Below are 60,948 nucleotides of genomic sequence, written 5' to 3'. Positions count from 1 at the left end.
TCTTTGTGGGGTGGTTTGAGCCGCTCTTGTTAGAAACCGGCGGCTCCCCGGCGCTGTGCGAGGCTTTGTCGTATATTTTGCCGCGGCGGTAATGAGCGGGTTCCCGAGATGTTGATTAGTTATGCAAATAGCAAAAGCATCAAGAGCCACCCGGGGAGGACAGGAGAGGGTCCGGTGGTGCCAGCGGGATGGGGAGCAGAGAAAAACCTCAACTTCTGGTGTCTTCCCTCCTCCTCCTCTCCCAACGCCCCCGTGGCTGGGGACGCATCACCCAGCGTGGAAACCAAACCCCGCGGGGGGGGGGGACGGCACGAGCGCGGCTCCAGTGCTGGAGGTGTGAGGGGAGACGTTGGCTTTCCCAGGCCCGGCCAAGCCGGAGGAACGGGCAGAACCGGTGCCGGGGAAAGGGGCTGGCTCCCCGGCTCTCTTCGTCTGCCAAACCACCCGGGGAAAGGTGCCGGGACGTGGGAACCGCGGCACACCCCTCGCTCGGCCGCCGGCACCACCGGGACGAGCCCAGGGCGAGCAGGAACCCGCTGGTGCTTGGGTTCCCGGGGGAATCCCACCACCACCGACCCCGGCTCCGGCAGCATCTTTATAAATCATCTTTCTTCAGCACGCCCACCCAGGAAAAGTGCCGGGGCTCAAATCCCCACCGTCAGCCGTTTTTACCGGCGCTTTGCCAAGGGCAAAGTCCTTCCCCCTGCCCTGCCATGTGCCAAGCGCCAGCCCAGCCGCCTGTCCCTGCGTCCCCACGTCGTCCCACCGGCCACCCCGGGGGCAAAACCTGCCGGATACAACTCGAAGGCACAAGGTGGCCCCCACAAATCCCCCCAAAAACAAAGCAGCAGCAATCTTGGGGGGGGAGGCAAAGTCCTAAAAATAAACCTTGAGCAGGAGATGTTTTTCCCTCCCCACTTTTCTGCTGCGGAGACCCCCCCCTAGCCAGAGCAGCCCCCCGCCTCACCCCACCTGCTTGGGCACGACATTAGAAATCCCAGTTACAACCACCCCGGCCGGTAAAACCAGAAGTGCCGAAGGAAGGCACTGTAATTTTTGGTGGAGAAAATGCCACAACTTGTTAAGCTTGGCAATGCTGCCCCCAGGCACGGCTCTGCCCTCACCACGTGCCCCCTTCCTCACCACCCCCTTCTTTTTTTGGGATTCCCCCCCCCCCTCAACAGCACCCAGGTGGATTTCACACAACGTTTTGCTCTTTTATACCAAGAAATTCAAAGAAATTCAGTTTAAAGGTGGGGTTTGTCCTGTGTCCCACTGCCACCCACCCTGTGGTGGTGTTTTGGGATGCCTAAGGGACAAGCTGAGATTTTTTTGGGGGGGTTAAGGCATCAAAGTGGCTTTTAAGGCAGCAGAAGGTCCCATTTCCAGCGGAAATACCCTTAAAAAAATAAAACCATCAACCAGCCAAGAAGGGGCTTTCCCTGCCCACCCCGACAAGCCCCCCTACAAGTTACAGTGACGTTCCAACCACCGCAAAGAGGCCACGGATCACCCCAAAAAGGTGAAGGTGTCCTGGGAAGGGAGGGGGGGGCACGGATGGGTTGGGGGAGGGGGGGCTGGGGGAGCACTCACCTCCCTGCGAAGCCCCTCACACCTCTCCATCTCGGGGCGAACGCTAGATTTCAGGGCTCCCCCCCACCGCGGCGGAGCGGGGGGAAGCGGCGGCTGGACGGGGCTGGCAGACGAACCGGGTGCCCGGCGAGAGGGACATAACGCCGACACCGTCCCCCCCGCCGTGGGGACGCCGGGGACTTCTGTGGGGACAGAGACGAAGCCGAGTGAAGCGCCCAGCTGACGCCAGTCACCCCGACTTTTAATTTCCACCCCGGGGGCGGCCCCGCTGTCTCCCCACGCCTCCTTCCCCCAAACTCTCACCAAAACGGGGTGCTGCCACCCCCCCACATTCCCCCCTTTAATCCCACCTTCTTATTTTTTCCAACCCCATTTTGCTTTTTATTTTGCTTTTCCCCTTAAAAACACGCAGCTCGGCACAACTTCACCCCGCCGCCGCACAACTTCAGCCGCACGCTGGCAACTTTCCACGCACCCCCCCCCACCCCCCCCACCCCCAAATTTAGATATAAAGAGCATTACCGGAAAAAAGGGGTACGGCACCCCCTTGGAAATGGGGGGCCGGGTGGGTTCGACCTGGAGCTACGTGCATGCACGGCGGCGCGGGATGCTGGGGAGTTGGGGAGGGGGGTAGGGAAAAGTGGGGTTGAAATGGGGCTGCAAATTGTGGCCCCCCCACTCTGGGTGGGTGTTGCAGCGGCGCTGCACGTTGTTGCTGCTGCTCCTGCTGCTGCTGCTGCTGCTGGTTCCTTTGTTCTACAGGCGCCCGCTCAGGGGGACCCGCCGGCCGGCCGGGGGGCTCGAGGCCAGCCCCCCGCGCCACCCCCCACAGTGCTTTGCAGCAAGCAAGGGTCGGGGGGGGACACCCAGACCCTCTGAGGTTATGGGGGGAAGGAGGTTGGGGGGTGACGGTTGCACCCCGGTGGTGCTGGGAGGGTTTGGGGGGAAGTAAAGGAGGGGGGGGGGTGTGCTGTGAGTTGGGGAAGGGGGTGATGGGGGTGTTTATTGTAGGGGGCGCGGGGGGGTGTTATTGTAGGGTCGCTGGATGGGGGGTAGGGGGGGGCACCGGGTCGTTCTTGTAGGGCTGTCGGCTGTGGGTCCGTACCGGGGGGGTGTTGTGGGGTCGTCGGTCACGGGGCTGGGCCGGGTTGGTGTTGGAGGGTCCTCGGAAGCGGGGCCATGGCCGCGTCCCCCCGCGGGGTGTTATTGTGGGGTCGCGGGGGGGTCCGGGCAGCTCCCGCTCTGCTGTTACTGTAGGGTCGCTGGAGAAGACCCCGGCGGTGGCAGCTCGGCTCCCGTGTTCCCCACCCCACAGCCCCCCCCCATCCTCCCTCCCCTGCCCTCCATCCTGCCCCGCAGCCCCCCCATCCCCCTCCTCCCTCCAAACCCCTCCCCGCAGCCCCCCAACCCCTGCCCCATATCCCGCCCCAAAGCCACCCCCCCCAAAATCGCCCCTCCCCGCCCCAAACCCAGCCCCACAGCACCCCCCCACCCCCCCGCTGCCCCCCGCTACCTCCGGGACAGGTGCCCCTCACACGTGCTCCGCCCCGCCCCCTGCTCGCCCGGCCCCGCCCCCTGCTCGCCCCGCCCAGTCCGTGTTTGTGTAGGGTCGCACACCCCGCAGAGGCAGAGGGGGCCGGGCCGGGCCGCCATCCCCGCTCCCCCTCCACCCTGGGGGGGCTCACCCCCCCCCCCCAAGGGGTACCCCTAAAGATCCAACTCCCCTCCCCGGCAAAAAACACTCAGTAAATGCCAAATCCTCGTGGTTTTCCCCCAAAACGAGCCCAGCCTGACCCATGCTTGGGTGGCCCTTGGGGCACCGTCACCCCCAACCACAAACACCCCAAAATTGGACGAACAACATCGCCCCCCCCGTGGGACAGCACCCACTGGAGCCCCCCCCCACCTCCCGACCCCCTGTCACCCCCCCCCAGCTCAAGACACAAGAGAACTTGACGTTGCTTTGTGTTTAATTTAAGGGAAACTTAATTTAAGGAAAAAAATATATATAAAATAGGGGGTTGGTTTAACTTCAACATGAGCCACGACGATTTTCCGCTGGAATTTAACCAGCAGGTTAAATCCACCTTACGGAGCATCCCCGGCTCCGGCATCCCCGGCTGGGGGTCTCTATACATGGGGTGGGGGTCACGGTGGGGACCTGGACCCCTGAGCGTGGGGAGGGAGCCTGGGGGACCACCCCACCCTGCCCCGAAGCTCATCACCCTCTGATTATTGGCCTTAAAACCATCCCGTGCTGTCAGAGCCTTAAATCCACCCCACGCCCCAAAGAAAAGGGCGGAGGGGGAGGGCTGGGGACCAGGACTCGTCCCTTGTCCCCGGCGTCGGGATCCTTGGCGGGTACCAGGGCGGTGGGGGTGCCCCGCTCAGATGGGGTCGGGATGCGACGGGGAAGCTTCGGCTCGCAGCGCCGTGGCGAAAGCCTCCACCTGAAAGGAGAAATGACTGAGTTCGGCGCCAGGATGGCCGAGGTTTAAACCAGCCCGGATAGAGAGTGTGGAAATTATTTTTTTCTCATGGAAAAACGAAGATGAGGCGGAGGCTCGGAGGTCGGCGCGAGGTGCCGCCTCGGCCGTGCCCACCTGCGCCATGAGGACGCCCTGCACGGCCGCGTCATGCTCGAAGTCCTTGTCCACATCCAGCACCAGGACGGGCGCGCGCTTCACGTCCGCGAAGTGCACCCTGAAGAAGGGAGGGAGAGAAGGGGTGAAAACAAACAAAAAACACCCCCTCCCCCCAAATCAGGGGGGGTCACCCCACAAGCACAGCCGGTCCGGGTGCCCGGGGGGAGCGCGGCGGGGGCGCGTTGGGACTTACTCCGTGCTCCTCTCCACCAGCCAGCGCTCGTGCTGGGCGTGGAGCTGCTGCAGGTACCCCAGCTGGATGCCCCCCTCCTCGCTCCTCGCCCGCAGCCGCAGCCGCTCCAGGCACCTCTGCACCCGCGCGGGAGATGGGGGTTACCGGGGCAGAGGGCAGGTTAATGGGAGAGAGGGGAGGTTACCAGGACATAATGGGAGAGAAGGGGGGTTAATGGGAGAGAGGGGAGGCGAACAGGACGGAGGGGAGGTTAACGGGATGTGGGAGAAGGGAGGTTAATGGGACAGAGGGAAGTTAACGGGAGAGGAGGGATGTTAGCGGGAGAAAGGGGAGGTTAACAGGAGAGAGGGGAGGTTAACGGGAGAAAGGGGAGGTTAACGAGATGTGGGAGAAGGGAGGTTAACGGGAGAGAGAGAAGTTAACGGGACAGAGGGGAGGTTAACGGGATGCAGGAGTCTGGCAAAGCACCCCCGGGGAAGGCGGCAGCCGGACATCCCGCAGGACGCTGCAGCCCTCCCTCCCCCAACCCCCCCTCTGGGCTCGGTAGCAGACCCCCCCGCCCCGCCCCATCCCCACGGAACGGGAGCAGGCCCCGCTCCTCGGGCCAGCGGTCCCGGCTTAAAACCCAACATTCCGGCAATTCCAAGGGCTGGCCTTGGACTCTGAGCCGAGCCCAACACCTGCTGCAGCCCCCTGGGCACCGAACGCGGGGTCGGGGGGGGCTCTCCCCAGCACCCACCTCCGGGGTCGCCCGCAGGTAGAGGAAGCCGTGGAGGGTGGTGCGGGGCTGCAGGTGCCGCAGGAGGAAGCTGTGCCAGTCCTGGTAGATGCCCCACTCCAGCGGCGCCAGGTGCCCGACCTCAAAAAGGTTCTTGGCAAAGACGTACCTGGGACGGGACGGGAGAGGGGACAGGGTGGCCGGAGCACTGTTGCCATCTCCAAGCCATCCCGCTGGCTGCACGCCCATTTTTTACACCTTTTTTTTTTTTTTTTTTGCACCACCCGGAGGGTTTAATGAAGGCAGAAATCTTTAATTTGGGGCTGAGCGACGCGTGGGGATGCGCGGCCACACGGCGCAGCTACCGAGCCCACCCATCACCTGAGGGCTTTCGAACACGGAGGGGGGAGAAGGGAGCAGCCACCAGCAAAAATTATTTGGGGGATAACGAAGCTCCAAATTATCCAACGTGTAATTACGCAGTGCTCTGGGCTTCACCGGCTCAGCCCGAGGGGGATAGAGGACACAACCCGTGCGGTGTGGATGCGCGTTATCCCATTTAATCCTTTCGTCCCTCGCCTTTCTTATTTTAATTGGGGGGGTACCTGTCGCTGTAGACGGAGCGCTCGAAGACCCGCACGGGGTGGGGGGTCCCGGGGAGCTGCTCGGGCGGCGGCTCCAGCATCGCCTTCAGCCGGCTGAGGCAGGAGAAGGTCTGGAAGGTGTAGGACCACCGCGCCGGCTCCTGGTACATCATCTGGAGAAGGTTGGTGGAGCCCCCGGGTGCCTGCGAAGGAAGAGCTGGGGGGGATGAAGTTGTCCCGCCGAGGCGTCGAACGGCGCCGCGACGCAGCCGGTAGCCGCCGTTACCTCCGCGGTGCCGCCGGCCGGCACCTTTCGCCACTGGGCCACGGGTTCGGTCACCAAGTGCCAGTCGGGGAAGGTGGCCCCCAGCAGCCTCAGGAAGGTGGATTTCCCCACGGCTGCGGGGGGGGGCAGTGCAGGGTGAGCTTGTGTCCCGTCCCCCCTCCCCCGGCTCCTGCCGTGGGGCTGCGCAGGTTTAGAGGGTGCCCCCCCCCCCAATAATAATTAATTACAGACATTAAATTGGACCCCGAGAGGCTGCAGGCTGCGCCCCTCCAAGTACCCCAAGCCCCCCCACGCACCCCAAGTTCGCCCCACCTCCATCGCACCCCAAATCCTCCTGCCCCCCCACGCAGCCCCCTGCACCCCAAATTCACGCCCCCCAAGCCCCCCCCCCTCCCAGTGTCACCGCGGGGCCCCCCCGTTGTCCCGTGTCCTCCCCCACCCCCGCCCCGGTACCGATGTTCCCCTCCAGCGCCAGGCGCAGGGCGGCCCCGCACCGCCCCATCCCGCCACCGCTTCCGCCTTCCCGCGTCATATGCTAATGACATGGTAATGAGCGGCGCGCGCTGCCGCCCCGTGACGTCAAGACGCGGGAAGCGGCGGGAGGGGGAGGGGTGGAAACAGACGCGGAAGCGGCGGGTGGAAGCGCGGGGGGTGCTGGGGGCGGTATGGTAATTTATGCAAATGTATCCCCGCCCACAGCATGTCCCGGCAGCGCTGGAGAGGGGACAGGCGGGGCAGCAACACGGGGAGGGGGCAGCAACGTGGGGCCAAGGGCAGTGAGATGAGGTCAAGGGCACTGGTGTGACATTGGGGACACCCCCATGGGGTCGGGGGCACCAACAGGGGGCCAAGGGCATCAGCGCGGGGTGGGGGACACCACAGGGGGTCAAGGGCATTGAGGGGGGGTTGAAGGCATCAGTAGAGGTTTGGGGGCATCAATGCAGGGTTGGGGACACCATCATGAGGTCAAGGGCACCAACCCAGGGTTGGGGGCATCCGCATGGGGTGTGGGGACCAATGTGGGGTCAAGGGCATTGACACAGGGTGAGAGGCAACGACACGGGGTTGGGGGCAACAACATGGGGTCAAGGGCAACAGCACAGGGTCTGGGGCATCAAGCCAAAGTCAAGGGCATCACCATGGTGTCAGGGGCACCAACATGAGGTAGGGGCTCCCCCACACATTACACCATTACCCCAAACCCTCAAACCCTCCCCCCCCCCAAGATCTCCCAGAAAAGTGACAAAGCCTGGAGAAAAGGCTTTAATGTGCAGAGGGTGGCAGGGGGGAGCAGCAGGGACCGAGGAGGAGCAGGGCACCCCAACCCCGGCAGGGGGGCGAGGCGGGGCAGGGGGGGCCGCTGCGGGGCGGGGCGGGGGCTTAGAAGCATTTTCGGTGGACGATGGAGGGTCCGGCCTCGTCGTACTCGGGTTTGCTGATCCACATCTGCTGGAAGGTGGAGAGGGACGCCAGGATGGAGCCGCCGATCCACACCGAGTACTTCCGCTCCGGCGGGGCAATGATCTGCCGAGACACAAGCCTGTTAGGACGCACCCCTTGATTCCCACCCCCTGCCCCAACATTTGGGGTATTGGTGGCCACGGCTTGCAACCCGATCACCACCACCACCACCACCTACTTTGATCTTCATGGTGCTGGGAGCCAGCGCCGTGATTTCCTTCTGCATGCGGTCAGCGATGCCGGGGTACATGGTGGTGCCGCCGGACAAGACGTTGTTGGCGTAGAGGTCCTTGCGGATGTCGATGTCACACTTCATGATGGAGTTGTAGGTCGTCTCATGGATGCCGGCTGACTCCATGCCTGGGGTGGGAGGGGGCTGTCAGCACCCTGACTCCCACCCGTTCCTCCTCAGGGCTCCCCAAAAGAGCCATGGGGTCACCCATGGGTTTGTGCCAACATGTGGGGTGCAAAGGGCTTGGGGGAGCCCCGAAACAGCGCTGTGGGGTACCTGTGGGAGGTGGTTGAGCACTGGTGGGGTGGTGGGGATGGGGGGCAACCGCACTGGGAGCTGCCAGGACAGTTCAGGGTGGGCTCACCGATGAAGGAGGGTTGGAAGAGGGTCTCAGGGCAGCGGAAACGCTCGTTGCCGATGGTGATGACCTGACCATCGGGGAGCTCGTAGCTCTTCTCCAGCGAGGAGGAGGAAGCAGCCGTGGCCATCTCGTTCTCGAAGTCAAGGGCCACGTAGCAGAGCTTCTCCTTGATGTCACGCACGATTTCCCGCTCGGCTGCGGGAGACAATGGCGAATAGGCTCAATGCGGTGCTGCGGCAGCACCACGGGGTCCCCCGTCACCCCGTGCCCCCCTCTGCGCCCCCGTACCGGTGGTGACGAAGGAGTAGCCCCTCTCAGTGAGGATCTTCATGAGGTAGTCGGTGAGGTCGCGGCCGGCCAAGTCAAGACGCATGATGGCGTGGGGCAGCGCGTAGCCCTCGTAGATGGGCACGTTGTGAGTGACGCCGTCCCCGGAGTCAAGGACGATGCCTGGGAAGGGAGGGGAGGTGAGGGAGGGGGCTCGAAGCCGCCTTGGTCCCTTCTCCATCATGGATGGTCCCCGGGATGCCGCGTGTCCTACTCACCGGTCGTGCGGCCGGAGGCGTAGAGGGAGAGGACAGCTTGGATGGCGACGTACATGGCGGGGACGTTAAAGGTTTCAAACATGATCTGGGAGGGAGGGTGAGAGGGTCAGCAGGTTAGGGGGGGTCCCCAGTGGCATCCCACCCCCAACCCATGGGGGCCGTGCCTTCCCGGAGAGACGGGGTCATGGGAAAACACATGGATTGTTGCATTGCACAGAAAAATAGGTGGGAAAAAAAATTAGAAGAAAAGTAAAGCACCAAGCTCCACCCCACCACCTGCACCAGCCCCTCCTGGCTCGCTGAACACCCGAATCCTCCAGCCCTGGCTGTGGTTTTGAGGGTCCATCCCCATCCCGGGGGTCTCGCAGCACCTTACCTGGGTCATCTTCTCCCGGTTGGCCTTGGGGTTGAGGGGTGCCTCGGTGAGCAGGGTCGGGTGCTCCTCGGGGGCCACGCGCAGCTCGTTGTAGAAAGAGTGGTGCCAGATCTAGGGCAGGTAAAGGAGAATTGGGGTCTTATCCCAAACCGAAGCCGGGGCCGGCACCCACTCCCCATCCCGGGGTGGGGGTCTCACCTTCTCCATGTCATCCCAGTTGGTGATGATGCCGTGCTCAATGGGATACTTGAGTGTGAGGATACCCCTCTTGCTCTGCGCCTCGTCGCCCACGTAGCTGTCTTTCTGCCCCATGCCTACCATGACACCCTAACCCCAGCGAGAGAGACGGCTTCGTTAGCTTCATTTCGGTGATCACAGCAGGGTGGAGGGTGCCGTTCGCCTCCCCTGGGTACCCACCTGGTGCCGGGGCCGCCCCACGATGGAGGGGAAGACGGCGCGGGGGGCATCGTCGCCGGCAAAGCCGGCTTTGCAGAGGCCGGAGCCGTTGTCGCAGACCAGGGCGGTGGTCTCCTCCTCGCACATGGTGGGGCCGGGAGCGGTTGGTGTTCAGGGGGACCTGGGGGAAAAGCTGGAGCGAGGGGGGAAACCAAAGTTAAAGGATGGGTGGGGAGAGGGTTACGCCGCGTCCCCACGTCCGACTTTGGATGGTTGGAGTCCTTGGGGGGCAAAAATCCTCCACGGGCTGAGGTGAGGGGTGGCTGCCAGGTCCGGCCCTGGTGTGGTGCTGCTCCGAGCGAGGTGATGCTTGTGCCCCATGGGTGCAGCTCCACACTGACACTGCTGCTCCATCCTTCGCCAAAACGGGTGCCAAAGCCTCCTGCCCGCGCTCAGCTGGCAGCAGCACTGCCCAGGGAGCTGCAGCGCTGCCGTCCCCGGCCCGTGCCCCCCGAGCGGGCAGCGGGAAGGCAGCCGATGGCCTCTCTTCTGGTCCTGTCTTGGCAGCCCCTCGCCACTCTGCCCTCTCATCGTTTCCCAAAAATGGGAAAAAAATAGCCCTTCCTGGAGGGTGCCCTCGTCCACCAGCAGATAAGCTCCCCAATCCAGAGGGAAGCAGGCAAAAACCTCGCAGGAGCCCAAAAAGAAAAAAAAAAAACCCAACACCAAAATCGCAGGGATTTCTGGAAGAGTTTTGGCCGCGGCCCAGCTCTCGTCGCCTCCATGGAAGCCCCCAGCTGCGGGGTTGTGCCGGGGTTGTCACCCCCCCCCCCGTGCCATGAGAACTGAGCCTGGGCCACCCCGTTAAGCACAGGGGCACCCCGAAACCCCCCGGGGTGTTTTTCCTTCCTGCTTTTTTTTGCAAGCAAAAGGGAATCCAGGGCTGGGCAGTACTCACCGTGGAGGCGAGAGCTCCTTTCCTCTGGGACCGAGTCCCGAGGAGCCTTTGGTATAAATACCAGCCAGCCCGTGAAACCTCAGAGGCGGATCCTCTCTAAACAAAGACCCTAAATAGGCTAAGTGATGGTGTGTTAGCCATATGGCCATATAAGGTGTTTTATTTCATTAAATTGACCTTGGACTGGTGGTAGGACCCAGCACGGTTAATTATTATAAGAAAAATATATGTGGGGATGCTTGGGAGGCAACATCCCATTTGTGAGTCTGTTCCTTTTATGCTCCGCTCCGATAAACAAGTGAGACACAAGTCCTTATAAGTGACAGCCTCAGCATCTCCGGTTCCTGGGGTGAGCGTGGAGAAACCCCACCCGGGTGGAGGTGGGTGTCGGGGCTCTGCCGTGGGGGACACCCCGGAGCCGGGAGGGGAACTTGGCATTGCCAAGACACTGGAAATGCCCCGGGTTGGTGCATCGCTTCCTCACAGCCTCAGTTCCCCCATGTCTCTGGAATCAGGCACCTTTGGGATGACTCTCCCTGGGGTTTTCTCTCTCTGTCCCTATTTTTGGTCTTTCTGTGCCCCTTGTCCCCAAATCCTCAGCTTGAGCAGGGCCAGGACTCGTGGGTCCAAAGCCCAGCCCTGCGTCACGGCTGCACCCGGTTCTCACCCTGTGCCCGGGAGGATTTTGGAGGCAGGATGAGCCCAGACACCCCAAGGGGCAATGTGGGTGCTGTGCCCTGGCCCCCCTCAGGCCGAACACAGCCTGAGGGGGCCGGAGTCGCCCCCAGCCCTGCGGACACAGCCTTGGCAAGCAGAGCCGCAGGAGCCCACGGCCCTCGCAGAGGCCAGCCAGTGGCTGCCAAACTCCTGGCTGCCTTTTTAAGGGCAATGGTCCTGCACTGGGGACTCTCCCCGAGCACCCGAGGCAGGGGGAGGCAGGAGAGGTGCCCTGAAGCCACCACCCAGAGCTACGGGGACTCGGGTTGGAGATGGGAAAACTGAGGCACGGGGGCCTGGGCTGGCTCCTGCTTTGCTCTGTGGGGTCCTGAGCTGTGCTCAGGGCAGGGCCATCAAGGCACCGGTGCAGCAGTAAGGACCAAGAGCTGCAGGGTCCCACCACCACCAGAAGGGACCCAAGAATCCTGTTCTCCCCAGCCCTGGAGGGAGGGAGCAGGCTCCGGGCTGTCACTCTGTGAGGTAGGACAGGGACACGGTGGCTCACACCTCCAACAATGTCCCCAGTCATTGGCTCTGCCTGTTACTCCCCTTCCTCCAGGAAACCTCAGCACAGGGGGGCTGGATGTGGGCCCCAAGTCCCCAGCTGTGCACTTGGTGTCCCCACTACACACCCAGCACCCCAGGGACCTGCCTCCACCTCGTGTCCCAACCCAGTTCCCTTGGTCTGCTGCCAAACATGAGGTCACCAAGGCAAAAGGTTACCATATATGACATGCTGATAAAAAAAAAAAAAAAAAAAAAAAATTATTCCGAAACCCAGTAGAGCGGGGGAGTGGCTGGGGAAAGGGGGGCTGGATGGAGACAGGAGCCTGGATGGCCCCACGTAGAGGGAGCACAGTGGTGGGGGGCTGCATGGAGCTGGTGGTGGGACCCTGTCAGGTGCCCCTCAGGGTTGGGGGGGGACACCGTGCCCAAAGCCACGGAGACACCCCCGAACCCCCAGCTGGTGCAAACCACGGGGTATCAACCCCAGCCCCTGCTCTGCAGCACCAAGTCGAGCGGCGTGGCCATCCCTGGTGCTCACCAGGGACGGGCATGGCAGCTCCATCTCCCCGTCCCCGCAGGATCCCCAGAGCGCCCCGAGCTGCGGCACGGCGGCCAGCTGGGCCAAGAAGCCTTTTGGCATGGCCAGTTTGAAGCTGGGACGGCGGCGGCAAAGCTCCGAGTGGGAGCAGGCACGCAGCCTAAAAAGGAAAGGTTTGGCCACCGCAGCCAATCCAGCTGCCGGCTCTGCCGGCGCTCGGCGGCCCCGGGATGCTCGCAGGAACGCCAGGCATCCCCCGGCACGGGCGAGGCTGGCCCGGGCTGGGACCAACGCGGGACGAGGAGGGGGAGTCAGCCCTGGTTTGTCGTGGGATTTCAAAAGTGCTGGCGCCCAGGCCGGCCCTCAGCACCTCCCTATAAGGGTAACATTCACGCTTTAAACCCCTGCCGAGGACGGACAAACGAGTGACGAGAGCTGGGGCAGGGATTTGGGTCTGTTCCCATCTCCAAGGCGGAGATAACATTGCTCCCTGCCTGCAGGAAACCCCCCAAAACATGCAGCCCACGCTGTTGCAGAAAATAAACTGTTTCTGCAAAGCGTGGCTCCTGTTCGGATTTAGCTCCTACCAAATTCAACCCCCTGTTCTGAGCAATTCTAAGGTATAATGGTCACATCTAGTGCAGCCGGACAGAGAGGGGGTTAGTGGGACACAGGCAGTAGGACCAGGATGTCAGCGCTCATCCCGCCGCACAAACTGATGACTCAGTGACTTTTAAGTGAAAAAATGTGATTAAAAAGCCGCCAAGCTCAGAGAGCAGGGCCAGGCGCGAGGCAGCAGCTGGCCGCTGACGTGAGAAACGCAGCCCTTGCGTAGGGCCATGCTGGGAAGTATCTGAAAAATTCTCCACGAGGGTTTAATCGGTCACTGGGACGACTTGCAAACAAATCAGGGATTGGGCACCAGCTCCTCTCTGTGGCAGGTGCTCGAGACCTTCAGGTAAATTAATTTGTGGGGATATTCACTACCAATTTACAGGAATCGCTGCTTTGCAAGAAGCTTTCACACTCTGCGTCCCCATGATGCTCCAAGGGAGCCACCAGGCTGAAGAGCAAAATGCTGCACTCTGTGTAGAGCCACAGGACGGACACCCCTACAACCAAGGCTGCAAAACCCACCCCTGAGCATAATTTAAATAAATTAAGTCTGAAAGTTCGTTCCCACAGCGGCACTGAAGTCCCCTTGCTTCCCTCCCACTACCGGGGGTAGCCTGTTTCCAAAACCAACTGCAAAAGTGATGGCAGCAGCAGTTTGTCACGCAGGAGTCAAGGAGGTGGCTGTTGCAAATAAACACAACCCCTGAATAAATCAATTCCCTCCCTGCTCCCAGCCATGCCGGCCCCCTCCAACCCACCGAGTTCGCTCAAAGAAAACGACTGGCCAAAGAAACGCAGCCAAGATAACAGAATCCATCTGTGTTAAAACTGAACACCAAGGAATTCTGTATGTAGAAGTACAAGGACATGACAGAGAACACGTGTGTGTGCACGCCAGGTGGGAAGGCAACTCCAGCCGCCTTCCCCTCCCCGCACGGCCATGTGCTGATCATCAGAGCATCCTGCCGGAGGATGTGGAGATGCCGTGGATCACGCTCGGCCCTTTGAGGCCAGATGCCTTCCACCTTTCAACACTGCTCCTTCCCTTTCAACGCGGCAGAAGCGAGGGCGTTTGCTCAGCACGGAGAGCGCAGGGAAGGAAAATTGCTGCTTGGCATCTGACGAGAAGTCACTGGGAGGAGGTCCCCGGCTGATGTACCGCAGAACAGCGACGTCATGGAGCGCTTGGCTTTTGGCAAGGACAGGCTCCACACTGCTTGGAGAAGCACAGAGGCAGTTGGGCACGGTGGTCTCTGAGGATCGAAGAAGCCAAAGCTGCTGGAGTCCTGTCTGAGAGCGGCGATGGCCTTGCAGAGCATTCACAGACCAGTGCTGCAGCCAAGAGACCGAGAGCCTCCTCCACAGCAACAAGGCGAGCACAAGCCCTCGCCAGGCAGCCCGAGGGCCAGAGCAAATCCCTCATCCAGGAAAAGGAATAAAGCAACCCGAGACCCCTCATCACTGCTGAAATGGAGCAGCTTGTGCAAAGCAGTGCCACATCCAGGCACCTTCCGCCCTGAAACACTGAGCCAGGGGTTCCCAAAGGAGGCTGGGCCCCTCCATACCTCAGCAGGCAAAGACCCGAGTACCAGAAGCAGGACTCGCTCCGGCTCAGCAGCAATAAGATCTTGCAGGGGGTGAGAGGGGTTAGGAAGGTTGAAGCTTAAACTACAGCAAAGACTTATCTACTCCAGCCAGCTGCACTGAGACCACAGCAACCCAGAAGAGAGGCGCAAAACAAAGCACAGGTTAATTTGGGCAAGTCCCACTTTGGAAAGCACTTGAAGAGGTTTCCACACCTCATGGTTGCAGCAAATCACAGGGAACTTCCCCAAGAAGCCGTTCAAGCCATAGATTAGAGTATTAAACAATTGTTTCAGTGTTAGCTTCTGTCTTTGAACTTCCAGTTAGCTTTTCCCCACACCCTGAACCTCAGCACCACTTCGCCAGCCCCATGCCAGGCACTGAGGTTTCACGTGCTCCTGCTGAGGTCAGGGTAACCGATTTCACCGTGATTACTGGGAGAGGAAGGGGAAGGATCACTACACGGTGAAAATCATCTGCTACAGGGGGAAAAAAAAAATTCCCTAGGCCTAGAAGGTAGATGGCTTCCTGTAAGTGGGTAAGGCAAGAGGCCTATCGGAGATCCATCAGGACCACGTCTCTCTCGACTACTGACACATGATTGCAGGTCTGGAAGAGAGGGGAAGAGAAAGAGGGGACTGGGGGTTATTCAGATCTTCCCACAGCTCAGGTGAGTCTCCTCTACCTTCTGACACAACCTGCCCCCAGCACCCTTCGCAGGACAGCCCTCTCGGGCCAGGAACTAGTGCCCCGGCCAGTGCCACACAGAGACTGTGCCATGACACAAATATAAGTGTGTCTCTCCCAAATACAAGCCTCTGCCTTGACCTGTTTCTGCAGAGGAGTGCTCTGTATCACACCTCCAACACATGCTAACAAGCTAGAAACTGCTCTTGCACCTCAACTCTCAGAAGAGACAAGCCCCTGCCAGGCTGACTCTCCTGTTCTGGGTCTCAGAATCCCAGAATCCTCTGGGTTGGAAAAGCCCCTGAAGCTCCTCCAGCCCAACCATGACCCTCACCCTGACCGTTCCCAACTCCCCCAGATCCCTCAGCGCTGGGGCAACCCATAACATGGTCACAGCCTGGTACCCAGACACAGATAGAAACTCAAGCCAAGTGCCCACATGGTCCTACAGCCCCCGCTGCCTCGTGGGGCGACTTACAGTGAAGAGAGGGGGGTCTTTGGAGTGTGGGTGGAATCCTTTCTGCCGGCAGGAAGAGATCTCCTCCAGGCCATGCTCCGTCAGCTTGAAAAACCCTGTCCTAGAGCAGACAAACACAAGCTCTGTGTAGCTCAAGCTTCTGCAAATAGAAGCACCTCCTGTGTCTCCAGGAGCACACCTGTGTCCACTCATCTCAAGCATGAGCAGAGATGCCTGCTGTGAGATGCTCCTCTGCCCAACCCTGTGGCTGCAGACCAGTCTCCTTTCACAGCAGGCACCCATCACCCAGATACAACCCCTCCAAACGAGGACAGAAGAGCTCTCGGGTCACACATGCTCTTCCAGCCTCTTTTGGCAAGGTTTTCAGAATCACAGAACTGTTGGAAAAGCCCCTCGGGGTCATCGAGTCCAACCCTCAGCCCGACTCTACAAAGTTCTCCCCTCCCCACATCCCCCACAGCTCATCCCAACGGCCCTGAAACCCCCCCAGAGATGGGGACGCCCCCCTCCCTGGGCAGCCTGTTCCACTCTCGGACCACTCTTGCTGGGAAACATTTTCTCCTCCTGCCCAGCCTGACCCTCCCCTGTGGCAGTTTCCAGCCGTTCCCTCTTGTCCTGTCCCTGATCCCCTGGGAGCAGAGCCCAGCCCCAGCCTCTCTGCAATGTCCTCTCAGGAGCTGCAGAGAGGGATGAGGGCTCCCCTCAGCCTCCTCCTCCTCACACTGAACACTCCCAGCTCCTTCCCTGCCTCCTCACAGGATTGATTCTCCAGCCCCTCACCAGCCTCGTTGCCCTCCTCTGCCCTCGCTCCAGCCCCTCCAGATCTCTCTCGTACTGAGGTGCCCAAACCTGGACACAACCTCCAGGTGTGGCCTCACCAGTGCAGAGCACAGGGGGACTGTCACCTCCCTGCTTCTGCTGGTCACACCAGTGCTGATACAAGCCAGGAGGCCGTTGGCTTTCTCGGCCACCCGGGCACACTGCTGGCTCATGGTCAGCTGCTTGCTAATGAGAACCCCCAGACCCTTTTCTTCCAGACAGCTCCAGCCACATTCATTGCGTGACTTGACCTTTTATTCCCAACCAGGAATCTGACAGAGGAAGGGTGGTGGTAAAAAGCCCTTCAACACCTGAAGAGGCCAGACCTCCTGCCCAACCCTTTTGGTTGGGCAGCACAGGCAGAGAGAAAGGCCTTCCCTACCCCACAGCCATACTTACTCCTGGTATTTCGGAGAACAGACGATAGCAATGGACTCTGGCAACATCATCTGGTAGGAGCAGTGCGTGTGCAGGTCGACGCTGGAGAGGAAGGCTGTCTGCGTGGGGTGAGTCTGAAACACAGGGTGACAGAAAAGCGAGGAAGTTACAGCAGGGTTGGAGAACTAGTCCAAAGGGACCACATCTACCAAAGTAAGGTGTAACAGGGAAGAGACACAGCTCCTCAGATGGCAGAGGACACTGCACACAGAAAATGGTTTTGTATTATCCCAAAATATCTGCTCCTCTTTTACATTTGGAATAAGTAAAGGAGGAGCTCTACATTTCAGGCCATATCCCATCGAAGGTCACACTTCAAGGCAGCAGCACTGTCCTTGATTTCCTGTACACCTCCCTGCAGGGCACTTCACATGTTTCTGAAGGGCAGAGCATCACCAGGCTCGAAGCACACTGCCAAAGTACTTCAAGAGATCGCATTCCACTGAGATGGCCGAGGGTTGTACGATCACAGACAAGCACCACCTTACCCAACTCTGGCTGACATGTCACATCCTAACTCTTGCTGAAAGTCTTTCACAGAAACACCTTGGTTGGAAAAGCCCTTGAAGCTCCTCCAGCCCAACCATGACCCTCACCCTGACCGTTCCCAACTCCCCCAGATCCCTCAGTGCTGGCTCACCCCGACTCTTCAACCCCCCCAGGGATCCCGGGGACTCCCCCCTGCCCTGGGCAGCCCATTCCAACGCCCAACAGCCCCTTCTGCACAGAAATCCTTCCTCAGAGCCAGCCTGACCCTGCCCTGGGCAGCCTGAGGCCATTCCCTCGGGGCCTGGCGCTGGGGCCTTGGCTCCAGAGACTCATCCCCCCTCTCTGCCCCCTCCTGGCAGGGAGTTGCAGAGGGCCAGGAGGTCTCCCCTCAGCCTCCTCTTCTCCAGACTGAACCCCCCCAGTTCCCCCAGCCGCTCCCCAGCAGACCTGTGCTCCAGACCCTGCACCCTTTCTCCTTTTGCTTGTTAGGTTTTTGCTGCCAAGACTAGCGGACAGGTCAAAGGGACTCTTGAGGGTCCCTGGATGCTGCAGGGCCGTCACTGAAGAGTTAACACCAAAAGCAGACACCCCACACGTATCAGGCACACGCAGCAGGCAATTATTTGTCAAAGCCCGTGAGGCAGCTGCTGCTTTCGAGAGATTACTCAGCAGCACCAAACATTTTGCTTGGCACCGATCCGACTGCCAAAGGCTCCGTGGGGACAGGCAGCAGGGCAGCGCTGAAGCCAGCGGAGGAATCTGGAACTGGCACATCCCACGGCAGAGCAGCACGCAGCTGTCTGCGAAAGGCAGCGCTACCAGGGGGACGCGTCGCGGGAGAGGCCCTGCGCTGAGAGCAGAGCTCAGGATGCCCCCACAGTGCCCCTGGAGTCAGCTTTTAGCTGGATGAAACGGGAGCTTCATGCCCAATATCCCAGTTTCAAAGGGCTTGATGCTTTAGGAAGGGAGCTAAGCTTAACACAGATCTGGGTTTCTCCAGCAGAGCAGTGACTGAGACTGCACCCGAGGGTGAACTCCAAGCAGAGGATGCTGCCTGCTCCATCCCATCTCCTCCAGTAAATCCTTCTCAGCCAACTCTGCCCCACACACCCCTTTGCCTCCCGGCTGAATGCAAGGCCAGTCAGGAAGTAAAACAGGAATGGGACTCACATGGATCCAGCCTAGCGTAACAAGGCTGTGCTGATCCTGGATCATGAAGAGCTCCTCCTCATTCTCCGTGTTGCAATAATCGGGGCCTCCGTACTGCTTGGGAACGATGACGTGGGTTATCGTGAACTCGTTCCTCATCTGCAAGGCAGCACAGGGAGGCTGTTACCCACCAGACCCCCCCCAAGCAGGAAATGCTGCTGCCGCCCACTGCTGCAATCGTAATTTCCTAAATTTTGGGAACGTGGAATTTCTGCATTCATCACTCAGGGGCCCAGCCAGGGGAATGGCAGCTCTGAAAACAAGTCCACGGGTGCATCCACTGTCCATTTACAGGTCACAGAAATGGGAAATACAAGTTACTGACAAAGGAGTCGCAGGATTTTCTGAGTCTGAGCATGACCCACAGCTTTCTATTTCATTTTCCCTGCCACGCAGAGCACCCAGCTCAGAGAAGTCCTGTATGCCCACTGAAGTGGAATCTCTCCACTCACTAGGAGATGATGCCTCATGATTAAATAATCACCAAGTGGAAGCAGCTGCATTGCAGAAAGTTGCTACATCAAACAACTTCATTTCAAAGCAAACTTCTGCAAGCAAAGCAGCCCCAAGTGACTCAGGGGAGATAGGCTAGAGCTGCCAACAGACACCTGTGCACACAAAACTCTTTGGGGGAAAATTAACTGTCTCCAGGTGGGGTTTGCACAGGCTTGTGTGGGTGAGGGTCCTAGTTCACAGCTGGGACACCTCAGTCCTGCTGACCCCGGAGGACATGTCACCAGCCACGGAGGAGTGCTTGAGGCAGCGACCCAGCAGAGAGTCACCAGGAGAAGAGAGGAAGCTGAACGCTCGCAGGGACTTGGTAGCTGGCACCATTCAGTGTGAGGAAACCCTAACACCGAAGGGAGGAAAAGGAGAGGCAGCTCATCCCTAACGCTCACATGAAAGCCTAGTCATCAGTGAAACGGCACTACAGCCTTCCATGGCAAAAATCGGTGTCCCCAGGCCATTTTCAAAGCTACTGCACACCTTGACCAAAGGCTGCTGCGCCACTTGCAGGGTATAATTAGGATTACCACCTTACCAGCTTACCGCAGAGGATCCCACAGGTCTCCACGCCCCGGACCGTGTTGGCATCAGCCAGCTGGAGGAACTTCTGGCAGAGCTCCCGAGGGACGATGACCTGGCGAAGGACATCCATGCTGGCATCTGGGGGGAGAACAGGAGCACAGTGAGCAGCGACAGTCGAGGATGCTGGAGAAATGGTCCTTCAGGTCAGTACCTGAAGGGACTAGAAAATTCAGCCTGGAAACATTAACTCCTCTAAAGTCTACCTTTATAGTGGCAGTCATGGAGAAATAAAGTCACTGTGACACTTCATAAAGCAGAGTCACTACCTCTTTCAAAACAGGGACAAACTGAAAGAGATCTTTAGCAGTGTGTCAAAACCTAAGTATTTTGTTAAAGATACCACAAACACTTACAAAACGTCATCTAAAGAAAGATGTGCCACTGGTCAAGAACCAGTCATTTGGAAGTGTCTGAATCAGTATTTTGGAGCCGTATTCGGCAGAAGAGAAGAATTTGGACAGCCAAGCCAGGAGCTAAATACCAATCTCTGTAAATATTTGGATCTAGGAAGGCCAAATAGGCCTAGATTCTAGATGAGCAGAGAGACTGGGCTGGAGCAGCACAAGGGGCTGATTCCCAAGAAGAGAGAGTTCCCCCCAGACCTGCAAACCTTTACTGGACAATGGGGAGAACACCCAGTGAGTTGGAAGGCCAAACCCCTAGAAGGGATGGAGCCATGATCAGATACTTCCAAGACCCTCCCAAAAGAGGGTCCTTGGCCGTGTTTGGCTCAGCCCCAGCCAGGGAGAAGGGTGCAGTGAGAGGTACTAACTGTTTTCCGTGCTCCCCAAAGCACTAGGTTTCAAAGATCTGTCCACAACAGGAGGTTTGGATGAGACAGTCCCCGCTGACGGACTTGCAGGGTGAACTGGAGAGACAGGAACCTTTGGGATTACATCAGTCGGGGGCTTTTCCACACCAGGGATGAGGGGTCCATCTAGAGACTCAGGACTTGGCTCTGGCTTCCCAAATTCCTGCACTATCCTTAGACGTTCCTTCTCCAGCTCCTGTCGTCGAATCATCTCCTCGAAGGCATGAAACTGCTCTTGCTCTGCCTGCTGCTGCTTCATCAGGGCTACCCGATTTTTCTCCTCTTCCAGCTGCTGCTGCAAAGCCAAATTGCGTGCAAATTCCTCTTCCTTCTCCTTCTGCAAGGAGATATGCCAAGAGACATCAGCAGACAGGGGAATACTAGTCTGAGGCAGGATATGAAGCCTATGCACTGCAGACCCTCAGCAATCCCAAACTGCTTCTAAAGGGTCTGCAAAAGGTACCCAGTGACTGGCACTCCCTGCAAGGAAGCTTCAGCTTGCAAGAGACATCCGCACTTCCATCAGGAGAGCCAGTAAAACTGCTGCCTTACCCTCCCCTCTTCCACAGAAATATAATTCCAGGTTGATTTCCCTCTATCCTGGTTCTAATATCAAACACATCCACAGCAAAACTGACTGCAGAGTTTTCTGCTTTGCCCACAGAAGCCCAGATCCTTGGCCATGCTGTTACCACCTGCCTGCTGAGTTTCTGGATCATAAAGACCTAGACCTCACATTGGGACAAAGAGAAAAAACAACCCAACAACAGTCCCAGCTCAGATGGCCTCCAGGATGCACAATGAGAAGAGATGCCTTAGGACAGATTCACCTACCTAATGGCAGCAGAGACACTATGGGGACAGTCCTGCACTGCAGGTGACGGGGCTGGACCCTGCAAGCTGGGACTACCCAGACTTCACATTTCAGAGCACCCAGGGAGCCCTGGAGACCTGCCCTCTTCCAAACCCTTTGTGGCTGAGGGTCTTCTGGGGAGCACAGATCTCCAAGCCTGCTCTCACTCACCTTCTGCTCCTCGTACTTAGCATAGTCCTTGGCGTACCTCTTTAATAGCTCCGCCTTGAGCTCTTCAGCTCTGGGGAAGGCTACTTCTTTCAGTTTCTGAAGGGAGAAAACGCAGTCATGAGAGTGTGATAGCCCCAAGACAAGAAAAACAAGGTCTGAACAGATGCAAGGATCAATGGACATGGAGCTCCCAGGGATTATAAACGGTTCACGAGGCAGGAAGGGCTGAGCAGCTCCACCACCACGTGTGGACATGCTGGCAGGCTGCAGAGAGGAGTGTTGTAGCTGGGTGGCACACACAGCCCTGTGCAAAAATTTAGACAAGCTGTCCTTTGCTCTTCTGGTCAATGCTGAGCAGAGGAGCAGTGGCTTCTCGTGGCTGTGAGCCATCTCCAAGGATCCCCTGGCAAATCCCTGGAGAACCACCACATTGAGCATCCAGCCACCACGCATGGAAAAGCCACATGGTCTTTAGAAAACAGGGAGTTTAACAAGAAAGGACACCCCAGTGCTCAACAGAGAGTAAATGGGACAACCACAGCCAGCCCAGCACAAGCACAACGGGGTAAGAAGAACCCAAACCATAACTCCCAAGGGGTCAGGACTGCCTGGTCAAGACAAAGCTTCTCAGCGTTTGCACGGATCACTCATCCCAGAGGCATGGAAACCCAAGGCTGATGACTCCAAAACATTCCAACAGCAGCCATCAAAGACTTGGGAATTTTACCACTTACTTTCACTGTCTCCCTCTTTTCGGGTATGACAGCACTTTTGTAATCACGGTGCTGCGGCAGCTTCTCAATGAAGAGCCTGTAAACACAGGAGAGAAACTGCATTTCTGAATCACAGCAGAAAGGGACAAACACAAGACAGTAAGTGGCATTTTGGGGGCATGGATCATTCCGCTCCAGCACTGTCTCCTTGCTCAGCCACCTCCCCGGACCCTGTGCTCCCCACAGTCAGGACAGTTGTCTGCCTTTCTCCAGGAAACCCTCCATCATGTAATGGCCTTCTGAGCTCTTCACGACACTCAGGAGATCTCGCTCAGTCCCAGGGGAGAACCTCACACAGATTTTTCTTCCACCTGGACTTTGGAGACAATCCTCAGGGATAAATATATTTGTTTTGAACAGAAACATTAATAAGCTGGTCTAAAACACCAAGGACATTGGCAGCGATTCAGGAAGGTCCTTGGGCACCTGCCTACACCTCTGCAAGCATCCAAGGGGATAACACACAAACTCAAGGACTTGGCTGACTCAGTGCTCACACTGTCCTTCTGTATGGGGGAACAAACAGTTTGTGCAAGAGATGGGGAAATTAACTCAGACCTTGAAAAGAGAAAACTTGTAGGTAAGCTAAAAGCAAGTTCACAACATCCCCAGCTGCTGCATCAGGAGCCTTTAGGCTCTGCGGCCCAACCACCCCAGAAGGTCAGGGCAACGTTTCAGGCAGCAGGGCTATTTCTGTGCAGACATCTGGGAGGGAAATCAAGACCGAGCTCAACATCACCCTACTCCCAGCACGGCTACAAACAGGTTAATCTTCAGCTGCTTCCCCCTTCCAGGATGCTCTGCAGGACACAGCGATGAAGACACAGTGCAAGCACTAGAACAAGGGAAAAAGCTGCAAACATGGGGCCCTTCACTCTGGCTCAGCTCTGTGAGGCTCCCCAGGCTTCAGGCATCCCCGAGTTATCTCTGCAAACAATTCCCCAGCAGCACGCTAGCTGACTGCACACTCAGGGTGAGCTCAAGGCGAGCTTAGCTGGGTCCTTGTGTCCTGCAAGTGGAGCTGTGCTTGCTCTGAGTGCCCACAAAGCCTCTGGGAATAACATAAAAACTCTGCCCTCCTTCATGGCTCTTTGCTACTCTGCTTCAGCATTCAGAGGATGATACTCTCCAGCTCCTTTAGAGAGCAGCCTCATGCCCAGGTACAAGGAATAAGGTTGGTTAGTGAGGACTAGACTGTACCCCAGGGAGCAGCACAAACCAACCAAGCAGAGCCAAGCAGGAAAAACCTCAGGGGGGACAGAGTGAGACTGCTCTTCACACTGAGAAGCCTGTGTGTGTGCAGTAAATAAACCCAGCTGCTTCAAAACCTCAGTCCTCTGGGAAAAGAGAAGGACTTTTTGCAACCCAGAATGGTCCTGGTGGCCACAGAGAGTGTGAGGATGCTCTGGCCAGAGACCGCAGGATCAGCATAACCACATCACAGCCCGGAGCCACGCAGAAGCCGCCGCTCCATCCGAAACACCCAGCAAGGTCCCCACTCCTGGCTGGTGGTTGCAAAGTAGGTCACTGTGTCGAAGAGACAAAACAAGGCTGTGATCATTGCCAACAGCTAGCAGATTAATATGGAAGGGATTAATTAAGAAGGATTAAGAGCAGATGCTGGCCTGGGGAGGATGGAAAAACCAGCAGACAGCTGGGTTTCCACAAGTCAGGAAGGGGGGAAAAAGTGGGCAGCAGGATGAGAGGAGGACTCAGGCAGCCAGAAGAAAACTCTGGGGCAAGACCAGGCAGCAGCAGGCTGGGGATGGAGGCAGAGGAAGGGCAGGAACGGTTCACGTTTCCTATCGACAGCACAGCTGAGGCTTGGCAAGACCGAAACCTGCAGCTCTCATTGCCAGGAGTTTTGGGCTTGTTCAAACCTCCGCCTGCTCCCGAGTCCACTATGAGCAGCAGCTGTTTGGCACCAGCAGCCACATCACAGGCTATTTTTAAGCACTGCTACGGCACGCACGCCAAGCTGGCGTCTCTCAAGTCCCTTGCAACACCCCACGCAAACCCCTGGAGCCAATCCTAGCAGCTCACAGCCACGCAGGCAAACCAGGAGCCCAAACACCACAGAAAATTCATGTCTTTTTTTTTTCTTTCCTATTTGGCTCTAGCAAAAAAATCAAACCTAGTGCGCCTAATGGCGATTCAAGGAAAACACCCACTCAGATCAATGCAGAAGAAGCTGTTCAAGACAAGAAGCAAGCAGATGTCTTACAAAGTGACAAGATGTGTTAAAAGTCTAGCCTGGTTATTCTTAGAGATAATCGTGCTGCCCTCCCGCTCCCATGAGAGCCGGGCAACAAGCTTCATTTCCGCATGGGAAAGAGAGGTGCTGTGGAGCCAAGTGACCTGCATGAGATTGAGCAGGTGGCCAGAGGCCAAGCAGGGAACCTGGTGGCCTCGATGGGAATTTCAGCGTGGATCTGGCTTGAGATTACCGCAGGTCTAGACAAGATTGTCTCAAAACCAATGGCTCTCCAAATCAGGCACCACAACACAGATCTCATCATATAATTCAGGCCTTAAGATCAGCCTTGGGAGTGCTGTATAAGGAAATTAAGAGAAATCCAGCCTCCTAAAGCCACACGGACCATGGTTCGCTCCCAAGGATGATGCGCTCACTCCCACCTAACGCACCAAGCTCAGAGCCTCTCACGTACTCTCTGAGCTGGAGTCCTCCCCTTCCTGAAGGTGCAGCCTGACACGGAAAGCGCTTGCACTAGGCCACACGCTCCAGCAGGGAGCTGGGCTCTGAGAAAGGACAGCCCCAGCACTGACTGCAGGCGTGGGCTGAAGTGCTGGAGGAAGAACTGCGGTCCTGTTTCTAGACAGGGGAGAGCAGAGCAAGTCCCGTGAGGGGCTCCAGGCACCACTGCCCTGCTCTTGCCTTCTGGATCACGCTCTTGGGGAAGGGCATCTATCACAGAATCTTCTGGGTTGGAAAAGCCCTTGCAGCTCCTCCAGCCCAACCATGACCCTCCCCCTGACCGTTCCCAACTCCCCCAGATCCCTCAGCGCTGGCTCAGCCCGACTCTTCAACCCCTCCAGGGATCCCGGGGACTCCCCCCTGCCCTGGGCAGCCCATTCCAACGCCCAACAGCCCCTTCTGCACAGAAATCCTTCCTCAGAGCCAGCCTGACCCTGCCCTGGGCAGCTTGAGGCCATTCCCTCGGGGCCTGGCGCTGGCTCCTTGGCTCCAGAGACTCATCCCCCCTCTCTGCCCCCTCCTGGCAGGGAGTTGCAGAGGGCCAGGAGGTCTCCCCTCAGCCTCCTCTTCTCCAGACTGAACCCCCCCAGTTCCCTGGGGGAAACTGACAGATAAATCTAGAAAACACTTCATCAAGATTCACATCTTCATTTAAAGAAATGAGATGGTGACATTAACTTTGTATCTTTAGACAATCCGGGGCAACAGCTCATATTCATCAACACTGGAAAAATCACACCAAGGGAAGGGTTTTTCACCCTCCTGGCAGCCCAGCAGCCAGGTTAACGTATATGCCACGAGCATTTCAAAGCTGCTGGAGAGAAAACACACCAGCACCTATCACTCCTATAATGAAAGAGTGAAGGTGCTTTTAGTTCATTTGTTTAGTTAAAGAGTTTCTCTCTTGGCCCTGGCTACATAACCAGCCTGGAAACCTTCCCAAGAGTTTTACGCTTCCCAGCTCCCTGTGCAGCCTCTCAGGGCACTCGCTACAATGCCCATAAAAGCTCAGGAAGTGCAAAGTGGGAAGAAAAGCTAATCAGAGAAAAATGTGTTGGATTTAGGGGGCAGGAATCCTGCACATGGGGGCTGGAAGAGAAAATGCCCACAGAGATGCCAGTCACATTCTGGGTAAGCAGGTAGCGTGGGCACAGCCGAGACCATACAAGAGTGGCACTGGGCAAAAAAGGGAGGGACAGGCTTTTGGCAAAAAAAACTACAGGAACAGGACACTGCGTGTCATTAGGATATTTTCCAAGGCTCGCAGTTTTCAGCCCTTTGAACACCAGGCATATGTTTGCCTCGCTCATACTCCAGGCTGCTCAGACATGATCCAGACCTGACACCACGTCACCGCGCTAGCACGGTGCACACTTCAGCTCAGCAACGAGGTTTCAGACCCAAGATGGCTTGTTTCTGAGCAGCTGTGGAGATGACAGCAAGAATACGTGGCTCTTCACTTGTCTACATAGAACATAGACCCTACAGCTGGAGACCCGGCAGGTGAAACACCAAACAGGGTGTTGGCTGGGTTTATATACGGTCTGGGGCTTTCTAGAAGGGTGCTCAGTACCCAGAAAAGTCACCAGTTGATTAGGATCAAGTTGTCTGGACCGAGAACTCTTCCCCTTGTCCCTCCTGAGAAGGGCTTGAATACATGCGTGTGTGTTGGGGGTGGAGGTTGAAGATTATAATCTTTCTGGGATGTAAAACTAAACATACAACTGGTCCCGGTCCCTGCACCTGAAGGAGGAACTCACTGCCTGCTGTAAAAGACTGTAGCAACTTAAGTGTAAAGCAGGTTTCTCCTTTGAAGATGGTTTATTAGTGAAGCCACCAACCAGCCTAGATCCTTTCCAAGTAGATATCTGATATCGAGATCGTCGACCATGGATCCTTGCCAATCCATGTGATGTCACAGCCAGCCTAGTCACAATCGAGGCCAATCTAGCTACTCTGTGGTGATAAAACACCAGAAAGCTCTGATATACAGGGAGACAAAACCTTCTTCCTGCTGACAGGTGTCTCTGCTAGCAGAGGGACAGGGGGATACAAGCTCAGCCTGGTTTCAAAGGGAAATTTTACAAACCTCCTGCAAAGAGGTGAGCGGCGTTTGTGGCTCACACCTTTACAACATCGCCTGGTCAGTCCAACCAGCCATATCCTCACCTTTGTGGGAACCAAAATTCAAAAGGAGCAGAGCTCTAGACAGAACCCGGTTCTTCCAGCTCAGCAAGGCCTCACGGTGTTTAGAGACACTCAGAAAATGTAACACCAAACCCACAACCCCTTGTACCGACACAGGTTACTTGCAAACGAAGCAACGCTGCTCTTACGTGATATATTTGTTGTACAAAATAAAGGCGTGCTCAATATTGCCTTCTTCTGAGTAAATGGTGGCCATGCGGAGGATCTCCACCCCGGAGCGGTAGTAGCGTCGTGGCGGGATGTCCTCATTCACTTCCACGGCGCTTCCCACCTGGATCAGCCTTCGCACTCGCTCCTCCGGCGGGAGGCTGACGTCCGCGTGGTCAGGCATAACGACAGACATCAAAGCTGCCACGAGGCGGACGAACGCTGGGGGGGAGGAAAGTCAAGTACATCAAAACCAGCATAAACCAGGTAACTCATCCAGCTTCCAGCACTGTCTCTCCGTGATAGAAATCATGGCCTCTCAGCAGAAAAGCTTTTAATACATGTGCCAAGCTAGGTCCTGAGGAAGGAATGTGGGAAAAGTCCAGCTCTTTTTGGGCACAGTGCTTGAATATTTACCTTTACAACCTGATAGGCTGCCACAAATTCAATATCAGTTTTTGGTGACTGATTTCAAGCCAGGGTTTGACCCACCCAAAGTAGTACTTCCTTCCCAATTGTCTCTCCACACAACAAAACTACTGCCAGTCACTAGTCTAGGGAGAGATGAGCAAAGCGTTTCACAGAATCCTCTGGGTTGGAAAAGCCCCTGAAGCTCCTCCAGCCCAACCATGACCCTCACCCTGACCCTTCCCAACTCCCCCAGATCCCTCAGCTCAGCCCGACTCTTCAACCCCTCCAGGGATCCCGGGGACTGCCCCCCTGCCCTGGGCAGCCCATCCCAACGCCCAACAGCCCCTTCTGCACAGAAATCCTTCCTCAGAGCCAGCCTGACCCTGCCCTGGGCAGCTTGAGGCCATTCCCTCGGGGCCTGGCGCTGGGGCCTTGGCTCCAGAGACTCATCCCCCCTCTCTGCCCCCTCCTGGCAGGGAGTTGCAGAGGGCCAGGAGGTCTCCCCTCAGCCTCCTCTTCTCCAGACTGAACCCCCCAGTTCCCCCAGCCGCTCCCCAGCAGACCTGTGCTCCAGACCCTGCCCCAGCTCCGTTGCCCTTCTCTGGCCACGCTCGAGTCATTCAATGGCCTTTTTGGGGTGAGGGGCCCAAAACTGAACCCAGGAATCGAGGGGCGGCCTCACCAGTGCCGAGCACAGGGCTCAGATCCCTTCCCTGTCCCTGCTGGCCATGCTAGTGCTTGTACAAGCCAGGATGCCATTGGCTTTCTTGGCCACCTGGGCACATTGCTGGCTCCAGTTCTGCCAGCTAGCAGCCAGCACCCCCAGGTCCCGCTCTGGCTGTTTCATTCAGACTCAAGCAGAAATGGCTTTACACAGGGTTTCAACACTGCAGTGTTCACCATTTTGCTTACACAGCAGCGAGTTGAGGACAGAGCTGAAGGCCATCCTTCCAGCCGCTGCTGCTCAGCAGATCCGTCCTCACCCAACAAGCTCAATCCCAAATTGCTCTTGCCCAGGCACAGTCGCAATCCCTCTCCCCCCCCCCATGCTGCGGGAGGCACACCCGTCACCCCAGGAATGCACCTCGACCTGATCCGTGTGTCTGCCTCTTGCTTGGCTCTGACAAACCCCTTCTCACCACAGCCATAAATTTGAAGCAGAGGAAGTGCCAAAACTGTCTGAGGGGCAGCAAGCCCAGAAATCCTCCACAACCCTTTTCTCCCTACACCAAAAGCACTTTTTCCCCGGAAAAGACACCCCAGACCAGTGTAAGGATTAAACTTCCTATGAAATCACAGCACTGAATCCAGAGCACCTCACGAGCCTTCAAGCAACGGGAATGCCACACAATGTGTGATGTCAAGATTTACTGTTGCTCCTTCCTAATTTGGGGGAAAGGTCCCGAACTGAACTAAGCACCACCTGAGGGTCCTGTGCGGCAGAAGATCTACCCTTCTGGAGTTACCTTGTAGCAGAAGCTCCTTTTTAAGGTAGGCAGGCACACATTTCTCAGCTTGCATCCTGGAGGGGCCTCCACAAGCCACTTGCCCTAAATAAGGGCTGTGGGATTGGGTCCTGCCAGGGGCTGCCATGCCAAAGTGCTCACTTACGGGGTGTGACAGAGCCACAGCTCAGAGTGGGCTTCAGCTTCTCCTCACTGGTGCTTCTGCCAAGGGAGTGGGTTCAGTTGCTCGCCCAAGCCAGAGCTCTCAGTCACCAACCCAAACCAAAGCCCCTCTGCCAAATTCCACAGTCCTCCTGCCCCAAGAGGGAACAGACACCACTCAACCACCGTAACTCACGGTTCCCGCAACCCAGAGCTCCCCCTAATTCCCACAGCATCCCTCAAGATAAAGAAAGTGTCCAAACCACCCCACCACGAGCTGCAAGCCCCCCAACTACAGACCCCTCCAGCCACTGCCTACCAAGAGCGAGGAAGACATCCCCCCCAAATCAGAGCCCTCCAGAGCCCCCACAGCCCTTCCCCTGCAAGGGAGAGGAGTCCCCCCCGGACTGCCTGTCCCTCCCAGAACAGCGCCCCTCTCAAACAAGAGTAGAGGATCCCCCAACCCAAGCCCCCACGTGCCCTTAGCCCCCCACAACAGAGCCAGGGGAGCTGCAAACCGGATCCCCCCTTCCTACAGTCAGACTCCCCTGAGCGGAGCCTCACGAAGGGAACCCCGATAGCAGACACCCCCCCCCAACCGGAGCCCGCCTGGCCCATCCCGCCAGAAGAGGAAGGGACCCCCACCCCGACAGTCGCCCCGCAGCCCCGGGCCCGGCGCTGACCTGCCGCCGGGAGGGCGCTGCCACCTGCCGCCTCCCCTCAGTGCTTCCGGGTTGCTGCTGAAACGCCGCCAGCACCGCCCCACCTCGCTTTCACCAGCCAATCGGCACTCGCCACAACATCCGGGCACGTTGCGGCCACCTCCCACTTCCGCCCGGCCGAGCGGCCGCTCGCTTCCCCTCAGCGGAAAGCCAGGCGTCATGACGTCACACGCCCGCGCACAACCTTAAAGGCGCAGTTCTTCCCACCCCGAAAACACCCGTTCTCACCCCAAAAGGGCCCGGTCGCGGGGCCTGAGCTGCCCACCAGACAACCCTCCGCTCGGGTGCCAGAGGAATCGCGGATTCAACGGGGGTCGCCAGGCCCGGCCAGGGGAAGAATTAACCGCTCCACAACAGGGGGGCGAGGTTTATGCACCGCAGATATTTACTTTAGCAAAAGTGGGTGAAAAGAGAAAAAAAAAAAATCACCTAGTTTCAGGCCGAGTCCTATTTCTTGTTATGTACTGAAGAAATCAAGGCAAAGCCCTTTTTTTGTGGAAGGTTAAAAGGATGCTCCTGCGGATGCTGCTTTAGGATTATTCCAGCTCCGTTTAGGTCCATGTTTATTCCCTCAAGGAGCTACAACTCCAGTACGATGTAGGGTTAAAAAATTTCTATGAGATTTGTAAAAGTTCCAGAGGGGTGGGGAAGAAAAAAAAACTAAAAAAAACCCCCCAAACAACCAAGACAAAAAACCCAAAAGAGTTGTGTTAAGAACACCTGCATTTGCAGTTCCTGACTGCTAGTGGAGGTTACAGCAAAGCCGCTCGTTCAAGGGGGGAGAACCCCCCCGGAGCTCCGCAGCCCCGGACGGGTTTTTATTGCCTACAACGTTCGCTACACCATCACAACAGGTTTCCTACGCCGGTGCCTGCGTTTCCTGGCCACTGGTGTTTCCTGGGGTGTGCAGAGGTGGGTGCTCTGGGAAGGAAAGCACAGTCCATTGTGCCGCTCGCTAGCGGGCAACGAAACCTGATAGTTCCTGGCTGCCAAACTGCACGGATGCCTTTGCTCCGCCACTCTGGGCTCACGTGCCAGCTCCTGGTGTTGTGCCTGCGCCTTAGCGCCTCGCCTGCTGTTCTTCTTGGTGCTGCCACAGTTTCTGGAAGAAAAGTCAGAAGTTAGTACCAGGAGAATCACAACCCTGTTCAGCCTCTGTATGTGGAGCCCGAAAGGGCTGGTAGTGAATCAATCCCGTTGGCCTCTCTGGCTTTACCCAGTCCATTTTGCTTCAGCCTGAACAACATGACACCCAGGAAGAATGCCCAGCTAGCAGCTTATTTCCTAGATGCTGATTTCTCAGAGTTTAGAATTCTTAGAAGTTTTCAAAAGGAAACTTTTGCTGGCTGAACAGGAGCCAGCAGTGTGCCCAGGCGGCCAATGGCATCCTGGCTTGTGTCAGCACTGGCGTGGCCAGCAGGGACAGGGAAGGGATCTGAGCCCTGGGCTCGGCACTGGTGAGGCCGCCCCTCGATTCCTGGGTTCAGTTTTGGGCCCCTCACCCCAAAAAGGCCATTGAATGACTCGAGCGTGGCCAGAGAAGGGCAACGGAGCTGGGGCAGGGTCTGGAGCACAGGTCTGCTGGGGAGCGGCTGGGGGAACTGGGGGGGTTCAGTCTGGAGAAGAGGAGGCTGAGGGGAGACCTCCTGGCCCTCTGCAACTCCCTGCCAGGAGGGGGCAGAGAGGGGGGATGAGTCTCTGGAGCCAAGGCCCCAGCGCCAGGCCCCGAGGGAATGGCCTCAAGCTGCCCAGGGCAGGGTCAGGCTGGCTCTGAGGAAGGATTTCTGTGCAGAAGGGGCTGTTGGGCGTTGGAATGGGCTGCCCAGGGCAGGGGGGGAGTCCCCGGGATCCCTGGAGGGGTTGAAGAGTCGGGCTGAGCCAGCGCTGAGGGATCTGGGGGAGTTGGGAACGGTCAGGGTGAGGTTCACGGTTGCACTGGAGGAGCTTCAAGGGCTTTTCCAACCTTGATGAATCTGATTCTGTATGCCCCTGAAGAGAGGCTAAATGAGCCACTGCTCTGCCGGATGCAGGCACTGGCTACCACACGTCTACTACTGAGGTGGTTTTGGAGCTCCCCCACAGCTGGGAGCTGCCAGAGGTCATCTCCCATCTAGGATGTGTGCCCCAGGTCAAGAGGAAGCTCTTTACCTGCATTCACTGTTCCCCTGCAAGCCCTGCTGAGATGGGAGGAGCCTAGGAACAGAAAGAGTTACCACTTCACTCTCAGGAAGAGCTGCCTCACTTGGCACCCGATTCAAAATCCTCCTGCCCCTGAAACCTCTTACAGTTTGAGAACTGAGAATTTCAGCTCCACTGGGAACTAGCACCAACATTGTCAGTTATGTTATTCCCCATCTACAAGCACAACTATGTTATTCAGAGGCAAAGAACTTTGCTGCTATAGACACAAGGAACATTTCAATGCTGGTATGTAGACTCTAGACAAGTTTCAGGGAGGTTTTTTCCCCCACCACAGAACTGGCAAGGAAATCGGCACTCCTTTGTGTGAGCTGCAGCTTGTAAAAATCCAAGTTTATGTTTCTTAAAATGAAGAAAGCAGCTGGTTTTGTTCCATCTGCTCACCTGTATAGAATGCAGAGGCAAAAAGCAAAAACCTACCTGGGCACTGCTAAGGGGCCTTGGTTTGAATGACGCAGATGATGTTTGACCATCTGCTTTTTAGTGTTTGGGGTAGCACCAGCTTTTTCTTTGAAGGAGCCCGAGCTCAAATTCTTTAGTCCGTAGTTCCTGAAAAAGAATTCTGTGTCTTGCCATGTGTCCACAAACCATTCACCAAGTGATCACAACAGCTTTTTTACACTTAAAACCCCCACCACTTTGCATCACTGCTACCCCAAAAAAGAAAGGGCAGCAAGCCTGCGGAGATCTTTAAACCCAGGTCTCCCAACCGCCTACCTTCCTCCTTACCCCCTCGCCCATTCTACCTCCCTTCCTAGAAGCATCACATTTAAAGTCTGTTGCTTGACAGCAGCTATTCCTGCACACACATACACACAAAAAGACTTACTTTTTTACAGATCTCTTCTGAAGATCTTGGATATAGTTGGTTCTCTCTATAGGATGCCCTCGAGCCCTGTTGAACACTGGAGAGAGACAGGTCTGTGTTACAACAACGGTCTGTACAAGTCATCTTGGGGGCTGCAGAGAAATTAAACCCTTTAGAAGGATTTGAGTACTTCCCCACTCAGGTCACGTAGGGTGATTCCACTCAGCGTACTACCCTTCGCACCACAGCCCGTGACAAGGCAGACATGCAGGCAGAGCTGCAGCACAGCACTATCTGATCTGCACTTAGTGCCCCCCACGTTCACTCAACCCTCATTAGCTCCACAGTCAGGCCATAAACTTAATTCCTTCTTTCCAATTACCTGAAAGAACCCCGAACACCTCCCCTCCTCGACTCCCATTCCACATGAAAGGAAAACACACACACATAACTGGAGGTAGCCCAAATCTTTTGACCATCTAAAACCACAAGCCCATGATAAACATTTTGCATCCAAACAAGAACATACACATACATACACTCTATTGCAGTATTTGGCTCCATGCCTTCAACATCAATCAGGTACCTGAACAGACAAGCAAGAAAGCTCTAATTATACAATTAACCATGGAAACACTGTCAGGTTAGTGACAATTCAAAGAGAAAGAGTAACTGGGAAGTTTTTAGTGCTTCTATTTATAAGACAAAATGGAGTATCAGCATATGGTCTGCTGAAATTGGGGATAAAAAGTATCCCCTAGCAACAACCTTCTCAAAGCTGAAAAGCTTCAAATCCTTGCAAGTCTGGGATTACGCAGATCACTTGACTCTTGTTTTACTGGTGCAACACAATTTCCTCCTGGAGTAACAAGAAGCTGGTGACAACGCTCTGTACAAGTCATCTTTGGGGCTGCAGAGCACTAAAACCCTTCAGAAAGATTTTAACTCAGTTTATTAAGGACAACTCACCTACAAACCAGGTAGCCAGTTCTGTTCAAGCCATGCGTGCAATGAACTCCGATGAGTTTATCTGCAACACACAACAATCAGGTTATATTTAAGTGCTCTTTCTCCAAAATCCCACCAGAACAAGTCCATTTGCATTCACCCTCCAACAGCAACACCAGTGTCAATCAAAGAAATGACCACGCAACAACACCACCATATTTATGTCTAATTAGCACCACCAGTTCAGCTCATTAACTCGTTTAAGTCTGTGAGCTCATCTGTGTGGTCACACAGCTCACTGCAGGGAAGATGTATTTAAAAGCTCCACAAAAGGGTATCTTCCATTTCCCGAGCACTAACAGCTCGCTGCTTACACCGCTACCAAAATGCAATCAGTATTTACAGCCAGTCTAGAAATGGGAGTCTCAAACTCAATTAAAGCTTGACTTACCACCAAATTATCAGCCAGCCAGCATGAATTCCTTTAGCAGAACAAACCGATCTTATTGCCTTGACATTCACATGCCAAGAGAAGGAAAAGAAATTCAGGCTGTTCATTAAGACACCACCAGCCTCCAAGTCTGCAGTACCCTTCCCAACAGCAGCAACATAAGGGAAATCCACACTTACCATTATCTTTGTTGTCTCTCAAAAACTTTTTTACAACGCATTTGAACTGAAAAATGGTGTGCCTGTTTGGTATTTCATGGCCCATTGTCAAGATCTTGGAGTAGCAGAGTGTGTCTGGGAGCTCCTACAAGAAAAGAAGTCAGTAATTTCCAGAAAAAGCACAAGGATTCTTATCAATTAGAGAATCATAAGCCAGAAGAAGTCAAGCTTTTCAACTAAGCCCAAAAGAGCAGCAACACAGTTTTAGGCAACAAAATTTCTGCTTCACTCCCTCGACATAGTACTGTTATTCCAGAGCAGCCTGTTGGCATTTTTATTTCTCATGCCTTTGCTCTTTCCTCCCTGGGGAAGATGAAGCACATGCAGAGCCTGGAACACCTTTCGAAGCAATTACCCACATATTTGATACCACAAGGCAAAGGTGGCTGTAATAAGCTTTAGACTCAGGAGAGTCTATAGGGTATCCCAAAACTTGTGCTGGTTTGTACAAAGAGGATCTGCAGGATGAGAGGTTGAAGACCCAGGCCTGTACTCGATCAGGGACAAAGACCCCACCCCGATGGGTCTGCAGTGCTTCACCTCATCCCTCTGCCAGAGGACGTGAGGGCCTCACAACCTTTAAAGTTATCTACCCGCAAGAAACATCTGCCACTTGATCAGCAACCAGGGCTTACACAGAGCTTAATTTCCTCGACAGTAAAACAAAGACTGACCTCTGGCCTGTAGTAGCGAGTTGTGTATGTCAGGTCAATGATCAGCCCCAGTTCTTCCTTTTGCTCTTTGATTTTCTTGATGAGGTCACAAGGTGAGAATCTCTCCTCTGGATGAAGTTTCTGATCAAAGCTCTGGGGAGACATAATATTTAAGAGAAGACATTAAACTCGAGTGCATTGTGACTGGTGGGAAGAGGTTCATGCTCCAAAACCTCCCAAAAGCTATCCCTTAAAAAACACACAGGCAACAAGGAAAGGTAGACATGGACTGACACACAAGTTACACCAAGCCAAGCCAGAATGTGCTCAGGCAGTCAGTGTTTTGGGACTGTTCAGCTGAGGGTTTCCAGCAGTGCCTGAAGACTTCATACTGTGGCAGAACACTGCAATATGATAAACATGCTCAGGAACTAAACCTTTCCTTTGGTGAAAACTATAAAATAGGCTTGCAGCTCAAATGGAGGTGAGCAAACAGCACTGCTCTCCATTATGTGCTCTGCAACCCCCACAGATGTGACCCACAGATGTCTGTTTGAGGCATAACTGCTGTGCTTAAACCACTCCAGAGCACAGCTCACCCCAGTACACAGCTGTGTGCCTCCAGGTACAGCAGGGCGGGCAGCTTGTGCATCAGTGGCACTGCCACAACAGCCCCTCACAGACCCTGCTCCTGGAACTCGGCTCTGGCACCATGTTCATCAAGCTGCAAGGCCTCTGTGCACCCCTGGCAGTGCTGGGGGGGCTTCCCACAGCGTCCCTCCTGCCCTAGGAGGGCTGGCCTGGACAGACCTCCCTGTATCCAGGATACCAGGCTGGAGCTGCCGGCACCCAGAAAACTGCCAAGGACCCCCAGAAGCCATTCCTGGCCACCTCCACGGTGTGAAGGCCACTGGAATCCTGTCACATGCTCTGACTGTACAAAGAGCAACAATTGCACTGTGCTTCCCTCCCCCAAGTTATAACCCACTTACCACAAATAAACAACAAAATGATCTACTGACACTTTCTCTTTTTTTTTTTTTTAAGGATCCTTTGCAAAGTGACGCTTTCCCACCGCCACTTTCCACCCCAAACGGCCCCACAGCATTGGCGAGCACTTACCTTCTTCAGGGGGACCTTGAAGGCGATGAAGCGGGTGCCCGGCATCCTCCTACCCAGCGGGACGTAGTCGGTCCACCTAAACCCCGCAGCACGGAGGCGTTAAACCGCTGACGCGGGGACCGGCCCCGTGCTCCCCTTGGCCCCGGGACCCTCACTCCCTCCCCCCAACCCGCGACGTCCCCCAAGCTTTAAGCTACGGCTCGCCGCTGCCCGGGGGCTGCGATGCGTTAAGCGCGATGGGCCACGCAGAACCGCCACCGCCAGGGCCCGGCAGCAGCGGGCCGCGCGCCCCCACAACGCCCCGCGGCAGCCCGCGGGAAGTTCCGGACCGGGAGGAAGCTCCAGATTTGCGTGGGGAAGAAGACGGGGGAGACACACTCACCGCTCCGGTACGCGGGACGCCTTCCTGCCCACCATGATGGCGACGGCGCCAGCGCCCGGCGCAACAAAACGTCACTTCCGCTTCCGCCGCCTTGGCACCGGGCTGAGGCTCCGCCCCAGAGAGTCGGCCACGCCCCCCGCCCGTGAGGCCACGCCCCGTGCCCAGCAGCGTGCGGGGCTCTGGCGCCGCCTCGCGGTGAGGATGGGTACAACAGCCCCGGGACCGGCACCGCCATCACCGGCCCGGTAGCAGGCCCCTGCCCAGTGCCAGTCCCCTTCCCAGTACCAGTCTGCTGCCCAGTACCAGTCTGCTTCCCAGTACCAGGCCCACTGGTAGCATCACTGTCCCAGTACCAGTACAAGCATCACCAGCCCAGCACCAGTCCCCAGCCCAATGCCAGTTTGCTGCCTAGTACCAGTCCCCTCCCCAGTACCACTATGAGCATCACTGGCACAGTATCAGTTCCCTGCCCAGTACCTGTATGAGCATCACCGTCCCAGTACCAGTACAAGCATCACCAGCCCAGCACCAGCATCACCATCCCAGTACATGTCCCCTTCCCAGTACCAGTCACCTTCCAGTATCAGTATGAGAATCACCATCCCAGTATCAGTACAAGCATCACTGTCCCAGCACCAACATCACTGTCCCACTACCAGTCACCTTCCCAGTACCAGTATGAGCATCACCAGCCCAGGACCAGCACCCTGGTTCACCCCAGGACTGTCATCCCCACCCTGCACCAGCATCCCAGACTTGGTACCAGCATCCTCAGTAGGGCCATTCCCACCCCGTGCTGGTGCTGGCACTCCCAGTACCAGCATCCCCTACCCCATCCCAGTACCAGCATCTCTACCCCATCCCCAATACCATCACCTCCAGTACCAGCATCCCCCACCCCACCAGGAGCAATCCCCACAAGTATCACCTGGGGACCCCCACAAAGGGTCCCCTCATGGTGTCTCCACCATGGCCACACAGTACTGGTACCATTCAGCTGCAGTGGGGAGGAGCCTCTTGGGACAAAAGCAGGGAGGACAAAAACAGAATCCCAGATCATCTGGGTTGGAAAAGCCCCTGAAGCTCCTCCAGCCCATGACCCTCACCCTGACCATTCCCAACTCCCCCAGATCCCTCAGCGCTGGCTCAGCCCGACTCTTCAACCCCTCCAGGGATCCCGGGGACTCCCCCCTGCCCTGGGCAGCCCATTCCAACGCCCAACAGCCCCTTCTGCACAGAAATCCTTCCTCAGAGCCAGCCTGACCCTGCCCTGGGCAGCTTGAGGCCATTCCCTCGGGGCCTGGCGCTGGGGCCTTGGCTCCAGAGACTCATCCCCCCTCTCTGCCCCCTCCTGGCAGGGAGTTGCAGAGGGCCAGGAGGTCTCCCCTCAGCCTCCTCTTCTCCAGACTAAACAACCCCAAAAGTACCCCAACGCTCCCCACACTGGGGCAGAACAGGGCAGCACACGTGTGTCAGCATTGCAGGGTCACCAGTGCCAGCCCCATCCCTTCCCCTTGGACACAAAAATCACCTCTCCCCAAAAAAATAATCATTGCAATGGGAAATTGTTAGCATGAGAAACCATCGTGGGGATGGGAAATCATCACTGCCATCATGATCACCACCCCAGTGCCAGCTCAGGCAGCCGGGGCGCCTTTACCATATGCAGATACATATGCATATATATATATATATATACAAATATGTACTATGCATATAATCATTCTCCAGACTCCACGCTTTCCTGGCCCTGGGAGTTTTATCCCAGGATGGGGACTCAGCCAAGCCAAGGCAGGATTTTCCAGTCTGCAGCATCTCATTCCCGAGAGGGTGGTGGGGAGCAGCACCCTGTGTCCAGCCTGGAAAGAAGCTGCCAGCATCTCCAGCTGGGAGAAAAGCCCCTTTTCCACACGGAGGAAAACCACAAGGATTAGCATCAACGCTGGGAGGAGTCGGCAGCCGGTGGCAGGGAAGGGCCGGCTGGACTCGCCCGGCCGAGGAGGGGTCCCAGCTCTTGGGGTGCCCCGCAGCCATTTAGGCACATGGGGGCTGTTCCCCCCACGCCAGGGAAATCAGGTTGAACCTCCCTTGTTTCCAGTCAACCCTGTAATTAGCGCTTTGCCCATGCTGGCAAGCAGGATCCGGCCCTGGGAAGGAGTTGTGGCTGCCTCAGGGTGTGAGGCAGGGACCAGCTGAGCCTGGAAAACTCATCTCACACCTGGTCGGCAAGCAGGCGTCGCTACCTGGGGCTTGTCGTCCCTCTTCATGTGTCCCCCCTGTTTTCCTTTCTCCTTCCCAGCCCATTGCTACCCCAAGTCTCTGGACGCTTTTGCAAAGCATGATCCTGCCCTGTGGGACCCTGGCTGCAGGCGTGGGCCCACCCGCAAGGGCTTTTCCACTGCCCAAGTGATGCCCAAATCCCAGATCCCTCCTTCCACTGTGGCTGTGGTGGGGACGAGCACCCTCCAGCCTGAGGACAGGGGGTTCACCGCCGCCAGACCCTCTCCCCAAAACTCTTGGAGGGGCTTTGCCACCCGTTTTGGGAATGGCCTTGACTGTGGGGATCCCGCAGCAGTGACTCAGGGATGCCGGGGGTTGCGAAACAGGCCTGGGATGGTTTGGGAGACGCCTCCACGCAGCCCCGCCAAGCCCAGCCGCCCCGGGGAGCCCGTCGGGGGAACAAGCCACGGCAGCGTCTGGGCTTTGCGCGGTGGCCGACCCGTCAGGCAGGTTTCCTGGAGCAGCGAGCCGAGCCGGAGAGAGATCCATCCCGGGCCGGGCATGCTCCTCCGCCTGCTCGCAGGCTGACGGAGCCCCCCGGCTCTCTCCTCGCCGCCGAAGCCATGCGGGCAGCTGGGCTGCTGCTGGCTTGGGCACTGCTGTGTCCTGCCGGCACCCAGCAATGCCACCTCACCAGCCCCAGCGGCGTCCTCCGCTTCACCGACACGCACGCCGAGATTCGGGTGCCGGCGCTGCACCGGGTACCCAGCTCGCTCGATCCCCTCTACGGCCTCGTCCGGCACTGCCTGGACCTCATCCAGCAAAACCCCCTGCCCACAGGTGAGCCCCGCCTTGGGGAACCGGCACCCCATCGCCACGGGCGCTGGGACTCCCAGGGTTTTGTGGTACCTGGAGCTGGCTGCAAACCCCGTGTCTGGAGCTACTTCAGGGGGTCCGAGGCACTTCTCTGTGGGGGATGTGCCTCTGTCGCAGCCCCGCTGCCTGGGGAGGGCTGGGGGTGCACTGGGTGGGATTCCTTTTACTGGTGCCGTGGTTTCTTTTGCAGAGCTGCTCAGGGCAGCCCTGAATGACCCCGGCTCAGTGCGGACATCGCAGGTGAGCAGGGACGTGGGGTGGGGGGATACCACAGGGATGACACCTACCCGAGATAGGGCACCCCAAGCTGGGTGCATCAGTGCTGACTGGGTTCTTCCGTCACGCAGGTGGTGCAGTATGAGCTGGGCTATGTCGTCTGTGCCGCGGTGGCTCTGCTCTTCACCGTGGCTGTGCCGGTGGCTGGGATGTGCTTCTGCTACTGCCGGAGCCGCCAACAGTGTGGGGGCCGCCTGCGTGCCCACCGGCGCTCGCTGGGCTGCCGCCGCCACTGCCTGCTGGCCTGCCTCTCCCTCACCTCCCTCATCATCCTGTGAGTCACCCAAAGCACCCCACGAACCAGACCCCTCGCCCCGGGTTGGGGGGAACTGTGTCCTATGGGGCCGGGAGGCTCTGCCGGGCAGCCCTGTCACCGCCTGCTCGTCCCTGGCAGGATCAGCGTCATCTGCGCCTTGGTCACCAGCCAGCGGGTGAAGGGGCAGATGGAGCCGGGGCTGGGGGCCGTGCCGGCCACCCTGCGCACGCTGCGGCAGCACATCACCAACATCCCCCAGGTGGGTCCCTGGGCGGCCTCCCCCCAGCTGTGGGGTGCAGCCTCAGGATGGCCACGTTTCCCAAACGGAAGAGTTTGGGAGGCAAGAAGAGGTGGCGTGGCTGCATTAAAAATGTATTTTGAATGGGGATCCCTCCCCTCCCGGTGGCTGCTGACCGGCTCCTCTCTCCTGGCAGGGGGTGCAGATGGTGGTAGATCAGTTCGAGGTGCCCCGACAGCAGATAATCTCCGACTTGGGTGGTAAGCTCTGTGTCGGGCACTGGCGGGCACCGTTCTGAGCTTCCCTCCAGGATAAGATGCTAACAAGGTGCCCGATGCCTTGCAGGGCTCAGCCGGAGCGTGGGACTCTCCATCCACGAGCAGCTGAAGGCGATGACCTACGCGGCGCTGGCAGACCTGCAGGACAGGGCTGGAGGTACGGCCGAGCGCGGCTCTGCCCGGGGCCAGTATTGAAGCCTCGCCCTAGAGCTGGGGTGGCCAAGCGGAGCAGCGTGAACTAGCCCTGGGCTTTCTCTTTAAGACCTACAGACCTCGCTGCACCATTTACAGATTCTCGACAAGACGGTGCGGGCGCTGGCAGCGGCGCGGGCCGAGCTGGAGCCGGCACTGCGGGAACGGCGTCGGCGCGTGGTCGCGCTGCTGGACGACCCGCGCTGCACCTCCTGCGCCAGCGTCCTGGGCAGGGCACAGAGCCTGGAGCTGGGTGCCGACTACAGCAAGGTGGGACGGGGTGCTGGTCCTCCCCCATCACCACCAGCCCCCCTTCTCTGGCAGCCCTGAGGCTCATGGGTTGCTGCTTTCACTCCAAGGTGCCGTCGGTGGAGAAGGTGTTGAAGGCACTGGCCGGTCTGCCTCGAAGTGACTTTGCAGAGATGATTCGTCAGGTTGGGGGGGTCAGGGTGCAGTGGGGGGGGGGGTGTCTGGAGCCTGTGGTCAGCCCCAGCCAAGCTGTTCAGCACCCCCTCTTTCCTCGCAGGGCAATGGCACCTTCAACTCCATACCGGAGCTGGCTGTGGAGAGGATGGCACAGGTCATCCAGGGTGAGTGGGATGGCCGGACTGAGCGGGGACACTCTCCGTGGGATGAATCCCAGTTTGGGGACATAGGGTGGGACACGGGGACCATCCACCCCTCCATCATGGCCTTGACCACGCAGATCTGCGGGACGAGATGGCCCGCATGACAGAGAAGGTGCAGTCCATCGCCGACAGCTTCCCCCTCCCCGACTACACCCAGCCCGTCAGCGAAGCCCTGGTGAAGGCGGAGGACAGGAGCCAGCCGTACCTCCGGGAGGTGGAGCGCTTCGAGCACTACAGGTGACACCCGGGAGCATGAAGGGGTGCAGGGAGTGTGGCAGAGATGGGTGCTGAGCCCCCGCCCCAAGCTCCAGCTGGTGTATTGGCGCCATATCTCGAGGCTGTGCCCTGCTGCTCTTTCCTCCAGGTGGATTGCGGGCACCGTGCTGTGCTCCATCATCCTCCTCATCCTCGCTTGCAACGTAACAGGGATGGCCCTGGGGGCGTATGGGCTCTCCAAGAGAGAAGACCCGAGCGACTACGAGTGCCGAGGAGAAGCTGGCGCCAAGTTTCTCCTGGTGTAAGCATCTCTCTGGGTGCTGGGGGGGCTGTTGCCATTCCCCCCTGCCCCCCCAAAAAACCCCAAAACAAAACAGAGGGGCAGAGGCAAGGGAGGGACCGGGAGCCAGCTGAACGGAAAGGCTTTTGAAGCCGCCGCCTGCGCCGGCGGGTGTGGGAGAAGCTGCTCCTCCCTGGGAGCTGGCAGCTCCCGCACCCCGGCCCCGCTGCCCGGCACACCCCGCTCCCACAGGCCCTTCCCAGGCAGGCCAGCATGCCCGGGCGCGGGAGGGAGCCGCGGGGCTGCAGCCGGCCAGGCAGGTCCCCACAAGCCTTTCTGCCCGCTCGGGTCTGCAAAGCCACCGCCGGCACCTCCTCTCTCTCTTCCAGCGGCGTGGGCCTGGCTTTCCTGTTCTCCTGGCTCCTCATCCTCTTGGTCTTTGCCACCTTCCTGGTTGGGGGCAACATCCAGACACTGGTTTGCAGAAATTGGGTCAATCAGGAGATTTACAAGGTGAGTGGCCATGCATCCACCCATTGCCCCATGAACCTCTGCTTGCGTGCACCATGCCTGCAAACGCTCTGTGTCCTCCCCCTAAGCCCATCCAGAAAGGCCCCATCCTATACCAAAAGATTAAGTTTAGGATGAGGTCCTTGGATTTGCAGCATCATCAGGGAATTGCCCTTGTGCTGTTAATTCTCCCCCTCTGCTCCGCTCTGTGACCCCCCCTGCAGTGTGAGTCCAGCTCTGGGGTCACCAGCAGCAGAAGGACACGGACCTGCCCGAGCGGGGCCAGAGGAGGCCACGGAGATGCTGGGGGGGCTGAAGCACCCCTTGTGAGGACAGGCTGGGAGAGTTGGGGGGTGCAGCTGGAGGAGAGAAGGCTCCGGGGAGACCTTAGAGCGGCCCCCCAGGGCTGAAAGGGGCTGCGGGAAAGGGGAGGGACTTGTCATCAGGGGGGAGGGATAGGATGAGGGGTAACGGGTTTAAACTGACAGAGGGGAGATTTAGATCAGATCTAAGGCAGAAATTCTTCCCTGAGGGGGGGTGAGGCCCTGGCACAGGCTGCCCAGAGCAGCTGTGGCTGCCCCCTCCCTGGAAGGGTTCAAGGCCAGGTTGGACGGGGCTTTGGGCAACCTGGGCTGGTGGAAGGTGGCCCTGCCCATGGTGGGGGGTTGAAACTAGATGGTTTTTAAGGTCCCTTCCAACCCAAACCATCCTGTGATTCTATGAATTCACTCAAGGCAACGATGCTCGTACCTGCAGAACCCCTGTCCTGACCCTGGGGACCCCTGGGGTGCTCGGGGCCAGCAGCACGATGTGATGTGGCTGAGAGAGGGGTCAGCGCTCATCCCATGGCCATGCACATGCAGGCAGGGCCCTGCATGGGGCTGTCCACTGCTTTCTCTCCGAATACCACCCGAGGAGGGAAGAGCACCCCCAAAATAATTGCTGGGAATGCCTGTGCCCGACCCTCTTTTTTGCCCCTTTTGGCACAGTTCATTGACACCCCTGGGAACCTGCCTCCATCCATGAACCTCACCCGCCAGCTCAACCTCAGGAGGGACTCCAACCTCAGTGCCGCGTACCGGTGGGTGCTGCAGGAGCCCGTCTCTGCCCCTGTACGTCAGAGGGATAATTTGGGATCATGCCACCCATGTCCCTTTGCCTTCCAGGGAGTGCAAGAGTGGAGCAGGGCTGTGGGAGGTGCTGCATCTCGAGAGGTCCTACGACCTGGATGAGCATCTGAAATCCCCCAAGGTGAGGGCTGGCTGCAGCCAGAGCTTCTGGTAACAGTGTAAATATGCATGAGCTTTACTGGGGTTACTGGGACAGCAGTGCCTGGCCCCAGCCCCACAGCATCCCCCACATCTTGCACCCACAGTACACAGCTGATTTCCAAAAACGCCTGGGTGACTTCACGGCGCGCCTGGGTGACGTGCGGCTCCTCCGCAGCGAGGGCAGGCAGGACCTGGAGACCTTCGCCCACAGCGGTGTGGATGAAGTGGACTATAGGCGCTTCCAGGAGGAGGTGAGGGGATGATCACAGGGAGCTGGTCCCCGCTGTGGTGGGCAGGATGTGGCCCAGCCACTCTAGGGCCAGCTTCCAGGGCTGATTTTGGTCAACCACCAACTCCATCTTCCCCCAGATGAAAAACCCCGTGGTGCAGACCAGCCTCTCTGGCTTGGCGAGAAGCCTCGAGGGGCTGCAGAAAATGCAGGTGAGCACCAGGGCGGGTGGGGGGGGCTGCTGTGTGCCCACGGGAATGTCCTCACCCCGCTGTCCCCCCACAGAGGAACAGCACAGTGGCAGAGCGGCTGGCCGCTGAGGCCCGGGCCCTGTGGCAGATGCAAAACTCCACAGTGCAATCACAGGAGGCTTTGGTGGTGAGTCCGTGCGGAGCTGGTGGCGCGTAGTTCTGCCAGCGTTTGCCCAGGTATCCCTGTGAAAGGGGCAACAGGGCTTTTGCACCCTTCTCACCTCCCTGTCCTGCAGGCAAAGCTGGGGGAAAGCGTCCGGTTCCTCTCCCGCTTGGCGCCGCATCTCCAGGTATTTGTGCAGTTTCTTACAGCTCTGAAAAATACGTGGTGTTCTATGGGTCCTGCCTGCCAGTGCCCCAAAAATCCAGTTACAGGGTGATGGGAGAGCCAGGAAAAATGCCACACAGGGGGAACGGGTCTCCTTTAGTATTTAGATTTGCTGCTGTAAATCAGAAATCCCCCTGCAGCACTCACAGCATTTCAGTGTCCCCAGCAGAGCTGTCCCATGGTGTTTAATCTCACTTGCTCCCTGCAAGGAGGTTTCTCTGCTCAGGGTCCCCCTTTCCCTGCCCTCTGGCAATAAGACCCACTTTGAAGCTTGGCATGTGCACAGCGCTGCATGCCATGGTCCCAACATCCCTGGGCCACCTGTCCTGCTGCTCGGTGCTCTAAGGATGCTCTGCCCTTCCCATCATTCCCCAGGAGCGGGTGAAGACAACACTGGCCACCATAGCCTCGGTGGAAGCCCGGCTACCTGTGCAAGCCCAGCAGATACTCCGGCAGGTGAGCCAAGGGGGATACAAAATTCCCCACAACCAGCAAGAAAGAGAGAGAACAAAGCTCTGCGAGGCGGAAAGGGGCACCTGAAGCCTTCAGCCCTCATTTCCAAGCCCAACATTAGCCCAGAGCTGGTTGGAGTGGGGCTGGAGCTGTGCTGGGAAGCGCAGCACCAGCCCTCCATGCTGCCTTCCCTCTGCCCAGGAGATCGGCTGCTTCACGAGGAAGGAGCTGCGGTACTTCGCACAGTACCTGAACTGGGTTGGGCAGACGGTAGGTGTTCATCTTTGGGGGATTCTTTGGGGCCGGGAGCCCTCATGGATGCTGCGTGCAAGCCCCTCGCTGAGCCGAGGCAGCAAGATGCATCCCCCGAAGCCAGGAGTGGGTTTATGCCTTGTCTCCACTTCTTGTTCCAGCTGAGGGAGGATGTGGCTTCGTGCCAGCCACTTGCCACGGCCCTGGACAACGGGCAGGTGATCCTGTGCGACCGCATCGCTGACCCCTGGGTACGGATCCTGTCCCTGTCCCGGCAGAGGGGTCTGGCAGGGACCTTCCTGGTGCAGCATCCCATTGTAACCCAGCATGAATACAGGGCAGCTGGGGCCGAGATCAGCCCTGACACCCCCACACCAGCAGGAGCAGCCACCGCAAGGCTCCCCAAGCCCCTCCAGAGCCTGGGGGCTGCCTCTCCCCATGCAGCTCAGTGGGGTTTCTCGTGCTCTCTCCTTGCAGAATGCTTTCTGGTTCAGTCTGGGATGCTGCACCTTTTTCCTTATCCCCAACATCATCTTTGCCGTCAGGCTCACCAAACACTTCCGCCCCATCCGCAACCGGCTCATGTAAGTGGCGGGCACGGGGCGGGCAGGCGAGCTGCTGTGGTGGGAGGACGCAGGGAGGGGAGATGGGGGCTCTTCCACAACTCCCCCAGAGGTTTTTCCTTCTTCTGCAGCTCTACAGGTTCAGAGGAGACCTGTCCCTTCCACATCCCCCGTGTCACAGCACTCAAGCTCTAGGATGGGGGTCTGCAGGGTGCAGTGGCATGTCCTGTACCCCAAGAGTTCCCATCAAACTTGTGCCTAAGCATCGCAGGACTCCAGGTCCCTCTGATGTCTTTCAGGGCTCTGGGTCCCTCCAACGTCTCTTCCTCAGTGTCCTTCAGGGTCTGAGCTTCCTTTCCAGGTGCGGGGCACACATCTCCATGTGCCATGGGGCTCTGGGTCCCTCTGATGTCTCTTCCTCAGCCACCTTTGGGGTCTGATCACCCATCAGAGAGGGATGCTTCCAGAGCCTGGCTGATCTAGGGCACAGGGGAAGGTTCCCCGCAGCTCCCGCTAGCTGCTGGCGTACCCCTCGCAGACCCCACAGCGAACGACACCCGACTCCTGCCCCACGACGCTTCCCCACACTCGGAAACCCCGGGCAGTGGGTACATTAAAGTCCTCCCCAGCCAAACTGGCCACCGCCTGCTTTGTTTCATGGGCAACATCTACCCCCAGCAGCACTACAGGCTTGGGGAGGAGTGGCTGGAGAGCTGCCAGCCAGAGAGGGGCCTGGGGGGTTGGTTGATAATGAGCCAGCAGTGTGCCCAGGTGGCCAAGAAGGCCAACAGCATCCTGGCTTGTGTCAGCACTGGCGTGGCCAGCAGGGACAGGGAAGGGATCTGAGCCCTGTGCTCGGCACTGGGGAGGCCACCCCTCGATTCCTGGGTTCAGTTCTGGGCCCCTCACCCGAAAAGGCCATTGAATGACTCGAGCGTGGCCAGAGAAGGGCAACGGAGCTGGGGCAGGGTCTGGAGCACAGGTCTGCTGGGGAGCGGCTGGGGGAACTGGGGGGGTTCAGTCTGGGGAAGAGGAGGCTGAGGGGAGACCTCCTGGCCCTCTGCAACTCCCTGCCAGGAGGGGGCAGAGAGGGGGGATGAGTCTCTGGAGCCAAGGCCCCAGCGCCAGGCCCCGAGGGAATGGCCTCAAGCTGCCCAGGGCAGGGTCAGGCTGGCTCTGAGGAAGGATTTCTGTGCAGAAGGGGCTGTTGGGCGTTGGAATGGGCTGCCCAGGGCAGGGGGGGAGTCCCCGGGATCCCTGGAGGGGTTGAAGAGTCGGGCTGAGCCAGCGCTGAGGGATATGGGGGAGTTGGGAACGATCAGGGTGAGGGTCATGGGCTGGAGGAGCTTCAAGGGCTTTTCCAACCCAGACGATTCTGTGATCTCCCCCATTTTCCACAGGTTCAGGCCCTGGGGGGTGGGTGGCAGCCCTGAGAGGCAGCAGGCCTGGCCTAGCCCAGGCCATCTGCTCCCACAGGAGGCCTCGAATACACCAGGATTGGTGACCATGACCTGCCCCGTAGGCCACGTCAGGCCGTGCCAGGCCTTCCCAGGCTGGGAGCAAGGCTGTGTCCGAGGGGCTCCAGGGCTGAAAGGAGGCTGTGGCCGAGGGGGCTCTGGGGCCAGGCAGCACAGCTGAGGAGACGCCGGGGTCGGGTGGACTCGAGGCCTGCTGGGGCTGAGGGGAGGCTGCAGCTGGAGGGACTGTGGGGCTGGGGGAGGCCCCGGGGTGATGGCTGAGGGGCCACCAGGGCAGGGAGGGCTCCAGACCCGCTGGGGCTGAGGGGAGGCTGCAGCTGGAGCAGCTCCAGCGCCTGGGGGGCTCTGAGGCCCGGACCTGAGGAGGTGGCTGGGCCAGGGCCCAAATACCAGGTCTGGGCCTACAGGACTCCCATCTCCAGCCCCCCAGAAACACAACACACATAACCCCACTCCTACTGCTGGGCTGGGGGCACTCCTGGGCCTCAGCTGTTAATTAGAGCTTAATTAAAGGCAGGATCTCAGGGGCAAAGCTGCAGGTTAAGGGGTGTGGTGCGGGTAGTTTCTGGCTCTTCCCCCCAGGGAAGCCCAGGCAGGGCCTTTGACTCCAGTTTATAGCATCAATGACTTTATGGAATGAAATGCCAGATTTTCATTCATATCCTTCCTCCCCCGATTTCTAAGTGCTTTATCCAACCAGCAAATTATTTACAAAATCTATACATGAATTAGCAGATGAGACCCTTTCAAGCAGATGAGAATTTCCCAGTATTTCCCTCACTGAAATACTCCGTTTGCTAACCAACTGAGAAATGCCCCATATTTATGCATTATTGAAAGGCTATCGCTACCCACAGCCAGCAATAATGTGTGAAATACCTGGTTTATGCATTATTTAGGTTATTGCTGCCTAGACCCAGCTGGCTTCATGCAGTATTTGCCTGCAGAGGTCAGCATTGCAAAGGCTTTTTGCAAAAGGGATTTGGGGAGCTGAAGCCCAAAGGAGGATTTCTGCAGGAACCCCAATGCCCAGGAATGTCCTCAGCCTATCTGGAAACTATCCCGTGGTGTCAGCTTCAAAATGGAGTATTTTGTGTTCAGAGGAAGGCTGGTGGTGGGGAGAGGCAGGGGTGTGGAGAAGTGATGTTGGTACCTGGGATTCAGTCAGAAAATAAATCCACAACTCTTCTGCACCCAGCTGGGTATAATCTGAAGGTTTACAGTCATGAAATTCTGAGATAATTAAAAAAGAAAGGTCTGCCTCGTTTTTATAAGCCCCTCTCAACAGTAGTACTACATTTTAAATAAAATAATACCCACTGTGTGGTGCCAAAGAGCAAAGGGATTATCTGCTTTAAAAGGTAAGTAACATAAATGCAATAATATTTGTTTAGCTGGTCCATTGGTTACAAAAGATATAGGGTTGCAAACAAACATGCCCAATTCAGCTGGTTCTGCTTCCTAAAGATAATTCTTGTAGCTGGGTCACAATAAATAACAGATAAACACACAGATAAGTAATGAATAACAGACGAATTCACTCCAAACTAGATGCGTATTATATTATGTAATATCTCTGTTCCGTGCCTGGGAGATAGATGGATTAAAAATGTGAGCAGTTGCCTCTCTGAGTTGATAGTAAATCACCAATGAATAATCCAGAAACTTGTCCTAAACCAACTGGAGGGCACTTTATTTTTTAGGAAAACAACAAAAAAAGAGGGCAAGCTGGATTCCTCACCTAAAGCAAGGTCATGGTTTATGATTAGCGCAGGGGCCAAGTGGAGAGGCTGGAAGTTCGCACACCCAGCAGTGGGGGCACAGTGCTGTGACCACCCGCACGGGTCAAGGGCACTCATCCCGCCTGACCCTCAGGGCTGGTGGTGGGTCCTCGTCTGAGAGCAAAGGCTGCAGCTCAGGCTGGGGGCTCCACACCATCTGCCCCAGCGCTGGCCGATGTCTCCACTCAGATGGAGCTGCTGAAGGGAGAGGCTGCGGTGCAGACCTCAGACTGCGGGAAGTGCCCAGACCCTTCTCCTGGGGCAGGGACGGGCAGCAGATCTGCCTGCAAGAGGTGCGCCCAGGTGGAGGGTGTCCTGCAGCAGGCAGTGAGAGGGCTGCGTAGCATCAGGGAGGCTGAGGAGGAGTTAGACGATAGCTGGTTCCAAGCGCAGCCTGCAGCGGACCCACAGTCCACGGCCAAACTGCCAAAAACTCCCCCACTGGCACACACAGAAGGGAGACGGGCCAATAATGCAGAAGAATAGAAGCTTACAACGGCGAGGATCTGCGGGAGAAAGAGGCTTCTCCCAGAGCCTGAGGTGCCATTGCAAAACCACTTCACCGCTCTGCAGACTGAAGAGGAAAGACAGGAGAGATGCTGGAGCTGAGTAGGGCAGTCAGATCTGCTCTCCATGGAACAACCAGCACAACTAAGAAAAGGTGACAGGTTATAGTGGTAGGTGACTCTCTTCTGAGGGGTACAGGGGCATCCACCTGCTGACCTGACAAACCAGAGCAGCTGTGGCTGCCCCCTCCCTGGAAAGGTTCAAGGCCAGGTGGGATGGGGCTTTGGGCAATATGGGCTAGTGGAAGGGTCACAGCTGCTGACCGACCCTAGAGAGATGTGCTGCTTACAGGGCTCATTTCAGGGATGTCACCGAGAAACTGCTGAGCCTCGTACAGTCCATTGCTGTTCTTTCACATAGGCACCAATGATACAGCCAGAAGCAGCCCGAGGAGTATCAAGAAGGACTACAGAGCCCTAGGAGGGCTCCAGAGACTCTGGATGGCAGGTAGTTTTTCATCACTCCTCCTAGTCAAAGGGAAGGGTTTTGAAAGGACCATTTGAGTTTGAAAGGACTGTTTGAATCTGGCAAATCAACAGTTGGTTACAGGACTGGTGCCACAGCCAGAGGTTCAGTGACTTAGGCTATGGGACTCACTTTGAGACACCTGGTCTGCTGTGGGCTGATGGGGCCCATCTGTCAGAGGAGGGGAAGAGCATCTTTGGACATAAACTTGCCAAGCTGGTGAAGAGGGTTTTAAACTAGAGTTGCCAGGGGAGAGGAACTGCAATCCATCCCATGTTATAGTGGGGGTCTGCCACAGGCCACCCCGCTAGCAAGACTGAGTGGATGAGGCCCTCTCTAGACAGATAGGAGCAGCCTCACATTCACAAGCCCTAGTCCTCATGGGGGACTTCAACCACCCTGGTATCTGTTGGGGGGACAACACAGCAGCACATAAGCAATTCAGGAGGTTCCTGGAATGCCTGGATGAGAACTTCCTTCTCCAAGAGATAGAGGAGCCAACGAGGAGAGGTGCCATGCTGGACCTTGTTCTCACCAACAAGGAGGGGCTGGTAGGGAGTGTGAAGCTCAAGGGTAGCCTTGGGTGCAGTGACCATGAAATGCTGGAGTTCAAGATCCTTAGGGCAGTGAGGAGGGAGCACAGCAAGCTCGCTGCCCTAGACTCAGGAGAGCAACCTTTGGCCTCTTAGGGAACTGCTTGGCAGAGTAGCATGGAATAAAGCCCTGGAGGGAAGAGGGGCCCAAGCAAGCTGATTAATACTCAGAGATCATCTCCTCCAAGCACAGGAGTGATGCATCCTGACAGAGGGGGTCAGGTAAGAACGGCAGGAAACCTGCATGGATGAACAAGGGGCTCCTGGACAAGCTCAAACACAAAAAGGAAGCCTACAGATGATGTAATCAAGGTCAGGGAGCCTGGAAGGAATACAGAGAAACTGCCCAAGCAGCCAGGGATCAAGTTAGGAAGGCCAAAGCCCTGAGAGAGTTAAATCTGTTCAGGGCCATCAAGGGCAACAAAAAAAAGCCTCTATACACCAGGGATAAATGGAAGACTAGGAAAATCTGGGCTCTCTCTGGAATGAAACAGAAGACCTGGTTACCTGGGATATGGAGAAGGCTGAGGTACTCAACAGGGCAGGGAGAATGAAGAACTGCCCACTGCAGGAGAAAATCCTACACTGGGGTTGTTCATCTGGAGAAGAGAAGGCTCTGGGGAGACCTTAGGGCAGCCTCACAGTACTTAAAGGGGCTACAGAAAAGATGGGGAGAGACTTTATCAGGGACTATAAGAATAGGACGAGGGGCAATGGGTTTAAACTGAAAGCAGATAGATTTAGGTCAGATCTAAGGCAGAAATTCTCCCCTGTGAGGGGGGTGAGGCCCTGGCACAGGCTGCCCAGAGCAGCTGTGGCTGCCCCCTCCCTGGAAGGGTTCAAGGCCGGGTTGGACGGGGCTCTGGGTACCTGGGCTGGTGGAAGGTGGCCCTGCCCGGGGCAGGGCGGTGGGAACTGGGTGGTCTTTAGGGTCCCTTCCAACCCAAACCAGTCTGTGATTCTATGGTTAATCTCCAATCCCTCCCCAAAGAGACCCCTCTCATAGGCCAGCACACCTTCCCTCTGCTTGATTACTAGTGTTGATAAAGACTGAAATTAGCTCATTTCTAGCTCCTGGATGTGGAGGCTTTTTTATGAAAAGTGGGTATCTCCTCCATCAGAGGGGTTTTTTTCCTATCTCAGACTGGGATCTGTGTCCTGTGCACTTATAAGGATTTAACTAAGCTGGTGTTTAAACCATTTCTCAAATCCTCCTCTCTTGAAATTCAACTCCTGCGACACACCTCACCTGGCACACCTTCCTCGTGCTCTACCTACTGACCCTGAGAAGTGTCTATAATTACTATATCTAAAATAAATAATTCAAAGGGCTGGAGGGCAGCAGTCAGCTCTCCCTTGCTGGGTTGGGTCTGTGGCAGAGAGCCAGGAGCTCTGCTCAGCCCAGGTGCAGTTCCCCACCAACACCTATTTCAAGCCATAAATTGCACTTCTCTACAGAGGAGAAATACCGGAAAAGTGTTTGCAGCCAGTTCTGCCAGAATCAGCCTATTTCTGGAATTAAAATAGTATTCAGGTTTACTGTTGTTATTTCATTTCCCCTTTTTCCCCCCCATTTTTCAAGGAATGTCAACTTCCTTTTTTTCTGCAGAAAAAGGATCTGTGACCTCCTCCATCTGCTTTTCTCATCATTCTCTGAAAACAGCTCAGAAGGTTCAGATACAAAACAGCTGCCATGAAGAGCTGTTCAAAACTTCATTCCCATCCCAGTCCCAAACATGTTCATTTTAAAGCTATTTGTGCAGGAGAGCTCCAGTGATTAGTGAGGAAGCAATAAAACCCCAATTCTCAGCTTTATTTCATTTAATCTCAGCTGAGGAGTTGACATAATCATAAGAAACTTTCCTTTTTTTTTTTTTTTTTTAGCAATCTAATGAATCTTTATCAGAATAACTCAAGCTCCCAAACAGGCTAAGCTTTGTGAGAATTCAAGTCCCAAAGGCTTTGCTTCAGCTTCCTTTATTTTTAACATGACAGACTCCTTGGATTATTGATACCATTAAAATATTTTGGACGACGCAGCTGTTTTAGGCCAGAATATGGACAAGAAAACACCCTGGGAAAAAGAAACTGTGTTGTATTATTAGTGTTTATTATTATTTGTTATTTAATGGCTGCGGATGGAGCTTTGCTTACGGGAAGCCTCCTTCCACCGAGCCTGGTGTGAAGAATTTGCTTGGTGTCCCCCCCCAGCTCAGGATAAACAGCTGGTCCTGACCTGCCACCATAAATGCAAAACTAATTTCCGCCAGTTTCTGTACTTTGATCATTATTCCCTCCCTAGAGCCTTCTGGGCTTGCTGGGAAATGCACTGAAAAACAAGCCGGGGGCCAGGGTCACTGGAGCTGCTGGGAAAAGGGCACGTTAGAGTTGTGTAGTTCAGCCAGACACAGCTTTAGCAATAAGTGTAGAGAGAACAAAAGTTCTCTTTGCCGATCACTGGAGCAAAACGCCATTGCCTGAGCTGGGGTTTGTCCTCCAGTGCTGCTCCCACATGTGTGATCATAACAAGGTTTATGTTCATCATCTTATAAACTATTTTCCTCCCTCCTCTCAAAGCATCGCTGGATAAAATGTTTTGCAGCCTGTGCTTGACACCTCTGTGTTTTTGCTCTTGGTGACATGGAGATCATGGCAAGCCTAAGCCCTGAAAGGTCTGTGAGCTTCTTCCCTTGTAATTCAAGCCCTCCGCACAGATTTAATGTGACTTTTATTGTCTTGGCTTTCCCCACACAGGCTGTGAGCAGTGGTGTTCACACTGCATCAGGAGTTGCTTTGGAAAAGTTAAGGAGATAAAATTCAGGAGGAAGCCTTTAGGGGAGTTGTTGGCTCTGGCATCTCTGCTCAGTCCCTAAAGCTAGCACACCTCGGCTCCGGACTGTATTAACTAGATGGTCCTGTTTTGTGTAATCTTCAGTGTTGTTTACAAAAAAGATTACTAGCTGGTAAAAAAATTGTAATTTCAAAATTCTAATTTCACAACTGAACATCCTCATCTCCACACAGCTTTATTTCTTAAGGCAGCCCTTCCCATAGCATAATCTTGGGTCAGAAGCAGGAATATTACCTGTCTTTTTCAACTGCATTGGCTAAAGTTGAGTAAAAAAACCTGTGCTCATCTGACTACGTCCTGCGCTTGTACCTCAGTGCATCCACTGTAGAAATACCTCAGGGGAGATGTGACAAATCTCAGTTTTTCATAAATAAAAACATTGGCAATCTCAGCTGCCTTCAAGCTCTGGTTAAAAACCAGTCATCATCCCTGGAGATAAACCTCTTGGATGATCCCAAGCATTGCTTATTTACATCAGCTGAGAGAGAGTGTGAAGCATTTAAGCTAACAACACCATTCCTACATCGCTTGCACTCCGTCTGCTTGGTGCCGAGGTAGCCATGGAGATGACTACGGAGAGCATCATGCCCATGACAACTCTGCATGAGCATCTTCAGCATCTTCAGAGCAGCCTTGTCTCTCCCCGGGCTTTTCCTCACTCCAGACTCTGATTATTGGCTTGTTCTTGCTCCCACACAGGCAATGGTAAAGCTTTCTCACATCAGCAGATCTCCTTCCAAGATAAAAGGGCAGAGAATGAAACATATGGAGCAGATTTGGCATATAACGCCTGAATATTTGGTGTATAATATCTCTGGTATATAATGTCAGCCTGATCCTCAGCACGAGCTTCATAAAGAGCCTTTAATTTGTTGCTTTAGGGGAAAGAAAAGCTTTGGACTAAGCCATGCGCGGTCTTGGGTTGACATCCCGGCTGGAAGGTGCTCCAAAATACATGGAAAGGTGCACGTCATGTGGGAAGCTGTTTCGAAAGATTCAAAACCCTAATGGCTAAAAATCTGAACCGGTTTCCCCCCACAGGCACACATTTCCTAAGACCAGTTCAGCTTTGCTTATTCCCAATTATATTCGGAGAAAAAAGGGGGTGAAACCACATAAAGCCAACCTTGGCCCTGGGAACCCTTTATATGGAGGGAGAGAGATAAAGTTGTGGTGGAAAGATACTCACCGGCTCAGCTAAGAGGATTTGCATGACTATTTTGTGAGTGAGTTGGGTTTAATCACCTCAACCTTACCAAGTACATGGGTTAGAAACCAGGTCATGGAGTGCGAGAGCTTGATTCATTCTCACGTGAATAAACAAGGTGAAGACCTGGACCAAAATGATGTATATAAAAGAAAAACATATAGCTAAGAGAAAAATATAACAGTTCTTTTAAATATTTCTTTGTCTCCATCCTGGTCCCTGTCTCAGTTGATTGCTTGATGTTTTGGTTTTTTTTTTAATTAAAAATCAAGCAATTTGTATTTCCTGGTGTTCAGCTTTCCCCATCTCACTCCACAGCCCCTTTTCCCCCTGAGAAAACTGATTTATCCTGCCTCTTTTCCAGCACAACCCAGCCGGGAATCTCCAGGGAGCCCCAAGGACCGTGGCGGTGTCTTTCCACCCATCACACCTCTGACAGAAGATGCTGCTGCCTGCAGCTCCGCTTGGGGATACAGCATTTAAATAAGTCAGCCAGGATTCCAGCACACTCCTACAGGCTCTCGACACACAGCTGACGTGTTCTGGGACAGGAGCAGTTCCCCAAAGCAGGATCCAAGGCTGGCACAGCTGACTGATATAAAAACGACGAAAATGGCAGCAGCTTCACCCATCCAGGGTGTGCCCCGGTTTATTTTTAAGAAGGTGACCTCAGTGCAGCCACGTTATGTCATCCAATGTGCTTACGCTGCTGCTCTGATCTCAGAAAGTCTTCCAAAGGGATTGTAAGTTAAAAATAAATGGGAGAGAGGCAAAGGAAAGCCTCTCGGTGACTCACATATTCAAGTCCTGCTGTGAGGAAAAAGAAATACAGATACTCGGCTTTTCCTGAGAATGAGCCAGCTTCTGGGTATTGCACCACTCGGGGAAGTTTATGGGAAGCTGGATTATAGCATTGCTGGAAGAGTATTTGTTCCTGCAGCTTTATGGAAGGGCATCTTGTTTTATAAGACACTGGGCTGTCCTTGTCTGTCTGAAAACCAGGAGATTTATTCATACAAAAGGACATAATAAGCCCTTTCTGCAAAGGGTTACGGCTCTTCCCCTCACTCACGCTCCCAGGCACAGCAGCGAATTGTTCAGCCCGGGGACACAAACCCGGCGTGTCCCGCAGCGGCTGCTCCGAAGGCACAGGGACAAGTTATTTTTAAACCAAATGCTGGGCTGAAACCAAATAAGACAGCAAACATCTTCCTTGAACGAGCATGACTGACTTCTCTCATTTCCCATAAACCAATCCAGCTGTCAACATGGAGGTTCAAATACCCAAACTTGATTTTTTTTTTTCCCCTTCAAAGCACTTTTATTATCAGTACTTATTACAAACCAAAAAAAGCGCCTTTTTTTTTTTTAAAAAAAAAAAGGCATTTTATTTTATTTATTTTTAATAAAAGCTGTTATTTTACCTTCTAGCACACCTGGATGATGCCACCAACCCTGGGAGGGGTTGAAGGCACATTTTTGGGAGCTGTGTCCCATGCAGGTTGTCTTCTAAAGATGCAGTGCCTCACTGGGAAGGCATCAGCCTGCGGGCGGGGAGCGTCCTGCCCATCCGTAAGGAGCTTACGTGTGTCCCTGCCTGGAATAGCAGCTAGCACATGAGCAGAGGTTATTACGCTCCTAATCAGATTGTAGCAGCTGGATGAACATTTATAACCTTTTAAAGACAGTTGTTTAGTAGTAAATAGAAGGAGGGTGCGTGCAGCCTCCAGTATTTTATATTTCAGTTGCCGCAGCCTGAAGAAGAAAAATTCATGTTAAATTGATTTGGCTAATCTGCTTTCAAGGATCTAGTTTTGTCTTGGAAACACAGCAAGAAAAAGACTTGCCTTATTGTTTTCTCCTCTCCAAACCACCTTTCAATAGTCCCTCACTGGAGCCTCCCACCAGCAGGCAGATGCTGGCAGGATCCTGTTACCTGAGTCACATCTGCCTGTAGATCACGTTGCAAAAAGACATCACTGGTGAGGAAAACCCGTCAGCGCTGGGGGACAGACTCCTCCTCAGCATCACGGCTGCAATGAGTCTTATTTACTGAAGAATAGTCATAAACTGATTTATTTTTTCCATGACAGCTTTGCACTCCTTGGCTTTGCAACAGAGCTGCATCTGGCCAAAAAGAAAACCCCTCCTGGAAGCAGCACGAGATGTTATATGGAAAGTTTGGGTTGGTTGTTTTTCCCCCCTTGACGGTTGCTCTCCTGGCACGTTGTTTGTGCCCTTACATGCCTCCGGGATTAGGGACTTGCTGGGACTTCTCCTCCCCACCATCGCACGTTGTGTAACTGATGATATTTAGAATGTGCGTATTTAATGCCCTGCTCCTGCCAGTTTTGCCTTCTGGCCTGTTTCCATTCACAGCAAAAGGCTAAAAATTTATATAGGACTTTATAATTTTATTTTTTTTTACAGGAAAACTTACGGTTGCCAAGACCAAAGGAGAAATGCCATCCGTGAGCTGCGTAATCCTGCAGTTTAATACAGTAGAATGTTGCAGGTAAAGGTTTCTATGCAGCACATGGAAAAATCCTTCTTTTAAGAGTCACACATCCTAAAAAAAAAAAGCTAGAATTGCCTAAAAATGGGCCAAAAATGACATTTTGTTTCTCTCAGCGGAGACCTGCCCTTCCTGGGGTCAGCAGGGCCATGAGCCCTGGTATAGCTTTACCCCGTGCATGCAATGAAGCCCTCGCCACCAAAGAAAATGCCCTAATAAGGCTTCAAATTTTAATTATGCACTTGACATGGGAAAATTACAGCATGACTGAGCAACATTTTTCCTTTTTGATGGGAACCATGCACTCACAGCGATTCCCTTCCCTGCACTCCTGTGTATTCCCCAAATTAGATTTTCTCTGCTCTCATCCAGGCAGGAGCAGAATACTACCAAGACTTCTGGTCTCCAAGAAAAATCCAAAGTAGAGCATTTTAACTTCAAAAAGACTATTCTGTGGTGAGACTGGAAAATAAACTAAGTTCTGCAAAATGCCTTTCATTAACCCTGCAAACACAGCACTTATTTCCATTTATTTTTGCTTTTGGAGAGTTTGAAGAGGTTGCCTGATGAGCTAAGTGTGATTTGAGATGGGGTGAGCTTGAGCCCAGAATTTTTGCCGGCTCCAGGGAGTGACATTGGGATGAGGACAGGCTGTGGGACCAAACCTCCAAACCCCATCAAATTACTGCAAAACTTCAGTAAATCTCCCACAAACTATTTTAATGCCTTCCCCTGACTGTGGCTAATTCTCTAGATAAGTCTAGAGTTATGTGAATAAAAGTGTTTTGCATGAATTAAAGCAAAAAAAAAAAAAAATCAGTGAGAAGAAATGAACCTGGGTCCTTTCCCAGTTTATCATTAAACCAAAGTCAGCTTTTTCCATTTGTTACAAGAAAAACCCATCTCATTAATGCTTTCTAACCTGGCACAAACTCCCGTTGCACTTAACATCCCATTATTTTCTCTGTCTCCCATCCCTGCCTGAGCTGCAGCTGAAGAAGGGCCAAACCTCCGGTGGAGATCCATGCAGCCCTTGGCTTGCTGCCAGGAAAAATTTTACCTTAAAATGCTAAAGAAACCATGTGGCGCATGGCTCCATTAAATAGATGCTGTGGAGATACTGGTTTGCGTGGTTTTAGCACTTCTAACTTCCACAATAAATTAAAAATTAATACTCAATAGGCTGCTCCTACTCGATTTGCAGCTGGGATCTGAGAGGGTTTCTATATTTCCCTAGACAAGAGCAGAACTTCTTCCGAAATACATTATTACGGAAAAAATCCTGATTTTTTAGAAGCCACGGATGACTTCATCCCAACCACCCCATTCCCAGTGCTTGCTTTTCCTGGCTTTGGATTTTAGATAGCCCACTGAAAAGCATTTAAACCAAAACCAGAGAACCAGGAGCCATCTGCGTGTTCACACAAGGAATAAATATGCCTGTGTATTGTAGGAGACAGCTTCAGCAGGCTCGCTGACCTTAATCCTGCCCCCGTTATTTGTCTCCTCCAGAAATTAATACGCACATGTCCCCAGTGAAGCCAAAGCACCCAGCACAACTCATTTCCCTGCCAGACAGAAATTATGATTTTTTTTTTTCTTTTTGACATAATCCAGCCAGATGGATAAACAAGTGTATGGAGCACTGGCGTGGAAATCCTCTTTACAGCCAGCTGTGCTCTGTGGTCGAGGGGTGGGAGCATCACCGGGACGACCATACCTGGCCTGACTGTTTCAGGCAGCCAAACCTCAGGAGGATTTGGGCTGTATCATGTGGCTGTGCTGAAATCAGTCTCAATGCAATTAGTTTCAAGATTCATTTGCATCTCTCAACCACCATGTAAGCATCCCAGGTTGCTCTGGATCCAACCAGTTTATTATAGCGTGTCCTAACCCTTAAGGAGATAACTCCTTGTCTTTAGGTCTCGATAGCCACACGTACCCTCACTCTCTGAGAAAGGGTGCTGCAAAAGCCCCAGCTTGCCATGAGCATCCCCTGAAATTTTTAACTGACTGCTGTGGCATTTCCTCCCATTACATATTAGGGTACCTCAACACAAAGTGCAACCACTCCGTGCAAACTTGAATTTTACTCCTTCGGAGCAAGACAGACTTGGAAGACAGATTCATCCTTTTCCCTGTAGGTGTGAGTCTATTTTATTTTCTCTCCATCAACGCATAGAGCATCTCTCTGTTTCGCAGGATAACGGATTTGGAGCTGTAGCCGGCAACTGTTAAAAACATCCTTCCCTCTACCCAGAGCCCTGGTGCCAAGATTTCCAAACCAGCCCCAAACCCCGCCGATCCCATCAATATTTCTTGAATAAAACCATCCAAGTGCTGCACTTTTCCAGCCACCCGTTTGGTCGCTGACATTGCCTCCCACGCCCCTATCCGCCGGGAGGGATGATGCGGGGTGAACCCCTATTTCGCGGCGTGCCGGCTGTGGTATTCCCTAGGGAAGGCGGGAGGATGGTGGCCGGGCTGTGCAGGGCTGGGCTGCGCAGGAGCCAGCTCCTCCCTCCTGCTATTTATTCCTCCCCGTAGCTCCGCGGCCGAGGCTGAATCACCCTGAACCGAGCAAGCAGCGGGCTCCTGGGCGGTGAGTGCTGGGGAAAACGGGACATGGGGGCTTGGGGTGGGAGAAATCCAGAGGTGAGGGGGCTTTTAACTCTGAGCAGCACCACAGGGGATGGGGGGCTGCCTCTTCTCCCCGCCATCGCCACCTAAAAATAGACATTTCCAGCTCCGAAGACGAGCGTCCTTCTTAAAAGACAGAGCTCTCCTTCTCACTGCTGCTTGTTTATTCAGAGCTGATTCAAAGCTGATGCCGGTGGGAAATTTCTTCCCCCCCCCCCCGAGCTACCTGGAGGGTTTTGTTCTTTCACACAGCTCCCGGCTGTGCAGAACTGCGCTCCCCCTTAATTTGGGGGATTAAAAAAAAAAAAAAAAATGTGGGGGGATTTCTAAAAACTAGGGGGGATATTTTCAGAAAGCAAACCGCCAGCCTGCAGCCCCCTTCCCCATAGCCCCAGCCCTGATTTTTCACCTGTCATGAGCCAGGATCTTCCCAGCATTGCCGGGGAGAAGGGGGGGTGTCTTGACACCCCCATTCACACGCATCTTCCCACCCTCCTCACCACATCGCTCCTCCACCTTCTTCTTCCCCACCTCCCTTCATTTCTTCTCTCCTCCTGGACACCTTAACGAGGTTATTTCCACAGTTATTTTGACATCAGGGTGTTGGTTTTCCTCTCCAAACCCGAAACTGCCTTCGTGCCAGCCCTGCGCACGTAATTGCTGCTTGCGATTGCATCCTCCATTTTCCGCTCCCTCCTCTGCCCCGAAGGAGACACGGGTTTTCGGGTTCTCTGACACAAGCGTGGATATAAATCGCTCCGATATAAATCACCTGAATTAATTTCTCATTGCTTACGTTCGTCCACAGAGGGGGA

At 55.6% G+C, this 60,948-nt stretch overlaps 6 protein-coding genes across 8 annotated transcripts in view; 2 read left to right on the top strand and 4 right to left on the bottom strand.

The window, feature by feature from the left end:
• Positions 1 to 3,551: 3,551 nt before the first annotated feature.
• DGUOK (deoxyguanosine kinase) lies at positions 3,552 to 6,551 on the bottom strand. The gene is made up of 7 exons (XM_074928473.1): positions 6,473 to 6,551; positions 6,020 to 6,132; positions 5,755 to 5,936; positions 5,171 to 5,318; positions 4,432 to 4,547; positions 4,197 to 4,296; positions 3,552 to 4,043 (listed from the first exon to the last, which is right to left on the bottom strand). The coding sequence occupies exons 1-7, from the start codon at positions 6,549 to 6,551 to the stop codon at positions 3,981 to 3,983; spliced, it is 801 nt and encodes a 266-aa protein (XP_074784574.1). The 3' UTR covers positions 3,552 to 3,980.
• A 735-nt stretch (positions 6,552 to 7,286) lies between these two features.
• ACTG2 (actin gamma 2, smooth muscle) lies at positions 7,287 to 10,366 on the bottom strand. Its single transcript, XM_074928743.1, has 9 exons — positions 10,349 to 10,366; positions 9,412 to 9,583; positions 9,193 to 9,321; positions 8,995 to 9,105; positions 8,619 to 8,703; positions 8,362 to 8,523; positions 8,077 to 8,268; positions 7,659 to 7,840; positions 7,287 to 7,543 (listed from the first exon to the last, which is right to left on the bottom strand). The coding sequence occupies exons 2-9, from the start codon at positions 9,535 to 9,537 to the stop codon at positions 7,400 to 7,402; spliced, it is 1,131 nt and encodes a 376-aa protein (XP_074784844.1). The 5' UTR covers positions 9,538 to 9,583; positions 10,349 to 10,366; the 3' UTR covers positions 7,287 to 7,399.
• A 3,168-nt stretch (positions 10,367 to 13,534) lies between these two features.
• Positions 13,535 to 30,474, bottom strand: STAMBP (STAM binding protein). Of its 2 annotated transcripts, none has more exons than XM_074928483.1 (10): positions 30,367 to 30,474; positions 27,179 to 27,419; positions 22,088 to 22,163; positions 21,354 to 21,449; positions 20,291 to 20,666; positions 19,472 to 19,596; positions 18,391 to 18,528; positions 16,693 to 16,805; positions 15,475 to 15,574; positions 13,535 to 14,918 (listed from the first exon to the last, which is right to left on the bottom strand). In XM_074928483.1, exons 2-10 carry the CDS (start codon positions 27,391 to 27,393, stop codon positions 14,862 to 14,864), a joined length of 1,296 nt encoding a protein of 431 aa, XP_074784584.1. In that variant the 5' UTR covers positions 27,394 to 27,419; positions 30,367 to 30,474; the 3' UTR covers positions 13,535 to 14,861. The 2 variants fall into 2 exon arrangements, with proteins under 2 accessions (XP_074784584.1, XP_074784583.1); XM_074928482.1 differs by lacking the exon at positions 30,367 to 30,474 and adding an exon at positions 29,899 to 29,962.
• A 295-nt stretch (positions 30,475 to 30,769) lies between these two features.
• DUSP11 (dual specificity phosphatase 11) lies at positions 30,770 to 36,790 on the bottom strand. 2 transcript variants are annotated; one of them, XM_074928484.1, is made up of 10 exons: positions 36,719 to 36,770; positions 36,337 to 36,412; positions 35,236 to 35,367; positions 34,523 to 34,646; positions 33,914 to 33,974; positions 33,484 to 33,530; positions 32,966 to 33,041; positions 32,557 to 32,685; positions 32,086 to 32,130; positions 30,770 to 31,039 (listed from the first exon to the last, which is right to left on the bottom strand). In XM_074928484.1, the coding sequence occupies exons 1-10, from the start codon at positions 36,751 to 36,753 to the stop codon at positions 30,775 to 30,777; spliced, it is 990 nt and encodes a 329-aa protein (XP_074784585.1). In that variant the 5' UTR covers positions 36,754 to 36,770; the 3' UTR covers positions 30,770 to 30,774. The 2 variants fall into 2 exon arrangements, with proteins under 2 accessions (XP_074784585.1, XP_074784587.1); XM_074928486.1 differs by lacking the exon at positions 32,086 to 32,130 and having other exon boundaries at positions 36,719 to 36,790.
• A 2,382-nt stretch (positions 36,791 to 39,172) lies between these two features.
• Positions 39,173 to 46,231, top strand: LOC141971263 (prominin-2-like). Its single transcript, XM_074928481.1, is given in 24 exon segments — positions 39,173 to 39,472; positions 39,475 to 39,778; positions 40,005 to 40,054; positions 40,162 to 40,364; positions 40,485 to 40,605; positions 40,781 to 40,844; positions 40,930 to 41,019; positions 41,125 to 41,324; positions 41,414 to 41,488; positions 41,581 to 41,644; positions 41,761 to 41,920; positions 42,048 to 42,200; positions 42,569 to 42,692; positions 43,679 to 43,770; positions 43,856 to 43,940; positions 44,065 to 44,211; positions 44,330 to 44,401; positions 44,475 to 44,567; positions 44,677 to 44,730; positions 45,144 to 45,224; positions 45,423 to 45,491; positions 45,635 to 45,724; positions 45,951 to 46,057; positions 46,168 to 46,231. Coding segments are annotated over 24 exon segments (2,703 nt in total). The 5' UTR covers positions 39,173 to 39,331.
• A 13,731-nt stretch (positions 46,232 to 59,962) lies between these two features.
• Positions 59,963 to 60,948, top strand: part of PRNP (prion protein (Kanno blood group)) — a 5,863-nt gene continuing 4,877 nt past the window's right edge. Inside the window, exon 1 of the mRNA XM_074928472.1 lies at positions 59,963 to 60,095. The gene's annotated coding sequence lies outside the window, so the exon portion shown is untranslated. The remainder of the gene's footprint in view (positions 60,096 to 60,948) is intronic.

The sequence above is a fragment of the Athene noctua genome, chromosome 28 (assembly GCF_965140245.1).
Source record: "Athene noctua chromosome 28, bAthNoc1.hap1.1, whole genome shotgun sequence".
Classification (NCBI taxonomy): domain Eukaryota; kingdom Metazoa; phylum Chordata; class Aves; order Strigiformes; family Strigidae; genus Athene; species Athene noctua.
The sequence above is the reverse complement of the archived record's forward strand: the minus strand, read 5'-3'. Positions and strand labels throughout refer to the sequence as shown.

Bases quoted from the DNA above. Each gene is read 5' to 3' on its own strand.
- DGUOK (XM_074928473.1), bottom strand. From the start codon at position 6,551: ATGACGCGGGAAGGCGGAAGCGGTGGCGGGATGGGGCGGTGCGGGGCC. The intron at 5,319-5,754 runs GTACCCCCCCAA...GTCCCGTCCCAG, and splicing joins CGCTCCGTCTACAGCGACAG to GTACGTCTTTGCCAAGAACC. The intron at 4,548-5,170 runs GTGGGTGCTGGG...GCGCGGGTGCAG, and splicing joins ACCTGCGGGCGACCCCGGAG to AGGTGCCTGGAGCGGCTGCG.
- ACTG2 (XM_074928743.1), bottom strand. From the start codon at position 9,537: ATGTGCGAGGAGGAGACCACCGCCCTGGTCTGCGACAACGGCTCCGGC. The intron at 9,106-9,192 runs GTGAGACCCCCA...TACCTGCCCTAG, and splicing joins ACTGGGATGACATGGAGAAG to ATCTGGCACCACTCTTTCTA. The intron at 7,841-8,076 runs GTGAGCCCACCC...CTCCCACCCCAG, and splicing joins CTTCCAACCCTCCTTCATCG to GCATGGAGTCAGCCGGCATC.
- STAMBP (XM_074928483.1), bottom strand. From the start codon at position 27,393: ATGTCTGTCGTTATGCCTGACCACGCGGACGTCAGCCTCCCGCCGGAG. The intron at 16,806-18,390 runs GTGAGTCCCATT...CCTGTGTTTCAG, and splicing joins TTACGCTAGGCTGGATCCAT to ACTCACCCCACGCAGACAGC. The intron at 15,575-16,692 runs GTAAGTATGGCT...TGTCTGCTCTAG, and splicing joins TGTTCTCCGAAATACCAGGA to GACAGGGTTTTTCAAGCTGA.
- DUSP11 (XM_074928484.1), bottom strand. From the start codon at position 36,753: ATGGTGGGCAGGAAGGCGTCCCGCGTACCGGAGCG. The intron at 36,413-36,718 runs GTGAGTGTGTCT...TGCGGGGTTTAG, and splicing joins GCGTCCCGCGTACCGGAGCG to GTGGACCGACTACGTCCCGC. The intron at 33,531-33,913 runs GTGAGTTGTCCT...TTGTCTGTTCAG, and splicing joins ACTGGCTACCTGGTTTGTAG to GTACCTGATTGATGTTGAAG.